Consider the following 72089-nt stretch of genomic DNA (forward strand, 5'->3'; position numbering starts at 1 on the left):
GAAATTAAAGAATTTTCTTCTGCCAACAGCTAGTTCGTGGCGTGTTAAACATTTGTAATTATGATAATGAGGTTGGGCAGTAACTTGAATTCACTTCGGAGAGACCAGCATAGATTCAGGCTCAAACTGTGCCTGGACTTTCTGATTGAGCCCAAAGTGGAAACTACACCTCGATAACGTTATATCCCCCCCCACCCCCCCCCGTTCGACAGCACCCAAAACTACACTGAGACAGACCCCTGTGACCTGAGCAACATCTTGCACAAACGTTCAAGCAGAAACATTGCTGAGTCATAAAAGAATTAAAGATTAACAGTTTGTCAGGAAACTGTGTTTATTTAAAAACATTTACCAAAACCCCCTTCTCTGTTTGGACACGTTCTGTGATCTCCCAGGTCCGGGCTAAAGCTTTGCCTCAAGAGGATTCGATTCGATTCTAAACACGACAAAATATATTTATGAACACACTTGGTTATTGAAAAACTGATGAAGGAATATAAGATTCCGATCTGTGTGTTTTTCCCCATCCTGTTTAAAAGAGGGTTTTTTCACTTCCCACAAGCAGAAAGGAAAATCGATGTGATTCTTTGTTCCATTAAACATTACTGAAAATCAATGGAATTGTTCAAACAGATAGCCCAACCAAACAAACACGAGGAGGTTAAATACCCAAATCCAATTCCAGACTTTAACAGAATCGCCTCTTCAGCAATGAAGCCACTGATTGCTCTACTCAGTTGCTCTCTCCTCAGCGCTGTATATTCTGATGAAGGTAAAGAAAATATTCTTTCATATGGGATATGAGAGAGCGGTGCAGTGGTTAGCACTGCTGCCTCACGGCGCTGAGGACCCAGGTTCAATACCGACCCCGTGTGGAGTTTGCACATTCTCCCCGTGTCTGCGTGGGCCTCACCCCCACAACCCAAAGATGTGCAGGTTAGATGGATTGGCCACGCCAAATTACCCCTTCATTGGAAAAAAAAGATTGGGTACTCTAAATTTCTAAAGAAAAAAAACATGTAGGCTTTGAGCATCGCAGGGAGGGTCAGCAGCATTTAATACCCATCCCGAATTGCCCTTGAGAAGGTCATGGTGAGCTGCCTTCTCAAACCGCTGCAATCCATGTGTAGGTACACCCACAGTGCTGTTAGAGAGGGTGTTTCAGAATTTGGACTGAGTGACAGTGAAGGAACGGCGATATATTTCTAAATTGCCCTTAGTGTCCAAAATTGCCCTTAGTGTTGGGTGGGGTTACTGGGTTATGGGTATAGGGTGGAGGTATGGGCTTGGGTAGGGTGCTCTTTCCAAGAGCCGGTGCAGACTCGATGGGACGAATGGCCTCCTTCTATGATTCTATGTCGGGGTGGCGAGTGGCATGGAGGGGAACCTCCAGGTGGTGGTGTTTCCATGGGCCTGCTGCCCCTGCCCTCGCAGGTGGTAGTGGTCGGGGGTTTGGAAGGTGTTGAGGGATATCCTATGTGATGGGGACCTCGCCCCCCGGCTGTCAGACATGCTGATGAAGTTTGGGCGTCCAATGAGAAACTTAAAAAAAACCTTAAGAGGGTTTGGTCATCCAGAACAACTGTTGGGAGTTGGTGACTGGACGTGACGAAAAGGGTGAAAAGTGTTTTTAAAAGAGTGGCAAATTCTCCCGAGTCACTGAAATGTCAACGATGATTTGTGCAGAGCAGGGGAAAGAATTAGGAAATGTATCCTCTGTGAGTCACAAGGTAGAAGTTTCACCTCTGGGTCAGAAGGTTGTGGGTTTGAGAACCAGCCTTGAGACCTGGGCACATAATGCAGGCTTGCACTCTCAGAACGACACTGAGGAAGTGCTGCACTGCGCAGTGCGGTCATGATTCAGGTTAAATCGAGGCCCCGACAGCCAGTTACAGCGGCACTGTTCCAGACCCAGCGAGTATCCTGCTTCCCTGCCCCAACCACTTTCCCACAACTCATGCCCCCACGATATAGATGGATGAGCAGGTCTCGTTGCTGTTTGTTGGGATCTTCCTGCACACAAAATGGGTGCTGTGTTTGCTGAATAAACAAAGTGACAATGCCTCAGAATTCTTGCTTGGCTCTAGTGCGATACACACCATTCTTTTCTTGATCTGCAGTCTGTGTGTTATTGTTTTGCAGAGTCATGTGTCGGTCGCTGTGACCTGGGCTTCTTTTCTTTAAAGAAATGTCAGTGTGACAGCCTGTGCAGATTCTACAAGAGCTGCTGCACGGATTACCATACCGCCTGTAAAAAAGGTACAAAACTAAATCAGATAGAGAGACACACACAGAAAAACACACACACACACACACAGAAAAACACACACACACACAGAAAAACACACACACACACACAGAAAAACACACACAGGCACAAAAACACACACACACAGAAAAACACACACACACACAGAAAAACACACACACACACACAGAAAAACACACACAGGCACAAAAACACACACACACACACAGAAAAAAACACACACACAGAAAAACACACACACACACACAGAAAAACACACACACACAGAAAAACACACACACAGAAAAACACACACACACAGAAAAACACACACACAGAAAAACACAGGCACAGAAAAAACACACAGGCACAAAAACACACACACACAGAAAAACACACACACAGAAAAACACACACACACACACAGAAAAACACACACAGGCACAAAAACACACACACACAGAAAAACACACACACACAGAAACACACACACAGAAAAACACACACAGAAAAACACACACAGGCACAAAAACACACACACACAGAAAAACACACACAGAAAAACACACAGAGAAAAAAACACACACACACAGAAAAACACACACACACAGAAAAACACACACAGGCACAAAAACACACACACAGAAACACACACAGAAAAACACAGACACAGAAAAACACACACACACACAGAAACACACACACACACACACAGAAAAACACACACACACACAGAAACACACACACACACACACACAGAAAAACACACACACAGAAACACACACACACGCACACACACAGAAAAACACACACAGAAAAACACATACACAGAAAAACACACACACACACACACAGAAAAACAAACATGCACAAAAACACACACAAAAAACACACACACAGAAATACACACAGAAAAACACACACAACAGGCACAAAAACACACACACACAGAAAAACACAGAAACACACACACAGAGAAACACACACACAGAGAAACACACACACAGAAACACACACACACAGAAAAACACACACACACAGAAAAACACACACACAGAAAAACACACACACACACACAGAAAAACACACACAGGCACAAAAACACACACACACAGAAAAACACACACACACAGAAACACACACACAGAAAAACACACACAGAAAAACACACACAGGCACAAAAACACACACACACAGAAAAACACACACAGAAAAACACACAGAGAAAAAAACACACACACACAGAAAAACACACACACACACACACACAGAAAAACACACACAGGCACAAAAACACACACACAGAAACACACACAGAAAAACACAGACACAGAAAAACACACACACACACAGAAACACACACACACACACACACAGAAAAACACACACACAGAAACACACACACACGCACACACACAGAAAAACACATACACAGAAAAACACACACACACACACACAGAAAAACAAACATGCACAAAAACACACACAAAAAACACACACACAGAAATACACACACAGAAAAACACACACAACAGGCACAAAAACACACACACAGAGAAACACACACAGAGAAACACACACACACAGAAAAACACACACACACATACACAGAAACACACACACAGAAAAACACACACAGAAAAACACACACACACATACACACAAACACACACACACACACACAGAAAAACACAGAAAAACACACACAGAAAAACACACACACACACATACACAGAAACACACACACACACACACAGAAACACACACACACACACACAGAAAAACACACACAGAAAAACACACACACATACACAGAAACACACACACACACACACACAGAAACACACACACACACACACACACACACAGAAAAACACACACAGAAAAACACATACACAGAAAAACACACAGGCACAAAAACACACACAGAAAAACACACACACACACAGAAACACACACAGAAAAACACAGGCACAGAAAAACACATACACAGAAAAACACACACACACACAGAAAAACACACAGGCACAAAAACACACACACAGAAAAACACACACACCTGAAGGTGCTGACTCTCACTGGGACACAGTTCCTGAAGGTGCCGACTCTCACTGGGACACAGTCCCTGAAGGTGCTGACTCTCACTGGGGGACAGTTCCTGAAGGTGCCTACTCTCACTGGGACACAGTTCCTGAAGGTGCTGACGCTCACTGGGACACAGTTCCTGAAGGTGCTGACTCTCACTGGAGGACAGTTCCTGAAGGTGCTGACTCTCACCCTGGACACAGTTCCTGAAGGTGCTGACTCTCACTTGGACACAGTTCCTGAAGGTGCTGACTCTCACTGGGGGACAGTTCCTGAAGGTGCTGACTCTCACTGGGACACAGTTCCTGAAGGTGCTGACTCTCACTGGGACACAGTTCCTGAAGGTGCTGACTCTCACTGTGAGTCAGTTCCTGAAGGTGCCGACTCTCACTGGGACACAGTTCCTGAAGGTGCTGACTCTCACTGGGGCACAGTTCCTGAAGGTGCTGACTCTCACTGGGACACAGTTCCTGAAGGTGCTGACTCTCACTGGGAGACAGTTCCTGAAGGTGCTGACACTCACTGGGACACAGTTCCTGAAGGTGCTGACTCTCACTGGGACACAGTTCCTGAAGGTGCTGACTCTCACTGTGGGTCAGTTCCTGAAGGTGCTGATTCTCACTGGGACACAGTTCCTGAAGGTGCTGACTCTCACTGGGACACAGTTCCTGAAGGTGCCGACTCTCACTGGGGGACAGTTCCTGAAGGTGCTGACTCTCACTGGGACACAGTTCCTGAAGGTGCTGACTCTCACTGGGACACAGTTCCTGAAGGTGCTGACTCTCACTGGGACACCGTTGCTGAAGGTGCTGACTGTCACTCGGACACAGTTCCTGAAGGTGCTGACTCTCACTGGGACACAGATCCTGAAGGTACTGACTCTCACTGGGACATAGTTCCTGAAGGTGCCGACTCTCACTGGGGGACAGTTCCTGAAGGTGCTGACTCTCACTGGGACACAGTTCCTGAAGGTGCTGACTCTCACTGTGGGTCAGTTCCTGAAGGTGCTGATTCTCACTGGGACACAGTTCCTGAAGGTGCTGACTCTCACTGGGACACAGTTCCTGAAGGTGCCGACTCTCACTGGGACACAGATCCTGAAGGTACTGACTCTCACTGGGACATAGTTCCTGAAGGTGCTGACTCTCACTGGGACACAGTTCCTGAAGGTGCTGACTCTCACTGGGAGACAGTTCCTGAAGGTGCTGACACTCACTGGGACACAGTTCCTGAAGGTGCTGACTCTCACTGGGACACAGTTCCTGAAGGTGCTGACTCTCACTGTGGGTCAGTTCCTGAAGGTGCTGATTCTCACTGGGACACAGTTCCTGAAGGTGCTGACTCTCACTGGGACACAGTTCCTGAAGGTGCCGACTCTCACTGGGGGACAGTTCCTGAAGGTGCTGACTCTCACTGGGACACAGTTCCTGAAGGTGCTGACTCTCACTGGGACACAGTTCCTGAAGGTGCTGACTCTCACTGGGACACCGTTGCTGAAGGTGCTGACTGTCACTCGGACACAGTTCCTGAAGGTGCTGACTCTCACTGGGACACAGATCCTGAAGGTACTGACTCTCACTGGGACATAGTTCCTGAAGGTGCCGACTCTCACTGGGGGACAGTTCCTGAAGGTGCTGACTCTCACTGGGACACAGTTCCTGAAGGTGCTGACTCTCACTGTGGGTCAGTTCCTGAAGGTGCTGATTCTCACTGGGACACAGTTCCTGAAGGTGCTGACTCTCACTGGGACACAGTTCCTGAAGGTGCCGACTCTCACTGGGACACAGATCCTGAAGGTACTGACTCTCACTGGGACATAGTTCCTGAAGGTGCCGACTCTCACTGGGGGACAGTTCCTGAAGGTGCTGACTCTCACTGGGACACAGTTCCTGAAGGTGCTGACTCTCACTGGGACACAGTTCCTGAAGGTGCTGACTCTCACTGGGACACAGTTCCTGAAGGTGCTGACTCTCACTGGGACACAGTTCCTGAAGGTACTGACTCTCACTGGGACATAGTTCCTGAAGGTGCCGACTCTCACTGGGAGACAGTTCCTGAAGGTGCTGACTCTCACTGGGATACAGTTCCTGAAGGTGCTGACTCTCACTGGGACACAGTTCCTGAAGGTGCTGACTCTCACTGGGACACAGTTCCTGAAGGTGCTGACTCTCACTGGGACACAGTTCCTGAAGGTGCTGACTCTCACTGGGATACAGTTCCTGAAGGTGCTGACTCTCACTGGGACACAGTTCCTGAATGTGCTGACTCTCACTGGCACACAGTTCCTGAAGGAATTTGAGATAGTGTAGAGGGAACTTTACTCTGAATCTTAACCATAATTAGAAAAAACTGAATTTCAGCAGTTTGGGATTAATTGTATTTCTCCTTTGTATTCCCAGTCCGTGGGGATGTGTTTCACCTGCCTGAAGATGAATATACTGATACAATGGGGCACATGATGCCCAACTATGATGACTCAATTAACGGGACAATAGAGTCAGAGCTGGAGCCGGAGCCAGAGCTGGACCTGGACCTGGACCTGGAGCTGGAGCCAGAGCTGGACCTGGACCTGGAGCTGGAGCTGGACCCGGAGCTGGAGCCAGAGCTGGACCTGGACATGGAGCTGGAGCCGGACCTGGAGCTGGAGCTGGAGCTGGACCTGGAGCTGGAGCTGGAGCCAGAGTTGGACCTGGACACGGAGCTGGATCCAGAGCTACAGCCAGAATTGGAGCCTGAGCTGGACTTGGAGCCTGAGCTGGAGCCCGAGCAAGAGCCAGTGAATTTGTGCACCAGTGAAGAATCCTTTGACGCATTCACTGACCTGAAGAATGGATCGATCTTTGCTTTCCAGGGTAAGATTCTAAGCTAAAATTGTGGGAACAAGGGGGAGGCCAACCAGCTCCTCATGTCCATTCGCAATTCAGTCTGATGGCTGCCCTGTAGATTAACGCCAGCCACGCTCCGTTATTAATAACCCCTTGCACAACTACCCAAAGAAATATCCATTCATCTCAGATGTGAATGTTCAACTTGATTCCCTGGTGTTACCAGAGATCCACAGAATCCTTAAAGTGCAGAAGGAGGCCATTCAGCCCATCGTGTCGGCACCAACCCTAACAGGCCCACTCCCCCACCCTACCCCCTTAATCCTACCCTGTAAACCTATTGTGATGAGTTTCTTGATGTCACCCAGAAATCAACACTCTAATTTTACAGTGCCGGGTGATCGCGTGAGCGAGCACCCGGGACCAAACCAACCCATTCTCAGCAGTTGCCGCTGGAGGACCTATCCACACAAACAATGTCAGACGCAGACCCTCAGACACAATCCAGCCATTCAATTGGCAGGGAAATGTGAATAGGTTTTACTGTGAGTTCAGTGATTTTGTTGGGTTGCAGGTGAACTCTGTATCGAACCCCATGCTGTACCTGTCCTGGGAGTGTTTGATGGGGACAGTGTAGAGGGAGCTTTACTCTGTATTTAACCCCGTGCTGTACCTGTCCTGGGAGTGTTTGATGGGGACAGTGTAGAGGGAGCTTTACTCTGTATCTAACCCCGTGCTGTACCTGTCCTGGGAGTGTTTGATGGGGACAGTGTAGAGGGAGCTTTACTCTGTATCTAACCCCGTTCTGTACCTGTCCTGGGAATGTTTGATGGGGTCAGTGTAGAGGGAGCTTTACTCTGTATCTAACCCTGTGCTGTACCTGTCCTGGGAGTGTTTGATGGGACAGTGTAGAGGGAGCTTTACTCTGTATCTAACCCCGTGCTGTACCTGTCCTGGGAGTGTTTGATGGGGACAGTGTAGAGGGAGCTTTACTCTGTATCTAACCCCGTGCTGTACCTGTCCTGGGAGTGTTTGATGGTGACAGTGTAGAGGGAGCTTTACTCTGTATCTAACCCCGTGCTGTACCTGTCCTGGGAGTGTTTGATGGGGACAGTGTAGAGGGAGCTTTACTCTGTATCTAACCCCGTGCTGTACCTGTCCTGGGAGTGTTTGATGGTGACAGTGTAGAGGGAGCTTTACTCTGTATCTAACCCCGTGTTGTACCTGTCCTGGGAGTGTTTGATGGGGACAGTGTAGAGGGAGCTTTACTCTGTATCTAACCCCGTGCTGTACCTGTCCTGGGAATGTTTGATGGGGACAGTGTAGAGGGAGCTTTACTCTGTATCTAACACCCTGCTGTTCTATTTTTTGTCTGTATCCAGGTGAATACTATTATGAACTGGATAAATTCAGTGTTGTTTCAGAACATCCCAGATTGATCAGTGACGTATGGGGAATGCCTGGTCCCATCGATGCTGCTCTCACACGAGTGAACTGTGAGGGGAAAACCTACATCTTCAAGGTTTGAATATCGTGGATGCAGCTTTGGCTCTGAATTGTTCTCCTTTTACTCTCAAAATTTAATTAATTCAACACCTCCACACCCTTCACTGGATGATTATCAAACAATATTTGGAAAGACGGCCATAAGCTTGGGCAAGAGGTTGCTTTAAGGAATGTTTTAACGGAGGAGGGATAGGGAGAGGCGGCGAGGTTGAGGGATGGATTCCAAAGCTTGGGGCCTCCAGGCAACTAAAGCCGTGACCACTAATGGTGGAGTGATTAAAATCATGGATGCGAAGGGGAGCAGAATGAGAGGAGTTCTGAGACCTCAGAAGGTTCTGCTGCTGGAGGAGTTACCGAGATAGGGAGGGTGAGACCATGGGGGGATGTGGAAACATCGATGAGAAATCTGAGGCTTTTCAGCTCGGGACGAGTGCAGGTCAGTGACAGCGGAGACGGGTGAGGATACCAGGCAGCAAGGAATTGCCGGTGACCCCCACCCCAGGAAACACTGTCAACTGTTAGATATTATCACCTGGCAGTATTTACCAGAAGGCACTTTACTGCTCAGCTATACTCTGTATCTAACCCCGTGCTGTACCTGTCCTGGGAGTGTTTGATGGAGACAGTGTAGAGGGAGCTTTACTCTGTATCTCACCCCGTGCTGTACCTGTCCTGGGAGTGTTTGATGGGGACAGTGTAGAGGGAGCTTTACTCTGTATCTAACCCCGTTCTGTTCCTGTCCTGGGAGTGTTTGATGGGGACAGTGTAGAGGGAGCTTTACTCTGTATCTAACTCTGTGCTGTACCTGTCCTGGGAATGTTTGATGGGGACAGTGTAGAGGGAGCTTTACTCTGTATCTAACCCCGTGCTGTACCTGTCCTGGGAGTGTTTGATGGGGACAGTGTAGAGGGAGCTTTACTCTGTATCTAACCCCGTGCTGTACCTGTCCTGGGAGTGTTTGATGGGGTCAGTGTAGAGGGAGCTTTACTCTGTATCTAACCCTGTGCTGTACCTGTCCTGGGAGTGTTTGATGGGGACAGTGTAGAGGGAGCTTTACTCTGTATCTAACCCCGTTCTGTACCTATCCTGGGAATGTTTGATGGTGACAGTGTAGAGGGAGCTTTACTCTGTATCCATCCCCGTGCTGTACCTGTCCTGGGAGTGTTTGATGGTGACAGTGTAGAGGGAGCTTTACTCTGTATCTATCCCCGTGCTGTACCTGTCCTGGGAGTGTTCGATGGGGACAGTGTAGAGGGAGCTTTACTCCGTAACTGACCCCTTGCTTTACCTCGGAGTTTTGGCTGGTCAAAATTTTGCTAAAGGTAATTTGTCTTCGAGGAAAGGATTGAAAATTGCAGCTTGCTTGAGGATTGTCTCGCTCTACGTGAAGCTGAGTCATTTTTCCAGTGAATCTTAGAATCATAGAGTCCCTAAGGTGCAGAAGGAGGCCATTCAGCCCATCGGGTCTGCACCAACCCTTTGAATGAGCACCCTACCCATGTCCGCTCCGCCCTATCCACATAACCTAACCTGCATATCTTTGAACTGTGGGAGGAAACCGGGGCACCCGGAGGAAACCCACGCAGACACGGGGAGAACGTGCAGACTCCGCAGAGACAGTGACCCGAGGCTGAAATTGGACCTGGGTCCCTGGTGCTGTGAGGCAGCAGTGCTAACCACTGTGCCACCATGCCAGTGTGAGGCAGCAGTGCTAACCACTGTGCCGCCGTGGCAGTGTGAGGCGGCAGTGCTAACCAATGTGCCACCATGCCAGTGTGAGGCGGCAGTGCTAAGCACTGTGTCATCGTGCCAGTGTGAGGCAGCAGTGCTAACCAATGTGCCACAATGCCAGTGTGAGGCGGCAGTGCTAACCACTGTGTCACAGTGCCAGTGTGAGGCAGCAGTGCTAAGCACTGTGCCACCGTGCCAGTGTGAGGCGGCTGTGCTAAGCACTGTGTCATCGTGCCAGTGTGAGGCAGCAGTGCTAAGCACTGTGCCACCGTGCCAGTGTGAGGCAGCAGTGCTAAGCACTGTGTCACTGTGCCAGTGTGAGGCAGCAGTGCTAAGCACTGTGCCACCGTGCCAGTGTGAGGCAGCAGTGCTAAGCACTGTGTCACTGTGCCAGTGTGAGGCAGCTGTGCTAAGCACTGTGTCACTGTGCCAGTGTGAGCCAGCAGTGCTAAGCACTGTGTCACCGTGCCAGTGTGAAGCAGCAGCGCTAAGCACTGTGTCACCGTGCCAGTGTGAAGCAGCAGTGCTAAGCACTGTGCCACCGTGCCAGTGTGAGGCAGTAGTGCTAAGCACTGTCACCGTGCCAGTGTGAGGCAGCAGTGCTAAGCACTGTGTCACCGTGCCAGTGTGATGCAGCAGTGCTAAGCACTGTCACCGTGCCAGTGTGAGGCAGCAGTGCTAAGCAGTGTGACACCGTGCCAGTGTGAGGCAGCAGTGCTAAGCACTGTGTCACCGTGCCAGTGTGAGGCAGCAGTGCTAAGCAGTGTGACACCGTGCCAGTGTGAGGCAGCAGTGCTAAGCACTGTGTCACCGTGCCAGTGTGAGGCAGCAGTGCTAAGCAGTGTGACTCCGTGCCAGTGTGAGGCAGCAGTGCTAAGCAGTGTGACTCCGTGCCAGTGTGAGGCAGCAGTGCTAAGCACTGTGTCACCGTGCCAGTGTGAGGCAGCAGTGCTAAGCAGTGTGACACCGTGCCAGTGTGAGGCAGCAGTGCTAAGCAGTGTGACCGTGCCAGAGTGAGGCAGCAGTGCTAAGCAGTGTGACACCGTGCCAGTGTGAGGCAGCAGTGCTAAGCACTGTGACACCGTGCCAGTGTGAGGCAGCAGTGCTAAGCAGTGTGACTCCGTGCCAGTGTGAGGCAGCAGTGCTAAGCAGTGTGACTCCGTGCCGGTGTGAGGCAGCAGTGCTAAGCAGTGTGACTCCGTGCCGGTGTGAGGCAGCAGTGCTAAGCAGTGTGACTCCGTGCCAGTGTGAGGCAGCAGTGCTAAGCAGTGTGACTCCGTGCCGGTGTGAGGCAGCAGTGCTAAGCAGTGTGACTCCGTGCCGGTGTGAGGCAGCAGTGCTAAGCAGTGTGACACCGTGCCAGTGTGAGGCAGCAGTGCTAAGCAGAGTGACTCCGTGCCAGTGTGGGGCAGCAGTGCTAAGCAGTGTGACTCCGTGCCGTTGTGAGGCAGCAGTGCTAAGCAGTGTGACTCTGTGCCAGTGTGAGGCAGCAGTGCTAAGCAGTGTGACCGTGCCAGTGTGAGGCAGCAGTGCTAAGCAGTGTGACTCCGTGCCGGTGTGAGGCAGCAGTGCTAAGCAGTGTGACTCCGTGCCGGTGTGAGGCAGCAGTGCTAAGCACTGTCACCGTGCCAGTGTGAGGCAGCAGTGCTAAGCAGTGTGACTCCGTGCCAGTGTGAGGCAGCAGTGCTAAGCAGTGTGACTCCGTGCCAGTGTGAGGCAGCAGTGCTAAGCACTGTGTCACCGTGCCAGTGTGAGGCAGCAGTGCTAAGCAGTGTGACACCGTGCCAGTGTGAGGCAGCAGTGCTAAGCAGTGTGACCGTGCCAGAGTGAGGCAGCAGTGCTAAGCAGTGTGACACCGTGCCAGTGTGAGGCAGCAGTGCTAAGCACTGTGACACCGTGCCAGTGTGAGGCAGCAGTGCTAAGCAGTGTGACTCCGTGCCAGTGTGAGGCAGCAGTGCTAAGCAGTGTGACTCCGTGCCGGTGTGAGGCAGCAGTGCTAAGCAGTGTGACTCCGTGCCGGTGTGAGGCAGCAGTGCTAAGCAGTGTGACTCCGTGCCAGTGTGAGGCAGCAGTGCTAAGCAGTGTGACTCCGTGCCGGTGTGAGGCAGCAGTGCTAAGCAGTGTGACTCCGTGCCGGTGTGAGGCAGCAGTGCTAAGCAGTGTGACACCGTGCCAGTGTGAGGCAGCAGTGCTAAGCAGAGTGACTCCGTGCCAGTGTGGGGCAGCAGTGCTAAGCAGTGTGACTCCGTGCCGTTGTGAGGCAGCAGTGCTAAGCAGTGTGACTCTGTGCCAGTGTGAGGCAGCAGTGCTAAGCAGTGTGACCGTGCCAGTGTGAGGCAGCAGTGCTAAGCAGTGTGACTCCGTGCCGGTGTGAGGCAGCAGTGCTAAGCAGTGTGACTCCGTGCCGGTGTGAGGCAGCAGTGCTAAGCAGTGTGACTCCGTGCCGGTGTGAGGCAGCAGTGCTAAGCAGTGTGACTCCGTGCCAGTGTGAGGCAGCAGTGCTAAGCAGTGTGACTCCGTGCCAGTGTGAGGCAGCAGTGCCAGTGTGAGGCAGCAGTGCTAAGCAGTGTGACTCCGTGCCAGTGTGAGGCAGCAGTGCTAAGCAGTGTGACTCCGTGCCAGTGTGAGGCAGCAGTGCTAAGCAGTGTGACTCCGTGCCAGTGTGAGGCAGCAGTGCTAAGCAGTGTGACTCCGTGCCGGCCGACTGATTCTTTATTTGCGGATCTCGATGTGGTTCTAACGTTGTGTTTGGTGCCCTCCAGAATGAATCTTACTGGCGCTTTAACGATGGAATTCTGGAAGATGGTTTTCCGAAACTGATTAAGAATGGGTTTCCTGGAATTCCGAACAATATTGATGCATCGCTGGCAGTGCCTGCCTCCAGTATTGATGGAAATGAGCGAGTTTACTTCTTCAAAGGTAATCGGAAGCATTCGCCACATCTTTCACTGTGACTTTTCTCTGCAGTGGGCCAGGCATTGATTCCATTTCTGGCTGTCTGTTCTCCCTCCAGGGGCTTTTTACTGGGAATATCTCTTCCAGAATCAGCCGACCCAGCAGGATTGTGCTGCCTCTTCCACATCCGTCCCGTTTGCGAGATACACGAACATCATGGACGACAGCTTTGAGGATTTCTTCCTCGGTATATTTGGAGTTCGCTCCCGTGGTAATATTTGAATACTCCGTTCTCCTGTTCCCTTATTCACACTTCCTCTCTTTCTTTCCCTCTCTCTTTCCCTCTCTGTCCTTCTCTCTCCCTCAATTTCACCCTCTTTCACAGGAGGCCTTTCGGCCCTTCAGGTCTGCACGGGCCCTTGGAAAGAGCACCTCACATAATCCCACACCTCCACCCTAACCCCATAACCTGGTAACCCCCCCCCCCCACCTAACCTTTTGGACACTAAGGGGCAATTTATCATGGCCAATCCATCTAACCCACACATCTTTGGACTGTGGGAGGAAACCGGAGCACCCGGAGGAAACCCACGCAGACACGGGGAGAACGTGCAGACTCCTCACAGGCAGTCACCCGAGGCTGGAATTGAACCTGGGACCCCAGCGCTGTGAGGCAGCAGTGCTAACCACTGTGCAACTGTGCCGCTCTGTGTCTCTCTTTTCTATTTCTTCTCTCTCTCTCTCTCATCTGTTTTCTCTCCCTCTTTCGCTCACCCCTCTTTCCTCGAGATGAGAGTAGTCCGCGGTTATTGGATCATTGATTCCGTGATTGAAATCCTGTTCATTGTGAGAGGGATGGGCGGCTGGGGGGAGTTCCGGGATTGGGGATGGGGGAAGGAATTCCGCAGTTTTAAGTTCTGGGAAAGGGATGAACGGAAGCAAGGAATTCCTGGAAGTGATGTTCATCTTCACCCGTACCATCGACTAGTGGAGTGATCCATTTATGGGATGTGCGCATCCACTGCCAATTCCTTTGAACATTCCTGAGGGCGTTGAAGTTGTGGGTCTGGAGTCACAAGTAGGCCAGACCAGGTAAGGACGGCAGATTTCCTCCCCCCAAAGGACATTAGTGAACCAGGTGGGTTTCCACGACAACCGACAATGGTTTCATGGTCATCATTAGATTTTTAATCCCAGATTCTTATTCAAATTTCACCATCTGCCGTGGTGGGAATCGAACCCGGGGGAGCAGGGAGGAAGCCGGGAAATGTAGGTCCAAACTCACCATCTAGCAATACACTTACCACCCACTGCATCCAAATTATTGCTGGTTTGATTGGGAAGCAGTGAAGATTAATCATCGGCCATGAGCTGATTGAGTGGTGGTATCAGCTGGAGGGGCCGAATGGCCTCCTCCTGCTCTAATATTACCAAGTTGAGACTTTAAGAAGATGGAACAAGGACTGAAAGGAAAAGTTACAAAGCACGCTTCCATTGTTTCTGCTTCGTGTTGTGTTAGAATCTCACACTGAATCCGTATTCCTCAACATTTCTGAATGAATGTGGTGCACAATATAACAATGGTGGGATAAGATGATTTGTTTTGTGATGTAGGGACAGCACAGTGGCTAGCACTGCTGCCTCGCAGCCCCAGGGACTCGGGTTCAATTCCGGCATCGGGCGCCTGTCTGTGCGGAGTCTGCACGTTCTCCCCGTGTCTGCGTGGGTTTCCTCCGGGGGCTCCGGTTTCCTCCCACAGTCCAAAGATGTGCAGGTTAGGTGGATTTGCCATGATCAATTGCCCCTTGGTGACCAAAAGATTGGGTGAGATTATTGGGTTACAGGGTTAGGGTGGGGGTAGTGGGCATAGATAAGGTGCTCTTTCCAAGGGTAGGCGCAGACTTGATGGGCCAAATGGCCTCCTTCCGTACTGTAAATTCCATGATTCCGTGTTGATTCGTGGATAGATGTTATCCACAATATCAGGAAGGAATCCCTGATGCTCTTTGGAATAGTGCCATCGCACCTTTCACACTGACCTGAACAGGCAGGTGGGACCTCAGTTTAATGTCATATCCAAAAGACAGCATTCCTGACAGTGCAGCACTCGCTCAGTACTGACCCTCTGACAGTGCGGCACTCCCTCAGTACTGACCCTCTGACAGTGCAGCACTCCCTCAGTACTGACCCTCTGACAGTGCGGCACTCCCTCAGTACTGACCCTCTGACAGTGCAGCACTCCCTCAGTACTGACCCTCTGACAGTGCGGCACTCCCTCAGTACTGACCCTCTGACAGTGCAGCACTCCCTCAGTACTGACCCTCTAACAGTGCAGCGCTCCCTCAGTACTGACCCTCTGACAGTGCGGCACTCCCTCAGTACTGACCCTCTGACAGTGCAGCGCTCCCTCAGTACTGACCCTCTGACAGTGCAGCACTCCCTCAGTACTGACCCTCTGACAGTGCGGCACTCCCTCAGTACTGACCCTCTGACAGTGCAGCACTCCCTCAGTACTGACCCTCTAACAGTGCAGCACTCCCTCATTACTGACCCTCTGACAGTGCAGCACTCCCTCAGTACTGACCCTCTGTCTGTGCGGCACTCCCTCAGTACTGACCCTCTGACGGTGCAGCACTCCCTCAGTACTGACCCTCTGACAGTGCGGCACTCCCTCAGTACTGACCCTCTGACAGTGCAGCACTCCCTCAGTACTGACCCTCTGACAGTGCGGCACTCCCTCAGTACTGACCCTCTGACAGTGCCGCACTCCCTCAGTACTGACCCTCTGCCAGTGCACACTCCCTCAGTAATGACCCTCTGACAGTGCAGCACTCCCTCAGTACTGACCCCCTGACAGTGCGGCACTCCCTCAGTACTGACCCTCTGACAGTGCAGCACTCCCTCAGTACTGACCCTCCGACAGTGCAGCACTCCCTCAGTGCTGTAATGGAGTGTCAGCCTTCATTTTTAATGATGTGGAGATGCCGGCGTTGGACTGGGGTGAGCCCAGTAAGAAGTCTTACAACCCCAGGTTAAAGTCCAACAGGTTTTTTTCGAATCACTAGCTTTCGGAGCGCCGCTCCTTCCTCAGGTGGAATGAAGAGGTATGTTCCAGAAATATATATCGAGACAAATTCAAAGATGCCAGACAATGCTTGGAATGCGAGCATTAGCAGGTGATTAAATCTTTACAGATCATTTTTAATGTGAGACTTGAAAGTGGAACCGACAGAGATGAGAACCTGGCCGACTGAGCCACAGCTGACAATGGTATCGGTAATTTTGAGGACAGGTCAAAAAGTTGTGGGTTTATTAAAAGAGAACCTCAAACGAACCATTGTTTGCAGCAAACTACCCAGCCTTCAGAACAGTGACCACGACACCACACAACCCTGTCATGGCAATCTCTGCAAGACGTGCCAGATCATCGACATGGATACCACTATTACACGTGAGAACACCACCCACCAGGTACGCGGTACATACTCGTGCGACTCGGCCAACGTTGTCTACCTCATACACTGCAGGAAAGGATGTCCCGAAGCGTGGTACATTGGCGAGACCATGCAGACGCTGCGACAACGAATGAACGGACATCGTGCAACAATCACCAGGCAGGAATGTTCCCTTCCAGTCGGGGAACACTTCAGCAGTCAAGGGCATTTAGCCTCTGATCTCCGGGTAAGCGTTCTCCAAGGCGGCCTTCAGGACGCGCGACAACGCAGAATCCCCGAGCAGAAGCTTATAGCCAAGTTCTGCACACATGAGTGCGGCCTCAACCGGGACCTGGGATTCATGTCGCATTACATTCATCCCCCACCATCTGGCCTGCGAAATCCTACCAACTGTCCTGGCTTGATACAATTCACACCTCTTTAACCTGGGGTTACCCCATCTCTGGATCTGTAAAGATTTAATCACCTGCTAATGGTCGCATTCCAAGCATTGTTTGGCATCTTTGAATCTGTCTATATATATGTTTCTGGAACAGACCTCTTCATTCACCTGAGGAAGGAGCAGCGCTCTGAAAGCTAGTGACATCGAAACAAACCTGTTGGACTCAACCTGGTGTTGTAAAACCTCTTACTGATCTCACCCCAGTCCAACGCCAGCATCTCCACATCATATTAAAAGAGAGTTAAGTTTTTTTTTTAGTTGTTCAATATTGGAACAGGAACCTCTTTGTCTCGGATGGTATTTATTGTCCATTTTGGGTTGTCCTGAGTGGCGATAGTGTCCTCATTGGGCAACTTTCAGAGGGCAGTTCGAAGACAATCACATGGGCATGGGACTGGAGTCACACACAGGCCGACACGGTCAAGATGGCATGGGGGGGGGGGGGCAAGGTAGAAGCTAAGTTTGGGCGCCCTTGGGGAAACTCTTCTATATCTCTTGGTGCACAAGCAGTATGAGAAACGCACTTACCTTTTCCGTGAGTCACTTCTCATCACCTTCAGTTGTCGGGTTTCCTGAGGTCTGGTAAATTCAGCCGGCCAGGGTTAAACCTGGAAGAGGGATCGAACCTGAATATTGGCGGAGACAGTCCACTCCTTGGGAGCAGGATAGTTGCCTGCTGCCAGTATTAGCACCAGTCTGCAGCAGAGAGGAGAGGTATTAGAGGAGACATGATAGAGGGTGCACAACATCGTGTGGGCTTGGGACAGAGTAGACGGGGAGAATCTGCTCCCTTGGCGGAAGGATTGAGACTCAGAGGAACACTGATTTCAGGTCATTGGCAATGGTGACTTGAGGAAAAACCTTTTCTGCAGCGAAGGTTTGAAATGCGTTGCCTGCGAGTGCGACGGATACAGATTTAAACGTGGTTTTGGAAAGGATACTGGATCATTATCCAGGAAGGAGATTTTTTCAAAGCTGCAGAGAAATGGCAGGAGAGTGGGACTAACTTAGTAGCTTAGTAATGGAGAGCTAGCATGTACCCAATAGGCTGAAGGGCCTCCTTCTGTGCTGTAACCAGTCGATGATTCTGTCCCGTTTGGACTGTTGGGGTTTCCAGCTGCAGTCTCCCCTCCAGATCACTGACCTCGAGGCCACCCAGTAACCCCCACCCCCCGCCCTCCCCGATCTGCCGATCTGACCCCCACCCTGTGCCCCACTTTACAGAACGAACCAGTGGACCCTACTCCATCCGTCGTGGCTGGCGTGGGATCCCGGGCCGTGTGGACTCGGCCATGATCGGAAAACTCTACTTCATGCGCCAATTCCCAGGGAACCGCCGGAAAAAGCCAAAGAAACATTCACGGAGGAACCAGAGGAGACGCTGGTGGGGGCAGCAGTCCTCCAGCCAGGAAACTGACCTGTTTCCACTGTTCCCCAGCCAGAGTGTCTACTTCTTTGTGAGAGGTAAGAGCTTTCAAAACACGCCACAAACCACAACACACTGGGAAAACACGCCACAAACCACTGGGAAAACACGCCACAAACCACAACACACTGGGAAAACACGCCACAAACCACAACACACTGGGAAAACACGCCACAAACCACAACACACTGGGAAAACACGCCACAAACCAGAACACACTGGGGAAACACACCACAAACCACAACACACTGGAAAAACACACCACAAACCACAACACACTGGGAAAACATGCCACAAACCACAACACACTGGAAAAACACACCACAAACCACAACACACTGGGAAAACATGCCACAAACCACAACACACTGGGAAAACATGCCTCAAACCACAACACACTGGGAAAACACGCCACAAACCACAACACACTGGGAAAACACGCCACAAACCACAACACACTGGGAAAACACGCCACAAACCACAACACACTGGGAAAACACGCCACAAACCACAACACTGGGAAAACACACCACAAACCACAACACACTGGGAAAACACGCCACAAACCATAACACACTGGGAAAACACACCACAAACCACAACACACTGGGAAAACACGCCACAAACCACAACACACTGGGAAAACACGCCACAAACCACAACACACTGGGAAAACACGCCACAAACCAGAACACACTGCGGAAACACACCACAAACCACAACACACTGGGAAAACACGCCACAAACCACAACACACTGGGAAAACACGCCACAAACCAGAACACACTGGGGAAACACACCACAAACCACAACACACTGGAAAAACACACCACAAACCACAACACACTGGGAAAACATGCCACAAACCACAACACACTGGGAAAACATGCCTCAAACCACAACACACTGGGAAAACACGCCACAAACCACAACACACTGGGAAAACACGCCACAAACCACAACACACTGGGAAAACACGCCACAAACCACAACACACTGGGAAAACACGCCACAAACCACAACACACTGGGAAAACACGCCACAAACCAGAACACACTGGGGAAACACACCACAAACCACAACACACTGGGAAAACACGCCACAAACCACAACACACTGGGAAAACACGCCACAAACCACAACACACTGGGAAAACACGCCACAAACCACAACACACTGGCAAAACACACCACAAACCACAACACACTGGGAAAACATGCCACAAACCACAACACACTGGGAAAACATGCCTCAAACCACAACACACTGGGGAAACACGCCACAAACCACAACACACTGGGAAAACATGCCTCAAACCACAACACACTGGGGAAACACGCCACAAACCACTGGGAAAACACGCCACAAACCACAACACACTGGGAAAACACGCCACAAACCACAACACACTGGGAAAACACGGCACAAACCACAAAACACTGGGAAAACACGCCACAAACCACAACACACTGGGAAAACACCCAACAAACCACAACACACTGGAAAACACGCCACAAACCACAACACACTGGGAAAACACACCACAAAGCACAACACACTGGGAAAACACGCCTCAAACCACAACACACTGGGAAAACACACCACAAACCACAACACACTGGGAAAACATGCCACAAACCACAACACACTGGGAAAACACGTCACAAACCACAACACACTGGGAAAACACGCCACAAACCACAACACACTGGCAAAACACACCACAAAGCACAACACACTGGGAAAACACGCCTCAAACCACAACACACTGGGAAAACACACCACAAACCACAACACACTGGGAAAACACGCCACAAACCACAACACACTGGGAAAACACGCCACAAACCACAACACACTGGGAAAACACACCACAAAGCACAACACACTGGGAAAACACACCACAAACCACAACACACTGGGAAAACATGCCACAAACCACAACACACTGGGAAAACACGTCACAAACCACAACACACTGGGAAAACACGCCACAAACCACAACACACTGGGAAAACACACCACAAACCATAACACACTGGGAAAACACACCACAAACCACAACACACTGGGAAAACACGCCACAAACCACAACACACTGGGAAAACACGCCACAAACCACAACACTGGGAAAACACGCTGTAAACCACAACACACTGGGAAAACACGCCACAAACCACAACACACTGGGAAAACACGCCGCAAACCACAACACACTGGGAAAACACACCACAAACCACAACACACTGGGAAAACATGCCGCAAACCACAACACACTGGGAAAACACGCCACAAACCACAACACACTGGGAAAACACGCCGCAAACCACAACACACTGGGAAAACATGGCACAAACCACAAAACACTGGGAAAACACACCACAAACCACACAACACTGGGAAAACACGCCACAAACCACAACACTGGGAAAACACACCACAAACCACAACACACTGGGAAAACACGCCACAAACCACAACACACTGGGAAAACACGCCACAAACCAGAACACACTGGGAAAACACGCCCCAAACCAGAACACACTGGGGAAACACACCACAAACCACAACACACTGGGAAAACACGCCACAAACCACAACACACTGGGAAAACACGCCACAAACCACAACACACTGGGAAAACACGCCACAAACCACAACACACTGGAAAAACACACCACAAACCACAACACACTGGGAAAACACGCTACAAACCACAACACACTGGGAAAACATGCCTCAAACCACAACACACTGGGGAAACACGCCACAAACCACAGCACACTGGGAAAACACGCCACAAACCACAACACACTGGGAAAACACGCCACAAACCACTGGGAAAACACGCCACAAACCACAACACTGGGAAAACACACCACAAACCACAACACTGGGAAAACACACCACAAACCACAACACACTGGGAAAACACGCCACAAACCACAACACTGGGAAAACACGCCACAAACCACAACACTGGGAAAACACGCCACAAACCACAACACTGGGAAAACACACCACAAACCACAACACACTGGGAAAACACGCCACAAACCACAACACACTGGGAAAACACACCACAAACCACAACACACTGGGAAAACACGCCACAAACCACAACACACTGGGAAAACACGCCACAAACCACAACACACTGGGAAAACACGCCACAAACCAGAACACACTGGGGAAACACACCACAAAACACAACACACAGGGAAAACACGCCACAAACCACAACACACTGGGAAAACACGCCACAAAGCACAACACACTGGGAAAACACGCCTCAAACCACAACACACTGGGAAAACACACCACAAACCACAACACACTGGGAAAACACGCCACAAACCACAACACACTGGGAAAACACGCCACAAACCACAACACACTGGGAAAACACACCACAAAGCACAACACACTGGGAAAACACACCACAAACCACAACACACTGGGAAAACATGCCACAAACCACAACACACTGGGAAAACACGTCACAAACCACAACACACTGGGAAAACACGCCACAAACCACAACACACTGGGAAAACACACCACAAACCATAACACACTGGGAAAACACACCACAAACCACAACACACTGGGAAAACACGCCACAAACCACAACACACTGGGAAAACACGCCACAAACCACAACACTGGGAAAACACGCTGTAAACCACAACACACTGGGAAAACACGCCACAAACCACAACACACTGGGAAAACACGCCGCAAACCACAACACACTGGGAAAACACACCACAAACCACAACACACTGGGAAAACATGCCGCAAACCACAACACACTGGGAAAACACGCCACAAACCACAACACACTGGGAAAACACGCCGCAAACCACAACACACTGGGAAAACATGGCACAAACCACAAAACACTGGGAAAACACACCACAAACCACACAACACTGGGAAAACACGCCACAAACCACAACACTGGGAAAACACACCACAAACCACAACACACTGGGAAAACACGCCACAAACCACAACACACTGGGAAAACACGCCACAAACCAGAACACACTGGGAAAACACGCCCCAAACCAGAACACACTGGGGAAACACACCACAAACCACAACACACTGGGAAAACACGCCACAAACCACAACACACTGGGAAAACACGCCACAAACCACAACACACTGGGAAAACACGCCACAAACCACAACACACTGGAAAAACACACCACAAACCACAACACACTGGGAAAACACGCTACAAACCACAACACACTGGGAAAACATGCCTCAAACCACAACACACTGGGGAAACACGCCACAAACCACAGCACACTGGGAAAACACGCCACAAACCACAACACACTGGGAAAACACGCCACAAACCACTGGGAAAACACGCCACAAACCACAACACTGGGAAAACACACCACAAACCACAACACTGGGAAAACACACCACAAACCACAACACACTGGGAAAACACGCTACAAACCACAACACTGGGAAAACACGCCACAAACCACAACACTGGGAAAACACGCCACAAACCACAACACTGGGAAAACACACCACAAACCACAACACACTGGGAAAACACGCCACAAACCACAACACACTGGGAAAACACACCACAAACCACAACACACTGGGAAAACACGCCACAAACCACAACACACTGGGAAAACACGCCACAAACCACAACACACTGGGAAAACACGCCACAAACCAGAACACACTGGGGAAACACACCACAAAACACAACACACAGGGAAAACACGCCACAAACCACAACACACTGGGAAAACACGCCACAAACCAGAACACACTGGGGAAACACACCACAAACCACAACACACTGGAAAAACACACCACAAACCACAACACACTGGGAAAACATGCCACAAACCACAACACACTGGGAAAACATGCCTCAAACCACAACACACTGGGAAAACACGCCACAAACCACAACACACTGGGAAAACACGCCACAAACCACAACACACTGGGAAAACACGCCACAAACCACAACACACTGGGAAAACACGCCACAAACCACAACACACTGGGAAAACACGCCACAAACCAGAACACACTGGGGAAACACACCACAACCCACAACACACTGGGAAAACACGCCACAAACCACAACACACTGGGAAAACACGCCACAAACCACAACACACTGGGAAAACACGCCACAAACCACAACACACTGGAAAAACACACCACAAACCACAACACACTGGGAAAACATGCCTCAAACCACAACACACTGGGGAAACACGCCACAAACCACTGGGAAAACACGCCACAAACCACAACACACTGGGAAAACACGCCACAAACCACAACACACTGGGAAAACACGGCACAAACCACAAAACACTGGGAAAACACGCCACAAACCACAACACACTGGGAAAACACGCCACAAACCACAACACACTGGAAAAACACACCACAAACCACAACACACTGGGAAAACACGCTACAAACCACAACACACTGGGAAAACATGCCTCAAACCACAACACACTGGGGAAACACGCCACAAACCACAGCACACTGGGAAAACACGCCACAAACCACAACACACTGGGAAAACACGCCACAAACCACTGGGAAAACACGCCACAAACCACAACACTGGGAAAACACACCACAAACCACAACACTGGGAAAACACACCACAAACCACAACACACTGGGAAAACACGCCACAAACCACAACACTGGGAAAACACGCCACAAACCACAACACTGGGAAAACACGCCACAAACCACAACACTGGGAAAACACACCACAAACCACAACACACTGGGAAAACACGCCACAAACCACAACACACTGGGAAAACACACCACAAACCACAACACACTGGGAAAACACGCCACAAACCACAACACACTGGGAAAACACGCCACAAACCACAACACACTGGGAAAACACGCCACAAACCAGAACACACTGGGGAAACACACCACAAAACACAACACACAGGGAAAACACGCCACAAACCACAACACACTGGGAAAACACGCCACAAACCAGAACACACTGGGGAAACACACCACAAACCACAACACACTGGAAAAACACACCACAAACCACAACACACTGGGAAAACATGCCACAAACCACAACACACTGGGAAAACATGCCTCAAACCACAACACACTGGGAAAACACGCCACAAACCACAACACACTGGGAAAACACGCCACAAACCACAACACACTGGGAAAACACGCCACAAACCACAACACACTGGGAAAACACGCCACAAACCACAACACACTGGGAAAACACGCCACAAACCAGAACACACTGGGGAAACACACCACAACCCACAACACACTGGGAAAACACGCCACAAACCACAACACACTGGGAAAACACGCCACAAACCACAACACACTGGGAAAACACGCCACAAACCACAACACACTGGAAAAACACACCACAAACCACAACACACTGGGAAAACATGCCTCAAACCACAACACACTGGGGAAACACGCCACAAACCACTGGGAAAACACGCCACAAACCACAACACACTGGGAAAACACGCCACAAACCACAACACACTGGGAAAACACGGCACAAACCACAAAACACTGGGAAAACACGCCACAAACCACAACACAGTGGGAAAACACGCCACAAACCACAACACACTGGGAAAACACGCCACAAACCACAACACACTGGGAAAACACACCACAAACCACAACACACTGGGAAAACACGCCACAAACCACAACACACTGGGAAAACACGCCACAAACCACAACACACTGGGAAAACACGCCACAAAACACAACACACTGGGAAAACACACCACAAAGCACAACACACTGGGAAAACACGCCTCAAACCACAACACACTGGGAAAACACACCACAAACCACAACACACTGGGAAAACATGCCACAAACCACAACACACTGGGAAAACACGTCACAAACCACAACACACTGGGAAAACACGCCACAAACCACAACACACTGGGAAAACACACCACAAACCACAACACACTGGGAAAACACACCACAAACCACAACACACTGGGAAAACACGCCACAAACCACAACACACTGGGAAAACACGCCACAAACCACAACACTGGGAAAACACGCTCTAAACCACAACACACTGGGAAAACACGCCACAAACCACAACACACTGGGAAAACACGCCGCAAACCACAACACACTGGGAAAACACACTACAAACCACAACACACTGGGAAAACATGCTGCAAACCACAACACACTGGGAAAACACGCCACAAACCACAACACACTGGGAAAACACGCCGCAAACCACAACACACTGGGAAAACATGGCACAAACCACAACACACTGGGAAAACACGCCACAAACCACAACACTGGGAAAACACACCACAAACCACAACACACTGGGAAAACACGCCACAAACCACAACACACTGGGAAAACACGCCACAAACCAGAACACACTGGGGAAACACACCACAACCCACAACACACTGGGAAAACACGCCACAAACCACAACACACTGGGAAAACACGCCACAAACCACAACACACTGGGAAAACACGCCACAAACCACAACACACTGGAAAAACACACCACAAACCACAACACACTGGGAAAACATGCCTCAAACCACAACACACTGGGGAAACACGCCACAAACCACTGGGAAAACACGCCACAAACCACAACACACTGGGAAAACACGCCACAAACCACAACACACTGGGAAAACACGGCACAAACCACAAAACACTGGGAAAACACGCCACGAACCACAACACAGTGGGAAAACACGCCACAAACCACAACACACTGGGAAAACACGCCACAAACCACAACACACTGGGAAAACACACCACAAACCACAACACACTGGGAAAACACGGCACAAACCACAAAACACTGGGAAAACACGCCACAAACCACAACACAGTGGGAAAACACGCCACAAACCACAACACACTGGGAAAACACGCCACAAACCACAACACACTGGGAAAACACGCCACAAACCAGAACACACTGGGGAAACACACCACAAAACACAACACACAGGGAAAACACGCCACAAACCACAACACACTGGGAAAACACGCCACAAACCAGAACACACTGGGGAAACACACCACAAACCACAACACACTGGAAAAACACACCACAAACCACAACACACTGGGAAAACATGCCACAAACCACAACACACTGGGAAAACATGCCTCAAACCACAACACACTGGGAAAACACGCCACAAACCACAACACACTGGGAAAACACGCCACAAACCACAACACACTGGGAAAACACGCCACAAACCACAACACACTGGGAAAACACGCCACAAACCACAACACACTGGGAAAACACGCCACAAACCAGAACACACTGGGGAAACACACCACAACCCACAACACACTGGGAAAACACGCCACAAACCACAACACACTGGGAAAACACGCCACAAACCACAACACACTGGGAAAACACGCCACAAACCACAACACACTGGAAAAACACACCACAAACCACAACACACTGGGAAAACATGCCTCAAACCACAACACACTGGGGAAACACGCCACAAACCACTGGGAAAACACGCCACAAACCACAACACACTGGGAAAACACGCCACAAACCACAACACACTGGGAAAACACGGCACAAACCACAAAACACTGGGAAAACACGCCACAAACCACAACACACTGGGAAAACACGCCACAAACCACAACACACTGGAAAAACACACCACAAACCACAACACACTGGGAAAACACGCTACAAACCACAACACACTGGGAAAACATGCCTCAAACCACAACACACTGGGGAAACACGCCACAAACCACAGCACACTGGGAAAACACGCCACAAACCACAACACACTGGGAAAACACGCCACAAACCACTGGGAAAACACGCCACAAACCACAACACTGGGAAAACACACCACAAACCACAACACTGGGAAAACACACCACAAACCACAACACACTGGGAAAACACGCCACAAACCACAACACTGGGAAAACACGCCACAAACCACAACACTGGGAAAACACGCCACAAACCACAACACTGGGAAAACACACCACAAACCACAACACACTGGGAAAACACGCCACAAACCACAACACACTGGGAAAACACACCACAAACCACAACACACTGGGAAAACACGCCACAAACCACAACACACTGGGAAAACACGCCACAAACCACAACACACTGGGAAAACACGCCACAAACCAGAACACACTGGGGAAACACACCACAAAACACAACACACAGGGAAAACACGCCACAAACCACAACACACTGGGAAAACACGCCACAAACCAGAACACACTGGGGAAACACACCACAAACCACAACACACTGGAAAAACACACCACAAACCACAACACACTGGGAAAACATGCCACAAACCACAACACACTGGGAAAACATGCCTCAAACCACAACACACTGGGAAAACACGCCACAAACCACAACACACTGGGAAAACACGCCACAAACCACAACACACTGGGAAAACACGCCACAAACCACAACACACTGGGAAAACACGCCACAAACCACAACACACTGGGAAAACACGCCACAAACCAGAACACACTGGGGAAACACACCACAACCCACAACACACTGGGAAAACACGCCACAAACCACAACACACTGGGAAAACACGCCACAAACCACAACACACTGGGAAAACACGCCACAAACCACAACACACTGGAAAAACACACCACAAACCACAACACACTGGGAAAACATGCCTCAAACCACAACACACTGGGGAAACACGCCACAAACCACTGGGAAAACACGCCACAAACCACAACACACTGGGAAAACACGCCACAAACCACAACACACTGGGAAAACACGGCACAAACCACAAAACACTGGGAAAACACGCCACAAACCACAACACAGTGGGAAAACACGCCACAAACCACAACACACTGGGAAAACACGCCACAAACCACAACACACTGGGAAAACACGCCACAAACCACAACACACTGGGAAAACACGCCACAAACCACAACACACTGGGAAAACACGCCACAAACCACAACACACTGGGAAAACACGCCACAAAACACAACACACTGGGAAAACACACCACAAAGCACAACACACTGGGAAAACACGCCTCAAACCACAACACACTGGGAAAACACACCACAAACCACAACACACTGGGAAAACATGCCACAAACCACAACACACTGGGAAAACACGTCACAAACCACAACACACTGGGAAAACACGCCACAAACCACAACACACTGGGAAAACACACCACAAACCACAACACACTGGGAAAACACACCACAAACCACAACACACTGGGAAAACACGCCACAAACCACAACACACTGGGAAAACACGCCACAAACCACAACACTGGGAAAACACGCTCTAAACCACAACACACTGGGAAAACACGCCACAAACCACAACACACTGGGAAAACACGCCGCAAACCACAACACACTGGGAAAACACACTACAAACCACAACACACTGGGAAAACATGCTGCAAACCACAACACACTGGGAAAACACGCCACAAACCACAACACACTGGGAAAACACGCCGCAAACCACAACACACTGGGAAAACATGGCACAAACCACAACACACTGGGAAAACACGCCACAAACCACAACACTGGGAAAACACACCACAAACCACAACACACTGGGAAAACACGCCACAAACCACAACACACTGGGAAAACACGCCACAAACCAGAACACACTGGGGAAACACACCACAACCCACAACACACTGGGAAAACACGCCACAAACCACAACACACTGGGAAAACACGCCACAAACCACAACACACTGGGAAAACACGCCACAAACCACAACACACTGGAAAAACACACCACAAACCACAACACACTGGGAAAACATGCCTCAAACCACAACACACTGGGGAAACACGCCACAAACCACTGGGAAAACACGCCACAAACCACAACACACTGGGAAAACACGCCACAAACCACAACACACTGGGAAAACACGGCACAAACCACAAAACACTGGGAAAACACGCCACGAACCACAACACAGTGGGAAAACACGCCACAAACCACAACACACTGGGAAAACACGCCACAAACCACAACACACTGGGAAAACACACCACAAACCACAACACACTGGGAAAACACGGCACAAACCACAAAACACTGGGAAAACACGCCACAAACCACAACACAGTGGGAAAACACGCCACAAACCACAACACACTGGGAAAACACGCCACAAACCACAACACACTGGGAAAACACACCACAAACCACAACACACTGGGAAAACACGCCACAAACCACAATACACTGGGAAAACACGCCACAAACCACAACACACTGGGAAAACACGCCACAAACCACAACACACTGGGAAAACACGCCACAAACCACAACACACTGGGAAAACACGCCACAAACCAGAACACACTGGGGAAACACACCACAACCCACAACACACTGGGAAAACACGCCACAAACCACAACACACTGGGAAAACACGCCACAAACCACAACACACTGGGAAAACACGCCACAAACCACAACACACTGGAAAAACACACCACAAACCACAACACACTGGGAAAACATGCCTCAAACCACAACACACTGGGGAAACACGCCACAAACCACTGGGAAAACACGCCACAAACCACAACACACTGGGAAAACACGCCACAAACCACAACACACTGGGAAAACACGGCACAAACCACAAAACACTGGGAAAACACGCCACAAACCACAACACAGTGGGAAAACACGCCACAAACCACAACACACTGGGAAAACACGCCACAAACCACAACACACTGGGAAAACACACCACAAACCACAACACACTGGGAAAACACGCCACAAACCACAACACACTGGGAAAACACGCCACAAACCACAACACACTGGGAAAACACGCCACAAAACACAACACACTGGGAAAACACACCACAAAGCACAACACACTGGGAAAACACGCCTCAAACCACAACACACTGGGAAAACACACCACAAACCACAACACACTGGGAAAACATGCCACAAACCACAACACACTGGGAAAACACGTCACAAACCACAACACACTGGGAAAACACGCCACAAACCACAACACACTGGGAAAACACACCACAAACCACAACACACTGGGAAAACACACCACAAACCACAACACACTGGGAAAACACGCCACAAACCACAACACACTGGGAAAACACGCCACAAACCACAACACTGGGAAAACACGCTCTAAACCACAACACACTGGGAAAACACGCCACAAACCACAACACACTGGGAAAACACGCCGCAAACCACAACACACTGGGAAAACACACTACAAACCACAACACACTGGGAAAACATGCTGCAAACCACAACACACTGGGAAAACACGCCACAAACCACAACACACTGGGAAAACACGCCGCAAACCACAACACACTGGGAAAACATGGCACAAACCACAACACACTGGGAAAACACGCCACAAACCACAACACTGGGAAAACACACCACAAACCACAACACACTGGGAAAACACGCCACAAACCACAACACACTGGGAAAACACGCCACAAACCAGAACACACTGGGGAAACACACCACAACCCACAACACACTGGGAAAACACGCCACAAACCACAACACACTGGGAAAACACGCCACAAACCACAACACACTGGGAAAACACGCCACAAACCACAACACACTGGAAAAACACACCACAAACCACAACACACTGGGAAAACATGCCTCAAACCACAACACACTGGGGAAACACGCCACAAACCACTGGGAAAACACGCCACAAACCACAACACACTGGGAAAACACGCCACAAACCACAACACACTGGGAAAACACGGCACAAACCACAAAACACTGGGAAAACACGCCACGAACCACAACACAGTGGGAAAACACGCCACAAACCACAACACACTGGGAAAACACGCCACAAACCACAACACACTGGGAAAACACACCACAAACCACAACACACTGGGAAAACACGGCACAAACCACAAAACACTGGGAAAACACGCCACAAACCACAACACAGTGGGAAAACACGCCACAAACCACAACACACTGGGAAAACACGCCACAAACCACAACACACTGGGAAAACACACCACAAACCACAACACACTGGGAAAACACGCCACAAACCACAACACACTGGGAAAACACGCCACAAACCACAACACACTGGGAAAACACGCCACAAAACACAACACACTGGGAAAACACACCACAAAGCACAACACACTGGGAAAACACGCCTCAAACCACAACACACTGGGAAAACACACCACAAACCACAACACACTGGGAAAACATGCCACAAACCACAACACACTGGGAAAACACGTCACAAACCACAACACACTGGGAAAACACGCCACAAACCACAACACACTGGGAAAACACACCACAAACCACAACACACTGGGAAAACACACCACAAACCACAACACACTGGGAAAACACGCCACAAACCACAACACACTGGGAAAACACGCCACAAACCACAACACTGGGAAAACACGCTCTAAACCACAGCACACTGGGAAAACACGCCACAAACCACAACACACTGGGAAAACACGCCGCAAACCACAACACACTGGGAAAACACACTACAAACCACAACACACTGGGAAAACATGCTGCAAACCACAACACACTGGGAAAACACGCCACAAACCACAACACACTGGGAAAACACGCCGCAAACCACAACACACTGGGAAAACATGGCACAAACCACAACACACTGGGAAAACACGCCACAAACCACAACACTGGGAAAACACACCACAAACCACAACACACTGGGAAAACACGCCACAAACCACAACACTGGGTAAACACACCACAAACCACAACACACAGGGAAAACACGCCACAAACCACAACACACTGGGAAAACACGCCACAAACCAGAACACACTGGGAAAACACGCCACAAACCAGAACACACTGGGGAAACACACCACAAACCACAACACACTGGGAAAACACGCCACAAACCACAACACACTGGGAAAACACGCCACAAACCACAACACACTGGAAAAACACACCACAAACCACAACACACTGGGAAAACACGCTACAAACCACAACACACTGGGAAAACATGCCTCAAACCACAACACACTGGGGAAACACGCCACAAACCACAGCACACTGGGAAAACACGCCACAAACCACAACACACTGGGAAAACACGCCACAAACCACAACACACTGGGAAAACACGGCACAAACCACAAAACACTGGGAAAACACGCCACAAACCACAACACACTGGGAAAACACGCCACAAACCACAACACACTGGGAAAACACGCCTCAAACCACAACACACTGGGGAAACACGCCACAAACCACAACGCACTGGGAAAACACGCCACAAACCACAACACACTGGGAAAACACGCCACAAACCACAACACACTGGGAAAACACGGCACAAACCACAAAACACTGGGAAAACACGCCACAAACCACAACACACTGGGAAAACACCCAACAAACCACAACACACCGGGAAAACACGCCACAAACCACAACACACTGGGAAAACACACCACAAACCACAACACACTGGGAAAACACGCCACAAACCACAACACACTGGGAAAACACGCCACAAACCACAACACACTGGGAAAACACGCCACAAACCACAACACACTGGGAAAACACGCCGCAAACCACAACACACTGGGAAAACACGCCACAAACCACAACACACTGGGAAAACACACCACAAACCACAACACACTGGGAAAACAAGCCATAGAACATACAGTGCAGAAGGAGGCCATTCAGCCCATCGAGTCTGCGCCGACCTACATATGCCCTCACTTCCACCCTATCCCCGTAACCCTATAACCCCTCCTAACGTTTTGGGTAGCTAAGGGCAATTTATCATGGCCAATCCACCTAACCTGCACGTCTTTGGGCTGTGGGAGGAAACCGGAGCACCCGGAGGAAACCCACGCAGACACGGGGAGCACATGCAGACTCCACACAGACAGGGACCCAGCGGGGAATCGAACCTGGGACCCTGGCGCTGTGAAGCCACAGTGCTAACCACTGTGCTACCGTGCTGCCCACATAAACCACAAGACACGGGGAAAACATGCCACAAACCCCAAAACACTGGGAAAACACACCACAAAACACTGGGAAACATGCGACAAACCACAAAACACTGGGAAAAAACGCCACATAACACTGGGTAAACATGCCGGGGCAGCACGGTAGCATTGTGGATAGCACAATTGCTTCACAGCTCCAGAGTCCCAGATTCGATTCCGGCTTGGGTCACTGTCTGTGCGGAGTCTGCACGTTCTCCCCGTGTGTGCGTGGGTTTCCTCCGGGTGCTCCGGTTTCCTCCCACAGTCCAAAGATGTGCAGGTTAGGTGGATTGGCCATGCTAAATTGCCCTTAGTGTCCAAAATTGCCCTTAGTGTTGGGTGGGGTTACTGGGTTATGGGGATAGGGTGGAGGTGTAGGCCTGGTTAGGGTGCTCTTTCCAAGAGCCGGTGCAGACTCGATGGGCCGAATGGCCTCCTTCTGTACTGTAAATTCTATGATAAAAACCACAAAACACTAGGAAAACATGCCACAAAGTACAAAACACTGGGAAAACACGCCACAAACCACAAAACACTGGGAAAACACGCCACAAACCACAAAACACTTGGAAAACACGCCACAAACCACAAAACACTTGGAAAACACGCCCATAAACAAAAAACACTGGGAAAACATGCCACAACCCACAAAACACTGGGAAAACACGCCACAAAACACTGGGAAAACATGCCACAAAACACCGGGAAAACACGCCACAAAACACTGGGAAAACACGCCACAATACACTGGGAAAACATGCCATATACCCCAAGTGAATAGCTGACCATGTGAGTGACTCTCTAATTCCAGATAAGTATTATCGAGTGGACCTGGAGAGTAAGCGAGTGGCGCACGCACGACCCTTTTATCCACGTTCCATCGCCAGATACTGGTTCAAGTGTACTGACCAGATGCTGATGCATGAATAAAACCGGGACCTGAAATGTGGGAGAAATCGGAACCTCGACAAATGGAACCAGTGGCTTTAACTCTGTTGTTTAAAAACAGCCTCTTTAACAGTCACCTGGAAATGTCAATGTAGAAAATAAGTAAATGGGCAATTGAAACCCCCACAGCTTCGCTTGAGTCAGTCTTCGTGTGTCTGCCCACGAGCCAGTCTAACTCACACAGCAGCACAATCTCCAGCATGGCTGGGATAAAGAGGGAGGTCCCAAATCCACCATAGCTAGAATCAATCCGATCCATCCTGGCTGCCTATTCCCCACCTGACCCCCACCCCAGGATTCCGAGTTGCTGTGGTAACACACACCTTTACATGAATGTTGTAACCTAGAGCCATGGATGGTGATGGGAGAGACTCCGATTTCTTTACATCATATTACTGAGGGGGAACCTCTCCTGCGCTTCTGACTTGCTATCAGTGTGTGTGGGAAGATTTTAAAGTTCACACTCGATCTGTTTGGCTGCGTTGTCTCCTCGCCCATCAAATCTCGAAATATCCCTCAGTCCCTCCTACCCACCTTCTCGCCATATCCCTCAATCTCCACCCACCCACCTTCTCTCCCTATGCCCCAGTCCCCAGCGACCCACCCTCCCACTATATCACTCAATTCCCTGCTGCCACTCACATTCTCCCCATATCCCTCAATCCTCACCTACCCACCTTCCTCCATATCCCTCAATCCTCACCCTTGTATCTCTCCAGAATCACATTTCACTGTTATTCTGTTCACTGTCGCGACACGTTCTGTCACGTGTACCTCTCATGCAGGGTCATGAACCTACAACATTAAGCCTGTTTCTCTCCAGGTGCTACCAGTCATGAAGACTATTTCCGGCAATGTTTATTTCTGTTCTAGACCTCTGGTCGTCGTTGAGTGAGGTTTTATTACCACTACCTATTTTCAGTTGCAACTTCTTGTTCTTAACTTGTGGGTTTGAACTCTTCAATCTGAAGGAACAATTTGCTTGGACCCGGCCTTCTCACATCAACTCCCAAATTTAGAAATTGGTGAAGGTGTTTTGCTGTTTTTAAAGCCCGATTTGAGTCACATTTTTTCACAAGGTTGATTCCTGATCCATGGAATTGGCCCCTCGTCACCACATCAAGAACAATGCGAGACTGTTAAATTGTGAGATTGAAGGTGGGTTAACTGGGGTCTGCAGTCTGAACACTTCTGAGGGCTCAGACTGAATCTCAGCTGCTAAAGGGCCAAGGGGAGAGTGGACCCTTAATCACGAGGGAGGAAGGGTGTGGACAAAAAGTCTCGCCACCTGTCATGTGCATCTTCATCAGAAGGATTAAAGAAACCTTCCATTTATATCACGTCTTCAACAAGTCCGGATTGTGATGGAGTAGTTTCCACTTGCCTGGGCGAGTCCAGTTCCAGCAACACACAGGAAGCTCAACACCATCCAGGGCAAAACAGCCCCGCTTGATCAGCACCCATCCACCACCATAAACATTCACTTCTTCCATCACCATCGCACAGGAGCAGCCGGGTGTAGCACCTACGAGATGCACTGCAGCAACTCACCAAGGCTCCTTTGACGGCACCTTCCAAATCTGTCACTGCTACCATCTAGAAGGACAAGGGCAGCAGATACATGCAAACATCACCACCTGGAGGTCCCCCTCCAAGTCACTCACCACCCTGACTTGGAAATATATTGGCCGTTCCTTCACTGTTGCTGGGCCAAAATCCCGGAACTCCTTCCCTAACAGCACTGTGGGTGTACCTACATCACACGGACTGCAGCGGTTCAAGAAGGCAGCTCACCGTCACCTTCTCAATGGTAGATAAGGATGGACAACGAATGCTTGAACAGATTACACCTTGCTGAATGAGATATACCTGGGATTTTAACTGTACTAACTTCAGAGTGACCACAAAACATTTGTGTAAGACTTTTATGTTGGTTTTGCGCAGGGAGCCGAGCCGATCGTGATCACCAGTAGGCTCCTCTGAACAAGCACGCCCGTTTTGAGGTCCACTCGCGATCATCAGTAAAGTGATGGAAAGGGTCACCGAATTCTAGAACCCCTACAGTACAGAATGAGGCCATTCAGCCCGTCGAGTCTGCACCGATCCACGTCCCATCCTATCCCTGCAACCCCATAACCCAACCTTCACATCCTTGGACACTAAAGGACAAATTAGCATGGCCGATCCACCTGTCCCGTACAGTTTTGGACTGTGGGAGGAAACCCATGCAAACATGGGGAGAAAGTGCAGACTCCGCACAGTCACCCAAGGCCGGAATCGAACCCGGGTCCCTGGAGCTGTGAAGCAGCGGTCCTAACCACTGTGCTACCATGCCACCCCGTGTCTGAGTGGGTCTCACCCCCACAACCCAAAGATCCCGGCTCTGGGTCACTGTCCGTGTGGAGTTTGCACATTCTCCCCGTGTTTTTGTGGGTTTCGCCCCCACAACCCAAAAGATGTGCAGGGTAGGTGGATTGGCCACGCTAAATTGCCCCTTAATTGGGAAAAAAAAGACTTGGATTCCATACCCCTAGTGCTGATACCACTACGGGGCTCGTGGAGTCCGTCGCCAGTGAGAACGGAAGAGGTGTCAATGACAGCATCATTAATCTCATCCCTCTACACGAGGGTTCCTCCACCACCCCAACACAGACCTATCCTGACTGCCCACTTCCTAACCTTTGCAATATTTGCCACCCAGTAATAACTGAGCTGGTTCAGCAATGCCAACCCACACCCCCATCTGTTCCTCTCCAAGAACTCTCTCCTGATCCGGGGTACCTTACCCATCCATATAAACTCTGAGATGATCGTATTGATCCTACTGAAAAAAGATTTGGACACAAAAATTGGTGGATTTTGGAAGACACAAGGAAACTTCGGCAGCACCGTCATTAAAAAAAATAAATTTAGAGTACCCAATTTTTTCCAATTAAGGGGCAATTTAGTGTGGCCAATCCACCTCCCCTGCACAGCTTTGGGTTGTGGGGTTTAAGCCTACGCAGACACGGGGAGAATAAGACCATAAGACATGGGAGCAGAATTGGGCCACTCGGCCCATCGAGTCTGCTCCGCCATTCAATCATGGCTGATATTTTCTCATCCCCATTCTCCTGCCTTCTCCCCATAACCCCGATCCCCTTATTAATCAAGTTCCTATCTATCTCTGTCTTAAAGACACTCAGTGATTTGGCCTCCACAGCCTTCCGTGGCAAAGAGTTCCACAGATTCACCCCCTCTGGCTGAAGAAATTCTTCCTCATCTCTGTTTTAAAGGTTCGTCCCTTTAGTCTGAGATGGTGTCCTCTTGTTCTAGTTTTTCCTACAAGTGGAAACATCCTCTCCACGTCCACTCTATCCAGGCCTCACAGTATCCTGTACGTTTCAATAATATCCCCTCTCATCCTTCTAAACTCCAACGAGTACAGACCCAGAGTCCTCAACCGTTCCTCATACGACAAGTTCTTCATTCCAGGGATCATTCTTGTGAACCTCCTCTGGACCCTTTCCAAGGCCAGCACACCCTTCCTTAGATACGGGGCCCAAAACTGCTCACAATACTCCAAATGGGGTCTGACCAGAGCCTTTTACAGCCTCAGAAGTACATCCCTGGTCTTGTATTCTAGCCCTCTTGACACGAATGCTAACATTGCATTTGCCTCCTTAACTGCCGACTTAACCTGCATATTAACCTTAAGAGAATCGTGAACAGGGACTCCCAAGGACTTCCCGTATCAGCCTCCCCGAACAGGCGCCGGAATGTGGCGACTAGGGGCTTTTCACAGTAACTTCATTTGAAGCCGACTTGTGACAATAAGTGATTTTCATTTCATTCATTTCAAGTCCCTTTGTGCTTCTGCTTTCCGAAGCATTTCCCCATTTAGAAAATAGTCTATGTCTAGATTCCTCCTTCTAAAGTGCATAACCTCACACGTTTCCACATTGTATTTCATCTGCCACTTCATTGCCCACTCTCCTAGCCTGTCCAAATCCTTCTGCAGCCCCCTTGCTTCCTCAATACTACCTGTCCCTCTACAGATATTTGTATCATCTGCAAACTTAGCAACAATGCCTTCAGTTCAGCAGGGGCATGGGAACCTGGATTGTAGTTTTAGGGTAAGGGAGAATGAGAGTATAGAGGTCAGGAGCTCAGATTTGACGTCGCAGGAGGGGGCCAGTGTTCAGGTAGGTGGTTTGAAGTGTGTCTACTTCAATGCCAGGAGTATACGAAATAAGGTAGGGGAACTGGCAGCATGGGTTGGTACCTGGGACTTCGATGTTGTGGCCATTTCGGAGACATGGATAGAGCAGGGACAGGAATGGATGTTGCAGGTTCCGGGGTTTAGGTGTTTTAGTAAGCTCAGAGAAGGAGGCAAAAGAGGGGGAGGTGTGGCGCTGCTAGTCAAGAGCAGTATTACGGTGGCGGAGAGGATGCTAGATGGGGACTCATCTTCCGAGGTAGTATGGGCTGAGGTTAGAAACAGGAAAGGAGAGGTCACCCTGTTGGGAGTTTTCTATAGGCCTCCAAATAGTTCTAGGGATGTAGAGGAAAGGATGGCGAGGATGATCCTGGATAAGAGCGAAAGTAATAGGGTAGTTATTATGGGAGACTTTAACTTTCCAAATATTGACTGGAAAAGATATAGTTCGAGTACATTAGATGGGTCGTTTTTTGTACAGTGTGTGCAGGAGGGTTTCCTGACACAGTTTGTTGACAGGCCAACAAGAGGCGAGGCCACATTGGATTTGGTTTTGGGTAATGAACCAGGCCAGGTGTTGGATTTGGAGGTAGGTGAGCACTTTGGGGACAGTGACCACAATTCGGTGACGTTTACGTTAAGGATGGAAAGGGATAAGTATACACCGCAGGGCAAGAGTTATAGCTGGGGGAAGGGAAATTATGATGCCATTAGACGTGACTTGGGGGGGATAAGGTGGAGAAGTAGGCTGCAAGTGTTGGACACACTGGATAAGTGGAGCTAGTGCAAGGATCAGCTACTGCGTGTTCTTGATAAGTATGTACCGGTCAGGCAGGGAGGAAGGTGCCGAGCGAGGGAACCGTGGTTTACCAAAGAAGTGGAATCTCTTGTTAAGAGGAAGAAGGAGGCCTATGTGAAGATGAGGTGTGAAGTTTCAGTTGGGGCGATGGATAGTTACAAGGTAGCGAGGAAGGATCTAAAGAGAGAGCTAAGACGAGCAAGGAGGGGACATGAGAAGTATTTGGCAGGAAGGATCAAGGAAAACCCAAAAGCTTTCTATAGGTATGTCAGGAATAAGCGAATGACTAGGGACAGAGTAGGACCAGTCAAGGACAGGGATGGGAAGTTGTGTGTAGAGTCTGAAGAGATAGGCGAGATACTAAATGAATATTTTTCGTCAGTATTCACTCAGGAAAAAGATAATGTTGTGGAGGAGAATGCTGAGCTCCAGGTAAATAGATTAGATGGCATTGAGGTACGTAGGGAAGAGGTGTTGGCAATTCTGGACAGGCTGAAAATAGATAAGTCCCCGGGACCTGATGGGATTTATCCTAGGATTCTCTGGGAGGCCAGGGAAGAGATTGCTGGACCATTGGCTTTGATTTTTATGTCATCATTGGATACAGGAATAGTGCCAGAGGACTGGAGGATAGCAAATGTGGTCCCTTTGTTCAAAAAGGGGAGCAGAGACAACCCCGGCAACTATAGACCGGTGAGCCTCACGTCTGTAGTGGGTAAAGTCTTGGAGGGGATTATAAGAGACAAGATTTATAATCATCTAGATAGGAATAATATGATCAGGGATAGTCAGCATGGCTTTGTGAAGGGTAGGTCATGCCTCACAAACCTTATCGAGTTCTTTGAGAAGGTGACTGAACAGGTAGACGAGGGTAGAGCAGTTGATGTGGTGTATATGGATTTCAGCAAAGCGTTTGATAAGGTTCCCCACGGTAGGCTATTGCAGAAAATACGGAGGCTGGGGATTGAGGGTGATTTAGAGATGTGGATCAGAAATTGGCTAGCTGAAAGAAGACAGAGGGTGGTGGTTGATGGGAAATGTTCAGAATGGAGTTCTGTCACAAGTGGAGTACCACAAGGATCTGTTCTGGGGCCGTTGCTGTTTGTCATTTTTATCAATGACCTAGAGGAAGGCGCAGAAGGGTGGATGAGTAAATTTGCAGACGATACTAAAGTCGGTGGTGTTGTCGATAGTGTGGAAGGAAGTAGCAGGTTACAGAGGGATATAGATAAGCTGCAGTGCTGGGCTGAGAGGTGGCAAATGGAGTTTAATGTAGAGAAGTGTGAGGTGATTCACTTTGGAAGGAAAAACAGGAATGTGGAATATTTGGCTAATGGAAAAGTTCTTGAAAGTGTGGATGAGCAGAGGGATCTAGGTGTCCATGTACATAGATCCCTGAAAGTTGCCACCCAGGTTGATAGGGTGGTGAAGAAGGCCTATGGAGTGTTGGCCTTTATTGGTAGAGGGAATGAGTTCCGGAGTCAGGAGGTCATGTTGCAGCTGTACAGAACTCTGGTACGGCCGCATTTGGAGTATTGCGTACAGTTCTGGTCACCGCATTATAGGAAGGACGTGGAGGCTTTGGAACGGGTGCAGAGGAGATTTACCAGGATGTTGCCTGGTATGGAGGGAAAATCTTATGAGGAAAGGCTGATGGACTTGAGGTTGCTTTCGTTAGAGAGAAGAAGGTTAAGAGGAGACTTAATAGAGGCATACAAAATGATCAGAGGGTTAGATAGGGCGGACAGTGAGAGCCTTCTCCCGCGGATGGAAATGGCTAGCACGAGGGGACATAGCCTTAAACTGAGGGGTAATAGATATAGGACAGAGGTCAGGGGTAGGTTCTTTACGCAAAGAGTAGTGAGGCCGTGGAATGCCCTACCTGCTACAGTAGTGAACCCGCCAACATTGAGGGCATTTAAAAGTTTATTGGATAAGCATATGGATGATAATGGCATAGTGTAGGTTAGATGGCTTTTGTTTCGGTGCAACATCGTGGGCCGAAGGGCCTGTCCTGCGCTGTATTGTTCTATGTTCTATGTTCCAGTTCCTTCTTCCAGATCATTAATGTATATACATATATGTGCAAACTACACACAGACAGTGACCCGGGGTAGGATCGAACCCGGGTCCTCGGCGCCATGAGGCAGCAGTGCTAACCACTGCACCACTGTGCAGCCCCCCCCACCCCCCCCCCCAAAGTTCCAACGTTCTCACGAGTCCCCCAGTCCATGGTCCTTTAGGAACTTACTCGCCTCCTCCAGCATATCGAACTATGTTCCTGCCCCTGACTGTGACCCACAAAGGAGCAGGGTACCACACCCCAAACCACTCTTTGTTCCTGGATCGGCCGCCTTGACCCGATTGAACCCGGCCCTCCGTTTGGCTAGCTCTGCTCCCAAATCCTGGTAGATGTGCGCCTCATGTCCACCCCGGGTACCCTCTCCCGTCTCCTTTGCCCAGGAGCTTCTCCGTATCCAGGCCGCGATGCAGCCACACAATGATCGGCCTCAGCAGCTCTCCCGCTTTCGGCCTCCTCCTCAGCGACCTGTACACCCGATCCACTTCAGGAGGTCGGTCAAAGACCCCCTCCCCCACCAGCTTCTCGAACATTCAAGCCTCGAATTTTGTGGCCTGCGCCCCCTCGATCCCCTTAGGCAACCCCACGATCCTGAGATTCTGCCTCCTCTCTAAGTTGTCCACCTTTTCCCGCCACTTCTTTTGGCCCTCCGCCATCGACAATGTTTCAGCTTCCAACGAGGCCTAGCGGTCCTCGTGGTCGGCTGCCGATTCCTCCAGCTGCTGGAGCGCTGCGTTCTGCGCCTCCGCTCGCTCTCGGTCAGCCCGATCGGCTCTGCCGCCTCAGCTGAGTCTCCCGAGGCCTCCTTCCTCTACTGTTGGAATTTGGCAGTTAAGCCCACCGGCTGCTCCGCCGACCACCGTGTGGGCAACAGAGCCACAGAGCTCTCCGCCATCTTTTCCTCTTGTGCTTCTGGAGAGTCCTCCTGGTCTGACTGTTGTCCTTTGCTCGTTACGCTCCTCGCTTGGTCAGGCTTAGACATTCCCTGCCGAAGGAGACTCACTTGCTCTCACTGTTCCTTCGTTATCCGCCTGTGTTTCACTCCGCAAAACGGGCAAAAGGGACAAAGAAAATCCAACCTCGAGCAGGAGCCGCCGAATGTGCAGCCACTCACTCCATGGTCGGCACTGGATGTCCGGAATCAAATTTTAAGGAAGTAATAGCAACATATTTGGAAAATCCTAATTTCATAGAATTTACAGTGCAGAAGGAGGCCATTCGGCCCATCGAGTCTGCACCGGCTCTTTTGAAAGAGCATCCTACCCAAGCCCACCCCTCCACCCTATCCCCATAATCCACTAATCCCACCCAACACTAAGGGCAATTTTGCATGGAATCCACCTAACCTGCACATCTTTGGACTGTGGAAGGAAACCGGAGCACCCGGAGGAAACCCACGCAGACACGGGGAGAACGTACAGACTCCGCACAGACAGTGACCCAAGCCGGGAATCGAACCTGGGACCCTGGAGCTGTGAAGCAACAGTGCTAGCCACTGAGCTACCGTGCTGCCTAATCTAATCAAGCAGAGTCAGCATAGCTTCATGAGAGGGGAATTGTGTCTGACTCATTTATTATATAATAATCTTTATTATCACAAGTAGGTTTACATTCACACTGCAATGAAGTTACTGCGAAAAGCCCCTAGTCGCCACATTCCGGCGCCTGTTCGGGTACACAGAGGGAGAATTCAGAATATCCAATTCACCTAAAACACATCTTTTGGGACTTGTGGGAGGAAACCGGAGCACCCGGAGGAAACCCACGCAGACACGGGGAGAACGTGCAAACTCCGCATAGACAGTGACCCAAGCCGGGAATCGAACCCGGAAATCGAACCCAGGACCCTGGTGCAGTGAAGCAACAGTGCTAACCACGGAAGTATATCGAGGAAATTTCAACCAATGTGGATGGACCCGCACTCAGTCAGTTCTTTGTCTTTCTTTTTTAAAAAAAATGTTCATCCAATGTTTTTCCAACAAAAATTTTCAACCGATTAACCCCCCACCCCCCGTAACAGAAAAGAGAAAGTGAAAAGAACAGAACAGAACATAAACATAAACATCGGGGGCAGCACGGTAGCATTGTGGATAGCACAATTGCTTCACAGCTCCAGGGTCCCAGGTTCGATTCCGGCTTGGGTCACTGTCTGTGCGGAGTCTGTACGTTCTCCCCGTATCTGCGTGGGTTTCCTCCGGGTGCTCCGGTTTCCTCCCGCAGTCCAAAGATGTGCAGGTTAGGTGGATTGGCCATGCTAAATTGCTCTTAGTGTCCAAAATTGCCCTTCGTGTTGGGTGGGGTTACTGGGTTATGGGGATAGGGTGGAGGTGTGGGCTTGGGAAGGGTGCTCTTTCCAAGAGCCGGTGCAGACTCGATGGGCCGAATGGCCTCCTCCTGCACTGTAAATTCTATGATTTCTATGATATCAATCAAACATACTACAGAACTTATACATTGGGTTTCCCCGCACATAATACTTCTCCCATATCATTCTTTTTTACAAGTAGCCCTGGGGAAAAACCCCTCCCTGCCCACCTAAATACCCCCCCCCCCGAAAGAACCCCCCCCCCCCAACTGGGTTGCTGCTGCCGCTGACCTCCTCCTCGCGCTCCGCGAGATAATCTAGGAACGGTTGCCACTGCCTGGAGAACCCCTGCGCAGACCCTCTCAAGGCAAACTTTATCCTCTCCAACTTAGTGAACCCAGCCATGTCATTTATCCAGGCTTCCACACTGGGGGGCTTCACGTCCTTCCACATGAGCAAGACCCTCCGCCGGGCTACCAGCGACGCAAAGGCCAGAATATCGGCTTCTTTCGCCTCCTGCACACCCGGCTCGTCCGCCACCCCAAATAATGCCAGCCCCCAACTTAGCTTGACCTGGACTTTCACCACCTTAGACATAGTCCTCGCGAAACCCCTCCAGAACCCATCCAGTGCCGGGCACGACCAGAACATATGGACGTGATTCGCCGGGCTTCCCGAGCACCTCCCGCATCTGTCCTCCATCCCAAAGAACCTACTCGGCCTCGCCCCCGTCATATGCGCTCTGTGAAAAACCTTAAACTGTATCAGGCTTTGCCTGGCACACGAGGAAGAGGAATTAACCCTACTCAGGGCATCAGCCCACAGACCCTCTTCAATCTCCTCCCCCAACTCCTCCTCCCACTTACCCTTCAGCTCCTCTACCGAAGCCTCCCCCTCTTCTTTCATCTCCTGATAGATCGCCGAAACCTTGCCTTCTCCGACCCATACACCCGAAATCACCCTGGCCTGAATCCCCTGTGCCGGGAGCAACGGGAATCCCCTCACCTGCCGCCTCACAAACACCCTCACTTGCATATACCTGAACGCATTTCCCGGGGGTAACCCAAACTTCTCCTCCAGCGCCCCTAGGCTCGCTAACGTCCTGTCTATAAACAGGTCCCCCATCCTTCTGATCCCTGCCTGATGCCAGTTCCGAAACCCCCCCGTCCATCCTTCCTGGGACGAACCAATGGTTATCTCTGATCGGGGACCACACCGAGGCTCCCATCTCACCCCTGTGTCGTCTCCACTGCCCCCAGATCTTTAGCGTTGCCGCCACCACCGGACTCATGGTGTACCTTGTCGGCGAGAGCGGCAGCGGTGCCGTCACCAGCGCCCTCAGGCTTGTTCCTTTGCAGGACACCATCTCCAGCCTCTTCCATGCCGCCCCCTCTCCCTCTGTTACGCACTTACGGATCATCGCCACGTTGGCTGCCCAATAATAGCCACCCAGATTCGGCAACACCAGCCCTCCCTGTCCCTACTACGCTCCAGAAACCCCCTCCTTACCCTCGGGGTCTTGTTTGCCCACACAAAACCCATGATGCTCCTACCTACCCGCTTAAAAAAGGCCTTGGTAATCATATTAGGAAGGCACTGGAACACAAAAAGAAACCTCGGGAGGACCATCATTTTAATCGACTGTACCCTGCCCGCTAGCGAGAGTGGCAATACATCCCATCTTTTGAAGTCCTCCTCCATCTGCTCCATCACCCAACCCATGGAACATTCCCTACGCATATTTAAAACCCTGTATACAGCCGACATCCCCCCCCCACAACCACAAACCCTCAGTTTGAGTCAAACTTTTCAGTTTGTATAAAGGTCCAAGCCTCTTCAGGCGTTTCGAAGTACTGGTGTCGATCCTGAAATGTGACCCACAATCGCGCTGGCTGCAGCATTCCGAATCTCACCCCCTTCCTATGCAGCACCGCCTTGGCCCGATTAAAACCAGCTCTCTTCTTCGCCACCTCCGTACTCCAGTCCTGATAGATTCGGATCACCGTATTCTCCCACCTGCTGCTCCGCTCTTTCTTGGCCCATCTCAAGACACACACACTCTCTGTCCACGAGACGGTGAAACCTCACCACTACCGCCCTTGGCGGCTCGTTGGCCTTGGGTCTCCTCGCCAGTACCCGATGAGCCCCATCTAGCTCCAGGGGACTCGGAGAGGCCCCCGCCCCCATCAGCGAGTTGAGCATCGTGCTCACATATACCCCGGCATCGGCCCCCTCCACCCCTTCAGGGAGACCCAGAATCCGAAGATTCTTCCTCCTCGACCTGTTCTCCAGGCCCTCGAATCTTTCCGCCCACCTCTTGTGCAGCGCCTCGTGCGCCTCCACCTTCACCGCCAGGCCCAAGATCTCATCCTCGTTCTTCGAGGCTTTTTCCCGCACCTCCCGGATCGCTGCCCCTTGGGCCTTCTGGGTCTCCACTAACCCCTCGATCGCCGTCAGCATTGGCGCCAGCACCTCCTTCTTCAGCTCCTCAAAGCAGCGCCTGAGAAACTCCTGCTGCTCCTGCACCCATGCCGCTTGATCTCCGCCCGCCGCCATCTTGTTTTTTCTCCCTCGCACTTTTCGCTGCTCCAAAAACGCTTTTTTGACCGCTCCGCTCCTGGTCCAATCCATATACTATGGGGGGTGGACCTTGCTATCACCTTCCCACACTGGAAGTCGTCGGAAAATTTCCATTGGGGCTCCTCTGAAGAGCCCAAAAGTCCGTTTTAGCGGGAGCCGCCGAATGTGCGGCTTAGCTCCGCATAGCCGCAACCGGAAGTGGTCTTTGTCTTTCTTTGGGATCAGTGAGATTGAGGCCTGTGCCCCTGTGGGCGGCAGGACCACTCTCGACAACAAGTCATTGAACATTGCCCGCAGGTGAGGGGCCAGTGCTGCTTCGAACCTCTTGGGAACCCATACTGTCCCGGTGCTTTCCCTGACTGCATGGAATTAATGCATTCCATGATCTCTTCCAGTCTTAGCGGTGCTTCCAGTCCAGTCCCTGTCTCTTTTCCTCCCCCACAACTGTTATGTCCAGCTCATGGAGGAAGTGTTTAATCTTCGAGACCCCCTCTGGGGGCTTGGAGATGTACAGTCCCTGGTAAAAGGTTGCGAAGGCTCCATTTATCTCATCCTACCATTCCTGTCCCTTACTTGTGCTATCTCTCGTGTGGCAGCTGTTTTGTTATACTCTTGACGTAGAGTAAGCTGCTTCCTTGATGTGCACTCTGACAAAGGAAGGTTCAGACTTGGAGATAGCTTTAACACATTTATTAAACTATCAACAATTCGCCTACTTGGATTTGACTCTCCTGTTAACCCTGCTACAATCCACGTGGTGGGTGCGATGTTCAATCAACCCTGTCTGTACTCACTAAGTGTCTCTACTGGAAAGAGACTGAGCATATGTGCTGTGTCCTTTTATATGGGTTGGTGTAATGCCCCCCTGTGGTAGTGTCACCTCTCTGTATGTCTTGAATGCCCATTGGTCGTGTCCTATCTTACTGACCTATTGATTGAATGTTTGTGTGTCATGTCTCTGGTGCTCCCTCTCGTGTTTATCTAGTCTTGGTGTATTTGCATTAACCCCTTGTATATTTACAGTGATGCATATCACCACAGCAGCCTGCTTCCTCAGCTGGAGTGCCAGTGGGCAGCTGGCCTTGTCCCCATGCTCATAGAAGGTGCCCCCCGTGACTGGCAAAGCTGGTTCACTGCTTTCCCAGTGGAGAGCCGGTCAAATTCCATCTGTAGTTTTTTCCGCTCCGCCAGCAGCTCCGGGTCTGTGCCTAGCTATTAGCTCCTCCCCTCCCCGAGCACTTCTGTCCTTCAGTGCACTACCTTCCTCGCTAGTGTGGTGGCTCCTCCCTGGAAAAACTGTTCCTTTTGTTTTCCAGCCCTCTGATCCCCGCCCCCCCCCCCCCACTCCATGTCCCCAAGTATAGTACCCCTTGTTCCCTTGGTTTGTGTGGGTCCACATTTTCCTTGGTCTTCCCCACGGCTTTCTCACTGATTCGGGATCAGTTGGGATCTCTCTGGGTTCGGGATCTTTTGGGACCTCTCTGGACTAAGGATCTGTCAAAATCTCTCAGAATTTGGGATCTGTCAAGATCTTGCTGGATTCAGGAAGTGTTGGGAACTCTCTGGAATAGGGACCTGTCAGAATATCTCTGGATTCGGAATGTGTTAGAATCTCTCTGGATTCAGGATCAGTCAGGTTTTCTCTGGATTTGGGATCTTTTGGGATCTTTCTTGATTTGAGATGTCAGAATATCTCTGAATTTGGGATCTGGTGGGATCTCTCTGGATTTTGGATCTATTGGGATCTCTGGATTTGGGTGTGCTGGGTATCTGGGTATGGGATGTGTTGGAAACTCTCTGGGTTCGGGATCAGTTTGGGATCTCTGGGTTTGGGATGTGTTGGAATCTATCTGGCTTCGGGATATGTCAAGGTCTCTCTGGGTTTGGGGTCAGTCGAAATCTCCCTGGATTTGGGATATGTTGGAACCTCTCTGGATTCGGGATCAATCGGGATCTCTGGGTTCGGGATCAGTCGGGCTCTCTCTGGATTTGGGATATGTTGGAACCTCTCTGGATTCGGGATAAATCAGGATCCCTCTGGGTTTGGGATGTGTTGGAATCTCTCTGGATTCGGGACCAGGCAGGATCTCTCTGGGTTCGGGCTCAGTCGGTATCTCTCTGGGTTTGGGATGTGTTGGGATCTCTCTGGATTCGGGATCAATCGGGATCTCTCTTGGTTCGGGATATGTTGGATCTCTCTGGATTTGGGATCAGTCAGGAGCTCTCTGGATTTGGGATCAGTCGGGATCTCTCTGGATTTGGGATGTGTTGGGGTGTCTCTGGATTTGGAATGTGTTGGGATCACTCTGGATTCGGAATGTTTGGGATGTGTTGGAATCGCTCTGGGATGTGTTGGGATTTGTTGGGATGTGTTGGGATCTCTTTGGGTTTGGGATGTGTAGGGATGTTAGGGATGTGTTGGGATCTCTATGGATTCGGGATGTTTGTGATGTGTTGGAATCTCTCTGGGATATGTTGGGATCTATCTGGATTTAGGATGTGCTGGGATGTGTTCGGATCTGTGTGGAATGTGTTGTGATGTGCTGGAATGTGTTGAGTTCTGTCTTGGGTGTGTTGGGATCTGTCTGGGATGTGTTGGGATTCGTCTGTGATGTGCTGGGATATGTTGGGATCTGTCTGGGATGTGTTGGGATCTGTCTGGGATTTGTTGGGATCTGCCTGTGATGTGTTGGGATCTGTCTGGGATTTGTTGGGATCTGCCTGTGATGTGTTGGACTGTCTGGGATGTGGTGGGATCTGTCTGGGATGTGTCAAGGATGTGCTGGAATCTGTGTGGGATGTGCTGGGCTGTGTTGTGATCTGTGTGGGATGTGCTGGGATCTGTGTGGAATGTGCTGGGCTGTGTCTGGCTGGGCTTTGTTGGGATGTGCTGTGCTGTGATGTGCTGGGCTGTGTCTGGGATGTGCTGGGAAGGGATGTGCTGGGCTGTGCTGGGCTAGGATGTGCTGGGCTGGGATGTGCTGGTCTGTGTTGGGATGTGCTGGGATGTGTTGGGCTGGGCTGGGATGTGCTGGGCTGTGCTGGGCAGTGTCTGCGATGTGCTGGACTGGGTTTGGCTGTCTGTGCTGGGCTGGGTTTGGCTGGCTGTGCTGGGCTGTGTTGGGATGTGCTGGGCTGTGTTGGGATGTGCTGGGCTGTGCTGGGATGTGCTGGGCTGGAATGTGCTGGGATGCGCTGGGCTATGTTGGGATGTGCTGGGCTGTGCTGTGCAGGTATGTGCTGGGCTGGAATGTGCTGGGATGTGCTGGGCTGGGATGTGCTGGGCTGAGATGTTCTAGGCTGTGCTGGGCTGTCCCTGTCCAGGGAGGAGGTGCTGATGCGGCCCCGGGATGATGTGATGTCAGTGCGGCCAGGCGGAGCCAGTGCGGGGCTGGGGAGCCGGAGAGAGTCCGCAATGTGGAGCAGGGAGCCCAGCCCGCGGAGCCCGGAGCCCCCCAGCTCGGGAGAGCCCCCCAGCCCGGCGCAGCCCAGCCCGGAGCCCCCCAGCCCGGCGCAGCCCAGCCCGGAGCCCCCCAGCCCGGCGCAGCCCAGCCCGGGGGAGACCTGCCGGCGGCTGCTGCCGGTGCTGCGGGCGGCGGTGGCGGCTCTGAGAGCGGCGGGCAGCCCGGGGGAGAGGGGGGCAGCGCTGGAGCAGCTGGAGCGGCTGGTGGGGGAAGCCTGGCTGCTGGCCGGCCTGGGCAGGGAGGTGGCCTCGGCTCTGTGTGACCAGCTCCGCCTGCTGGGAGTGCTGGAGCTGCTGCTGGAGCTGCTGCTGGCTCCCAACCTGCCCACCAGGTACCAGGCAGCCAGGCTGCTGGAGCAGATCCTCATCAGCGACAACAGGTCAGCACAGCACAGAGAAACAGGCCACTCGGCCCATCACACCCATACTACCCCTCTCCACAGCGAAGACTCGGGCATATCTAACACTGAATGATTCCCCCCTGTTGGGATCTGTGCACACTCACCGGGATCTGTGAACACTCACCGGGATCTGCGCACACCTACCGGGATCTGCGCACACTCACCGGGATCTGTGCACACTCACCGGGATCTGTGAACACTCACCGGGATCTGCGCACACTCACCGGGATCTGCGCACACTCGCCGGGATCTGTGCACACTCACCAGGATCTGTGCACACTCACCGGGATCTGTGCACACTCACCGGGATCTGCGCACACTCACCGGGATCTGTGCACACTCACCGGGATCTGTGAACACTCACCGGGATCTGTGCACACTCACCGGGATCTGCGCACACTCACCGGGATCTGCGCACACTCACCGGGATCTGCGCACACTCGCCGGGATCTGCGCACACTCGCCGGGATCTGCGCACACTCACCGGGATCTGTGCACACTCACCGGGATCTGCACACACTCACCAGGATCTGCACACACTCACTGGGATCTGTGCACACTCACCGGGATCTGCGCACACTCACCGGGATCTGCACACACTCACCGGGATCTGCACACACTCACTGGGATCTGTGCACACTCACCGGGATCTGCGCACACTCACCAGGATCTGTGCACACTCACCGGGATCGGCGCACACTCACTGGGATCGGTGCACACTCACCAGGATCTGCGCACACTCACCGGGATCTGCACACACTCACCGGGATCTGTGCACACTCACCGGGATCTGCGCACACTCACCAGGATCTGCGCACACTCGCCGGGATCTGTGCACACTCACCAGGATCTGTGCACACTCACCGGGATCTGCGCACACTCACCGGGATCTGCGCACACTCACCGGGATCTGCGCACACTCGCCGGGATCTGCGCACACTCGCCGGGATCTGCGCACACTCACCGGGATCTGTGCACACTCACCGGGATCTGCGCACACTCACCAGGATCTGCACACACTCACTGGGATCTGTGCACACTCACCGGGATCTGCGCACACTCACCGGGATCTGCACACACTCACCGGGATCTGCGCACACTCACCGGGATCTGCACACACTCACCGGGATCTGCACACACTCACTGGGATCTGTGCACACTCACCGGGATCTGCGCACACTCACCAGGATCTGTGCACACTCACCGGGATCGGTGCACACTCACTGGGATCGGTGCACACTCACCGGGATATGTGCACACTCACCGGGATCTGTGCACACTCACCAGGATCTGTGCACACTCACCGGGATCTGCACACACTCACCGGGATCTGTGCACACTCACTGGGATCTGCGCACACTCACCGGGATCTGTGCACACTCACCGGGATCTGTGCACACTCACCGGGATCTGCGCACACTCACCGGGATCTGTGCACACTCACCCAGATCTGTGCACACTCACCGGGATCTGCGCAGACTCACCGGGATCTGCGCACACTCACCGGGATCTGCGCACACTCACCGGGATCTGCGCACACTCACCCGGATCTGTGCACACTCACCGGGATCTGCACACTCTCACCAGGATCTGCGCACACTCACTGGGATCTGTGCACACTCACCGGGATCTGCGCACACTCACTGGGATCTGCGCACACTCACTGGGATCTGCGCACACTCACCGGGATCTGCGCACACTCACCGGGATCTGCGCACACTCACTGGGATCTGCGCACACTAACCGGGATCTGCGCACACTCACCGGGATCTGCGCACACTCACCGGGATCTGTGCACACTCACCGGGATCTGCGCACACTCACCGGGATCTGCGCACACTCGCCGGGATCTGCGCACACTCACCGGGATCTGTGCACACTCACCGGGATCTGCGCACACTCACCGGGATCTGCACACACTCACCAGGATCTGCACACTCACTGGGATCTGTGCACACTCACCGGGATCTGCGCACACTCACCGGGATCTGCACACACTCACCGGGATCTGCACACACTCACCGGGATCTGTGCACACTCACCGGGATCTGCGCACACTCACCAGGATCTGTGCACACTCACCGGGATCGGTGCACACTCACTGGGATCTGCGCACACTCACCGGGATATGTGCACACTCACCGGGATCTGTGCACACTCACCGGGATCTGCGCACACTCACCGGGATCTGTGCACACTCACCCAGATCTGTGCACACTCACCGGGATCTGCACACACTCACCGGGATCTGTGCACACTCACTGGGATCTGCGCACACTCACCGGGATATGTGCACACTCACCGGGATCTGTGCACACTCACCGGGATCTGCGCACACTCACCGGGATCTGTGCACACTCACCCAGATCTGTGCACACTCACCGGGATCTGCGCACACTCACCGGGATCTGCGCACACTCACCGGGATCTGTGCACACTCACCCGGATCTGTGCACACTCACCGGGATCTGAACACTCTCACCGGGATCTGCGCACACTCACTGGGATCTGCACACACTCACCGGGATCTGTGCACACTCACCGGGATCTGCGCACACTCACTGGGATCTGCGCACACTCACTGGGATCTGCGCACACTCACCGGGATCTGTGCACACTCACCGGGATCTGCGCACACTCACTGGGATCTGCGCACACTCACTGGGATCTGCGCACACTCGCCGGGATGTGCGCACGCTCACCGGGATCTGCGCACACTCACCGGGATCTGCGCACACTCACCGGGATCTGCGCACACTCACCGGGATCTGCGCACACTCGCCGGGATCTGCGCACACTCACTGGGATCTGTGCACACTCACCGGGATCTGCGCACACTCACCGCGATCTGCGCACACTCACCGGGATCTGCGCACACTCACCGGGATCTGTGCACACTCACTGGGATCTGCGCACACTCACCGGGATCTGCGCACACTCACCGGAACCTGCACACACTCACCGGGATCTGCGCACACTCACCGGGATCTGCGCACACTCACCGGGATCTGCACACACTCACCGGGATCTGTGCACACTCACCGGGATCTGCGCACACTCACCAGGATCTGTGCACACTCACCGGGATCGGTGCACACTCACTGGGATCTGCGCACACTCACCGGGATATGTGCACACTCACCGGGATCTGTGCACACTCACCGGGATCTGCGCACACTCACCGGGATCTGTGCACACTCACCCAGATCTGTGCACACTCACCGGGATCTGCACACACTCACCGGGATCTGTGCACACTCACTGGGATCTGCGCACACTCACCGGGATATGTGCACACTCACCGGGATCTGTGCACACTCACCGGGATCTGCGCACACTCACCGGGATCTGTGCACACTCACCCAGATCTGTGCACACTCACCGGGATCTGCGCACACTCACCGGGATCTGCGCACACTCACCGGGATCTGTGCACACTCACCCGGATCTGTGCACACTCACCGGGATCTGAACACTCTCACCGGGATCTGCGCACACTCACTGGGATCTGCACACACTCACCGGGATCTGTGCACACTCACCGGGATCTGCGCACACTCACTGGGATCTGCGCACACTCACTGGGATCTGCGCACACTCACCGGGATCTGTGCACACTCACCGGGATCTGCGCACACTCACTGGGATCTGCGCACACTCACTGGGATCTGCGCACACTCGCCGGGATGTGCGCACGCTCACCGGGATCTGCGCACACTCACCGGGATCTGCGCACACTCACCGGGATCTGCGCACACTCACCGGGATCTGCGCACACTCGCCGGGATCTGCGCACACTCACTGGGATCTGTGCACACTCACCGGGATCTGCGCACACTCACCGCGATCTGCGCACACTCACCGGGATCTGCGCACACTCACCGGGATCTGTGCACACTCACTGGGATCTGCGCACACTCACCGGGATCTGCGCACACTCACCGGAACCTGCACACACTCACCGGGATCTGCGCACACTCACCGGGATCTGCGCACACTCACCAGGATCTGTGCACACTCACCGGGATCTGCGCACACTCACCGGGATCTGCGCACACTCACCGGGATCTGCGCACACTCACTGGGATCTGCGCACACTCACCGGGATCTGTGCACACTCACCGGGATCTGCGCACACTCACCGGGATCTGCGCACACTCACCGGGATCTGTGCACACTCACTGGGATCTGCGCACACTCACCGGGATCTGCGCACACTCACCGGGATCTGCGCACACTCACCCGGACCTGCGCACATTCACCGGGATCTGCGCACACTCACCGGGATCTGCGCACTCTCACTGGGATCTGCGCACACTCACCGGGATCTGCACACACTCACTGGGATCTGCGCACACTCACCGGGATCTGCGCACACTCACCGGGATCTGTGCACACTCATCGGGATCTGGGAGCTCTTGCACACCAGTCCCGGTTAGTGAACATTCAGCGGGCGGTTAGGAAGGTCAATGCTTGGTTAGTGCTTCTTACAAAAGGGGCTTTGAATCCTAGAATGGTTACTGCACAGGTTAGAGACCATTTGGTCTGTCCTGTCTGTGCTGGCTGTCTGCCAGAGCAACTCAGCTAGTCTCATACCCTCGCTCCCCTCCCTGTCTCTCTCCCCCCCGCGCCCCCCCCCCCCCCCCCCCCCCCACCCCCGGGTTCTCAACTCTCCCGCCAGTGGGAACGGTCTCTCTCCCTGTCGACTCTGTCTAGGCCCCCTCATCAATCCAAACTCCCCTGTCAAATCTCCTCTCAACCTCCCCTTCTCCAAACTCTTCCCACCCCTGCCTTCGGAGCAGCTATCTCCCTCGCTCAGATAAGCTGATGAGGAAGGTCAAAGAACAAAGAAAAAGCAGGGACGATAGTGACATTTAAGGGGCATCTTGACCAATACATGAATAGGATGGGAATAGAGGGATACGGACCCAGGAAGTGTAGAAGATTGTAGTTTAGTCGGGCAGCATGGTCGGCATGGGCTTGGAGTTCCGAAGGGCCTGTTCCTGTGTTGTACATTTCTTTGTTCTTTGTTCTAAAAGTACAGCTCAGGAACCGGCCCTTCGGCCCCTCCAAGCCTGTGCCAACCATGATGCCCTAACTTAAAAAAAACCCTCCTGCCCTTGTTTTCGAATCAATCTGTAGCCATGAGTTAGTATCTCACTTGGAGCCAAATCCAGCATGGATCCCTGGGAAACTGCCCCAAAGACCCTGCAAGGAGAGTGGCAAATTCTCCCAACCATGCCTCTGTGTGAGCCCAGAGAGCCCCTTATGTCAGCACAAATATACCAGGTTGTATATAAGCAAGGAAGTCAGATGGAATTCTGGACGATTCATTTTGAACTCCAAACTGCATTTTCCAGCTTCTTCTGCTTCTTATATTGACAGGTTTGTGTGGAACCAAGATGGGATGGAGTTAAGTGACAACAGGACAGACTCGAGGGGCTGAATGGCCTCTCTCTCCCTATGCCAGGGCAGAATGAAGAATTGACATCTGTCATTGCAGCGCTGCAGGGAGGTGGGGGGGGAGGTTATGAAAGGTTCCCTCAGAGAGAGGGGGGGGGGGGGTGAAAGACAGAAATATTTACTGACTAGCCCTGGAGTGAATAAAAGAGTGTGGTCCCTATTAACCCTTACTCGCTGAGGCTGTTTGCATTGGGATCGCTCATTAATCCCAGGCAAATGGGGGGAGGGGGCCATAGAACTCAAAATAAGATTAACTCGGGTGGAGAGGAAACAGGGAAATGAAAATTAATTTTGGTCAAAGGGGAAGTGTTCTAACTTGCTTGAGCTTGCCAACCAGAACCGGCCTTCCTGACTGATGGAGTTCGATAGCTTGGACACCATTCTCACTGAGACCCCACTGCTCTCACTGTTGAAGGTGAAGGAGCTGAATAATTCTGTTGCACCAATTGGTGGCAGCATTGTCGGATGTGACCTGGGTGTGTTATTGGTGAATATATTTGATCTTGCTCCTGGCCGGTTGACTGGTTGCTTGACTGACGTTTCTGTGATTTGTATCGCCCCCCCCCCCCCAGGGATCGATTGGCTCGCACGGGTCTGGGAGTGATCCTGGACTTGGCCAAGGATCGGGATGATGCCCAGCTGGCGAGGGTGGTGACAGGCATCCTGCAGCACATGTTCAAACACACAGAGGAAACATCCTACCTGCTGATCACCAACGGGGGCCTGGACTCCATCCTGTACTGGTGCCGCAGCAAAGATTCCACCATCCTGAGGCACTGTGCCATCGCACTAGCCAACTGCGCCATGCATGGCGGAAACGCCAATCAGCGGCTGATGATTGAGAAGAAAGCTGCCGATTGGCTCTTCCCTCTGGCCTTCTCCAAGGATCAGCTGGTCCGATTCCATGCCTGCCTGGCCATCACTGTCCTGGCAACCAACAAGGAGATTGAGAAGGAGGTGGTGAGATCCGGAACACTGGAGCTGGTGGAACCTTTCATCGCTTCCCTTCACCCAGAGGAGTTTGCACGCAATTGGCTGGAGAGCACGGACAACTCACAGGGACGTACGGCCTACGACCTCCAGCGACTGGTGCAGCTGTTGGACAGTTCCACGATTGAGGCTCAGTGCATGGCAGCTTTCTACCTGTGTGTCGAAGCTGGGATCAAACTCAAGCAGAGAAAAACACAGGTACCAACAGAGGGACAGAGTGTGGACAGAGAGAGAGAGAGACCAGCGGGGCTGCTTTAGCACAGTGGGCTAAACAGCTGGCTTGTAATGCAGAACAAGGCCAGCAGCGCAGGTTCAATTCCCGTACCGGCCTCCCCGAACAGGCGCCGGAATGTGGCGACTAAGGGCTTTTCATTGTAACTTCATTGAAGCCTACTTCTGACAATAAGCGATTATTATTATAGATAGAGGGAGGGGACGGAGGGAGAGAATGCACGGAGGATGGGAGGAGAAATAAGAAGCAGGGAGTGAGAAATTAAAGTGATGTCGAGGAGATCGAGGGACGATAGGGGAGTGAGATGGACATACAAAGGTTCAGATTAGGAGCTGGAGTGGATTATTCGACCCCTCGAGTCCGTTTCGCCATCCAATAAGATCATGCGGGCTTCATCTCCACATTCCCGCCGAGCCCCGATAACCTTGGACTCCCTTGTTGGTCAAGAACTTACCTCTGCCGTAAAAATATTCAGTGACCCTGTCTCAACCGGCCTCTGGGGAAGAGGGAGTTCCGCTAACTCTCAACCCTCAGAGAGAAAAATAATTCTCCTCATCGCCCCCTGAAATGGGAGACCCTTTATTTTTTAATTGTCCCTCTCAGTTCTAATTTCTTTGCTCTTTTTTATATTTTGTTCAGTCTTCTCACCTGCCACGAATCTGCGCAGATTTATAAACTTTTTCTTTCAATTTTATATTATCTTTAATTCCCTTAGTTAGTCACGCATGGTGCCTTCACCTCCAAGAGTCTTTCTTCCTCACTGGAATGTATCTTTGCTAAGTGTTAGGAAATATCTCCTTAAAATGCCTGCCACTGCATCCCTCTTGACCCACCCTTCAACCTAATCCCCCAGTCCACCTCAGCCAGCTCTGCCTTCATACTCTCAAAACTGCCCTCATTTAAGTTTTAAACACTAGTTTTAGACCCACCCATCACTGCCAAAATTTAATGATGTTATGATCACTGCTACCTCGGACCTCCCTTACCCTGTGGTCATTATTTAATCCTGTCTCATTGCACATTGCCAGATCTAGAATAGCCTTCTCCCTGCTTGGCTATAGGATGTGCTGCTTCAAGAAACTACCCTGAAAACACAACTTCCAGATTACCCTTACCAACCTGATTCATCCAATGTATGCGGAGATTGAAATCACCCATGGTTATTGCTGTGGCTAGGGTGGCATAATGGAGGGTGGCACGGTGCACAGTGCTTAGCACCGCTGCCTCACAGCGCCAGAGACCTGGGTTTGATTCCGACCTCAGGTGACTGTCTGTGCGGAGTCTGCACGTTCTCCCCGTGTCTGCGTGGGTTTCCTCCGGGTGCTCCGGTTGCCTCCCACAGTCCAAAGACGTGCTGGTTAGGTGGATTGATCACGATAAATTGCCCCTTAGTGTCCAAAGATTAGGTGATGTTACGGGGATAGGCTGGGAGTTGGGCTTAGCTTGGGCGCTCTTTCAGAGGGTCGGTGCAGGCTCGATGGGCTGAATGGCCTCCATTTGCACTGTAGGAATTCTATGATTCTTTCTGACAAGCCCCCATTATTTCTTCCCAGAATATCCCGTCCTAGGATATGGTCAGGAGGCCTCTAGACTACTCCCACAAGTGGCTTTTCCTATCTTTACTAATCTTTCCTCTGCCCAAACTAATTCCACATCTCGATCTGTAAAACTAAAGTCATCTTTCTCAAATCCCCAAATGCCATCTTTATATTTTTTCTTATTAATTTAGAGTACCCAAACATAGATTTTTTTCAATTAAGGGGCAATTTAGCGTGGCCAATCCACCGAACCACATCTTTGGGTTGTGGGGGCGAAACCCACGCAGACACGGGGAGAATGTGCAAACTCCGCACGGACAGTGACCCAGAGCCGGGATCGAACCTGGGACCTCGGCGCCGTGAGGCAGCAGTGCTAACCACTGGGCCGCCGTGTTGCCCTCTTCATGCCATCTTTAATTAACAGAGCTACCTCTCCACCTTTGTCTTGCTTCTCGTCCTCTCTCTTTTTCTCTGTCCTCCCGTTCCCCCCATTCTCCCCCTCTCTTCCACTCTCCCTCTTTCTCACCCCGCTCACCCTCTCTCTTTCACTCTCTCCCTCTAACCCCCTCTCCCACCTGCCCCTCATTTTAAAATAAAAACATAAGATGCTGGAAAAATTCAGCCGGTCTGGCAGCATCTGTGGAGAGAGAATAGGAGTTAATGTTTGAATCCAGTACCACTCTTCTGTCGAGGGGGATTGTCTGTGCCTTTTCTGTTTTAGTGCAGATTTCCAGCTGTATTTTGCTTATTTTCTGTGAGAATGTCCCTGTTATGTTTCAGATACTCCACGAGATCGGAGCCACGCAGAGTCTGAAGAGATTAGTCAGTTACTCTGGCAATGTCACCATTTCCAACCTGGCCAAGAAAGCCCTGCACCTGATGGGGGAGAAGGTCCCTCGGCGACTGTCTGCCACTGTCCCCAACTGGAAACCGGGCGAAGTTCAAACCTGGCTCCAACAGATTGGATTCATGGTGCACTGCGAGAGGTTCTCGGTGAGCAGAGCGGAACATCACAGGGACGAGGGAATGCACAAACCGAGAGTAACACACTCCCCGACACACTCACTCTGCTTGTAACACACTTCCCTTGTAACACACTCCCCGACACACTCACTCTGCTTGTAACACACTTCCCTTGTAACACACTCCCCGACACACTCGCTTGTAACACACTCCCCGACACACTCACTCTGCTGGTAACACACTCCCCGACACACTCACTCTGCTTGTAACACACTTCCCTTGTAACACACTCCCCGACACACTCGCTTGTAACACACTCCCCGACACACTCACTCTGCTGGTAACACACTCCCCGACACACTCACTCTGCTTGTAACACACTCCCTGACACACTCACTCTGCTTGTAACACACTCCCCGACACACTCGCTTGTAACACACTCCCCGACACACTCACTCTGCTGGTAACACACTCCCCGACACACTCACTCTGCTTGTAACACACTCCCTGACACACTCACTCTGCTGGTAACACACTCCCCGACACACTCGCTTGTAACACACTACCCGACACACTCACTCTGCTTGTAACACACTTCCCTTGTAACACACTCCCCGACACACTCGCTTGTAACACACTCCCCGACACACTCACTCTGCTTGTAACACACTCCCCGACACACTCACTCTGCTTGTAATAAACTCCCCGACACACTCACTCTGCTTGTAACACACTCCCTGACACACTCTGCTGGTAACACACTCCCCGACACACTCACTCTGCTGGTAACACACTCCCCGACACACTCGCTTGTAACACACTACCCGACACACTCACTCTGCTTGTAACACACTCCCCGACACACTCACTCTGCTTGTAACAAACTCCCCGACACACACACTCTGCTTGTAACACACTCCCCGACACACTCACTCTGCTTGTAACACACTCCCTGACACACTGACTCTGCTTGTAACACACTCCCCGACACACTCGCTTGTAACACACTACCCGACACACCCACTCTGCTTGTAACAAACTCCCCGACACACTCACTCTGCTTGTAACACACTCCCTGACACACTCACTCCGCTTGTAACACACTCCCCGACACACTCACTCTGCTTGTAACACACTCCCCGACACACTCGCTTGTAACACATTCCCCGACACACTCACTCTGCTTGTAACACACTCCCCGACACACTCACTCTGTTTGTAACACAGTCCCGACACACTCACTCTGCTTGTAACACACTCCCCGACACACTCACTCTGCTTGTAACACACTCCCCGACACACTCACTCTGATTGTAACACACTCCCCGACACACTCACTCTGCCTGTAAAACACTCCGCGACACACTCACTCTGCTTGTAACACACTCCCCGACACACTCACTCTGCTTGTAACACACTCCCCGACACACTCACTCTGCTTGTAACACACTCCCCGACACACTCACTTGTAACACACTCCCCGACACACTCACTCTGCTTGTAACACACTCCCTGACACACACGCTCTGCTGGTAACACACTCCCTGACACACTCACTCTGCTTGTAACACACTCCCCGACACACTCACTCTGCTTGTAACACACTCCCCGACACACTCACTTGTAACACACTCCCCAACACACTCACTCTGCTTGTAACACACTCCCCGACACACTCACTCTGCTTGTAACACACTCCCCGACACACTCACTTGTAACACACTCCCCAGCACACTCACTCTGCTTGTAACACACTCCCCGACACACTCACTTGTAACACACTCCCCGACACACTCACTCTGCTTGCAACACACTCCCTGACACACTCACACTGCTTGTAACACACTCCCCGACACACTCACTCTGCTTGTAACACACTCCCCGACACACTCACACTGCTTGTAACACACTCCCTGCCACACTCACTCTGCTTGTAATGCAGTCCCCGACACATTCACTCTGCTTGTAACACACTCCCCGACACACTCACTCTGCTTGTAACACACTCCCTGACACACTCACTCTGCTTGTAACACACTCCCCGACACACCCGCTTGTAACACACTCCCCGACACACTCACTCTGCTTGTAACACACTCCCCGACACACTCACTCTGCTTGTAACACACTCCCCGACACACTCACTCTGCTTGTAACACACTCCCCGACACACTCACTCTGCTTGTAACACACTCCCCGACACACTCACTCTGCTTGTAACACACTCCCCGACACACTCACTCTGCGTGTAATACACTCCCCGACACACTCACTCTGCTTATAACACACTCCCCGACACACCCGCTTGTAACACACTCCCTGACACACTCACTCTTCTTGTAACACACTCCCTGACACACTCACTCTGCTTGTAACACACTCCCCGACACACTCACTCTGCTTGTAACACACTCTCTGACACACTCACTCTGCTTGTAATACACTCCCACACACACTCACTCTGCTTGTAACACACTCCCTGACACACTCACTCTGCTTGTAACACACTCCCTGACACACTCACTCTGCTGGTAACACACTCCCCGACAAACTCACTCTGCTTGTAACCTCCACACTAACACACTCCCCGACACACTCACTCTGCTTGTAACCTCCACACTAACACACTCCCCGACAAACTCACTCTGCTTGTAACACACTCCCCGACACACTCACTCTGCGTGTAACACACTCTCCGACACACTCACTCTGCTTGTAACACACTCGCTGACACACTCACTCTGCGTGTAACACACTCCCCGACACACCCGCTTGTAACACACTCCCCGACACACTCACTCTGCTTGTAACACACTCCCTGACACACTCACTCTGCTGGCAACACACTCCCTGACACACTCACTCTGCTTGTAACACACTCCCTGACACACTCACTCTGCTTGTAACACACTCCCCGACACACCCGCTTGTAACACACTCCACGACACACTCACTCTGCTTGTAACACACTCCCCGACACACTCACTCTGCTTGTAACACACTCCCCGACACACTCACTCTGCTTGTAACACACTCCCCGACACACTCACACTACTTGTAACACACTCCCCGACACACTCACTCTGCTTGTAACACACTCCCCGACACACTCACTCTGCGTGTAATACACTCCCCGACACACTCACTCTGCTTATAACACACTCCCCGACACACCCGCTTGTAACACACTCCCTGACACACTCACTCTTCTTGTAACACACTCCCTGACACACTCACTCTGCTTGTAACACACTCCCCGACACACTCACTCTGCTTGTAACACACTCTCTGACACACTCACTCTGCTTGTAATACACTCCCACACACACTCACTCTGCTTGTAACACACTCCCTGACACACTCACTCTGCTTGTAACACACTCCCTGACACACTCACTCTGCTGGTAACACACTCCCCGACAAACTCACTCTGCTTGTAACCTCCACACTAACACACTCCCCGACACACTCACTCTGCTTGTAACCTCCACACTAACACACTCCCCGACAAACTCACTCTGCTTGTAACACACTCCCCGACACACTCACTCTGCGTGTAACACACTCTCCGACACACTCACTCTGCTTGTAACACACTCGCTGACACACTCACTCTGCGTGTAACACACTCCCCGACACACCCGCTTGTAACACACTCCCCGACACACTCACTCTGCTTGTAACACACTCCCTGACACACTCACTCTGCTGGTAACACACTCCCTGACACACTCACTCTGCTTGTAACACACTCCCCGACACACTCACTCTGCTTGTAACACACTCCCCGACACACTCGCTTGTAACACACTCCCCGACACACTCATTCTGCTTGTAATACACTCCCTGACACACTCGTTCTGCTTGTAACACACTCCCCGACACACTCACTCTGCATGTAATACACTCCCTGACACACTCACTCTGCTTGTAACACACTCCCTGACACACTCACTCTGCTTGTAACCTCCACACTAACACATATATGTGATTGTGTATATGTTTGTGTGTGTGTATGTATGTGTATGTTTGTGTGATTGTGTGTATATGTGTGTGTGATTATGTGTGTGATTGTGTGTGTATATGTGATTGTGTGTGTATATGTGATTGTGAGTGTATAAGTGATTGTGCGTGTATATGTGATTGTGTGTGTATATGTGATTGTGTATGTATATTTGATTGTGCGTGTATATGTGATTGTCTGTGTATATGTGATTGTGTGTGTATATGTGATTGTGCGTGTATATGTGATTGTGTGTGTACATGTGATTGTGTGTGTATATATGATTGTGCATGTATATGTGATTGTGTGTGTATATGTGATTGTGCGTGTATATGTGATTGTGCGTGTATATGTGATTGTGCGTGTATATGTGATTGTGCGTGTATATGTGATTGTGTGTGTATAGGTGATTGTGTGTGTATAGGTGATTGTGCGTGTATATGTGATTGTGCGTGTATATGTGATTGTGCGTGTATATGTGATTGTGCGTGTATATGTGATTGTGCGTGTATATGTGATTGTGCGTGTATATGTGATTGTGCGTGTATATGTGATTGTGTGTGTATATGTTTGTGTGTGTATATGTGATTGTGCGTGTATATGTGATTGTGTGTGTATATGTGATTGTGTGTGTATATGTGATTGTGAGTGTATAAGTGATTGTGCGTGTATATGTGATTGTGTGTGTATATGTGATTGTGTATGTATATGTGATTGTGCGTGTATATGTGATTGTCTGTGTATATGTGATTGTGTGTGTATATGTGATTGTGCGTGTATATGTGATTGTGTGTGTACATGTGATTGTGTGTGTATATATGATTGTGCGTGTATATGTGATTGTGTGTATATGTGATTGTGTGTGTATATGTGATTGTGTGTGTACATGTGATTGTGTGTGTATATATGATTGTGCATGTATATGTGATTGTGTGTGTATATGTGATTGTGCGTGTATATGTGATTGTGTGTGTATATGTGATTGTGCGTGTATATGTGATTGTGCGTGTATATGTGATTGTGCGTGTATATGTGATTGTGTGTGTATAGGTGATTGTGTGTGTATAGGTGATTGTGCGTGTATATGTAATTGTGCGTGTATATGTGATTGTGCGTGTATATGTGATTGTGCGTGTATATGTGATTGTGCGTGTATATGTGATTGTGTGTGTATATGTGATTGTGCGTGTATAGGTGATTGTGTGTGTATATGTTTGTGTGTGTATATGTGATTGTGCGTGTATATGTGATTGTGCGTGTATATGTGATTGTGTGCGTATAGGTGATTGTGCGTGTATAGGTGATTGTGCGCGTATAGGTGATTGTGTGTGTATATGTGATTGTGCGTGTATATGTGATTGTGTGTGTATAGGTGATTGTGCGTGTATGTGTGATTGTGCGTGTATATGTGATTGTGTGTGTATAGGTGATTGTGTGTGTATATGTGATTGTGCGTGTATATGTGATTGTGCGTGTATATGTGATTGTGCGTGTATATGTGATTGTGTGTGTATATGTGATTGTGTGTGTATAGGTGATTGTGCGTGCATATGTGATTGTGCGTGTATATGTGATCGTGTGTGTATGTGTATGTGATTGCGCGTGTATATGTGATTGCGCGTGTATATCTGTGTGTGTTTGTGATTGTGTGCATGTGTGTGTGATTGTGTGTGTATGTGATTGTTCGTGTATATGTGATTGTGTGTGTATATGTTTGTGTGTGTGTATGTATGTGTGTATGTTTGTGTGATTGTGTGTACCTGTCAGTTAACTTGTTGTTGCAAGTTCCAATTAGATTTTTATATCTGCAGGAACTGCAGGTTGATGGTGATCTCCTTCTGATGATTACGGATTCAGAATTACGAGATGATTTGCGAATATCTTCCAGCATAACACGCAGAAGGTGAGAGAACATCAGAAAGTGACCCTTTTTAAAAAATGTATTTTATTACAAACATGTATCAAAACAGGTTACAACGAACCAACACCCTGGGAAACGTACTTCCCAGCAATCAACGATACAGTCTGGACAGACATTTCCCCTTTTTTACCCACCCCGCTTGCATCGAACAGCTCCTCAAACACGGTCACAAACATCCCCCACCTTTCCTCAAACCTCTCTGAAGAGCCCCTTAACTCATACTTTATCTTCTCTAACCGCATGAAGTCGTACAGGTCACCCAACCAGGCTGCTACCCCCGGTGGCGATGCCGACCGCCACTCCAGTAAAATTCACCGCCGTGCAATCAGAGAGACGAACAACATCGGTCGTCCTCCTCTCCATGAGCTCCGGCTTCTCTGAAACCACAAATATCGCCACCAAAGTGTCCGGGTCCACTCCCTCCTCCACTGTCCTGGCTAAGACCGCGAACACACCCGCCCAGAATCTTCCCAATTTTTCACAACCCCAGAACACGTGAGTGTGATTCGCTGGCCCCGCCCACACCTCTCACACTCACCTGTTACCCTCTGAAAGAACCCACTCATTCTCGCCCGAGTCATATGCACCCTGTGCACCACCTTAAACTGTATCAGGCTCATCCTTGCACAAGAGGAGGTCCCGTTTACCCTTCGCAGTGCCTCACTCCATACTCCCCAATTGATCTCCATTCCCAACTCCGCTTCCCATTTCTCCTTAATCTTCACCACCCGCTCGCCTCCCTGCTCCCCCAGCCCATAAAGTGACCATTTGATGGGACAGTGTCAAGGGAGCTTTACTCTGTATCTAACCCCGTGCTGTACATGTCCTGGGAGTGTTTGATGGGGACAGTGTAGAGGGAGCTTTACTCTGTATCTAACCCCGTGCTGTACCTGTCCTGGGAGTGTTTGATGGGGACAGTGTAGAGGGAGCTTTACTCTGTATCTAACCCCGTGCTGTACCTGTCCTGGGAGTGTTTCATGGGGACAGTGTCGAGGGACCTTTCCTCTGCATCTAACCCATTGCTGTAACTGTCCTGGGAGTGTTTGATGGGGACAGTGTAGAGGGAGCTTTACTCTGTATCTAACCCCATGCTGTACCTGTCCTGGGAGTGTTTGATGGGGATAGTGTAGAGGGAGCTTTCCTCTGTATCTAACCCCGTGCTGGACCTGTCCTGGGACTGTTTGATGGGGACAGTGTCGAGGGAGCTTTACTCTGTATCTAACCCTGTGCTGTACCTGTCCTGGGAGTGTTTGATGGGGACAGTGTAGAGGGAGCTTTACTCTGCATCTAACCCCGTGCTGTGCCTGTCCTGGGAGTGTTTGATGGGGACAGTGTAGAGGGAGCTTTACTCTGTATCTAACCACGTGCTGTACCTGTCCTGGGAGTGTTTGATGGGGACAGTGTAGAGGGAGCTTTACTCTGTATTTAACCCTGTGCTGTACCTGTCCTGGGACTGTTTGATGGGGACAGTGTAGAGGGAGCTTTACTCTGTATCTAACCACGTGCTGTACCTGTCCTGGGAGTGTTTGATGGGGACAGTGTAGAGGGAGCTTTACTCTGTATCTAACCCCATGCTGTACCTGTCCTGGGACTGTTTGATGGGGACAGTGCAGAGGGAGCTTTACTCTGTATCTAACCCTGTGCAGTACCTGTCCTGGGAGTGTTTGATGGGGACAGTATAGAGGGAGCTTTACTCTGTATCTAACCCCGTGCTGTACCTGTCCTGGGAGGGTTTGATGGGGACAGGGTAGAGGGAGCTTTACTCTGTATCTAACCCTGTGCTGTACCTGTCCTGGGAGTGTTTGATGGGGACAGTGTAGAGGGAGCTTTACTCTGCATCTAACCCTGTGCTGTGCCTGTCCTGGGAGTGTTTGATGGGGACAGTGTAGAGGGAGCTTAACTCTGTATCTAACCACGTGCTGTACCTGTCTTGGGAGTGTTTGATGGGGTCAGTGTAGAGGGAGCTTTACTCTGTATCTAACCCCGTGCTGTGCCTGTCCTGGGAGTGTTTGATGGGGACAGTGTAGAGGGAGCTTTACTCTGTATCTAACCCCGTGCTGTACCTGTCCTGGGAGTGTTTGATGGGGACAGTGTAGAGGGAGCTTTCCTCTGTATCTAACCATGTGCTGTACCTGTCCTGGGAGTGTTTGATGGGGTCAGTGTAGAGGGAGCTTTACTCTGTATCTAACCCCGTGCTGTACCTGTCCTGGGACTGTTTGGTGGGGACAGTGTAGAGGGAGCTTTACTCTGTATCTAACCCCCTGCTGTACCTGTCCTGGGAGTGTTTGATGGGGACAGTGTAGAGGGAGCTTTACTCTGTATCTAACCCCGTGCTGTGCCTGCCCTGGGACTGTTTGATGGGGACAGTGTAGAGGGAGCTTTACTCTGTATCTAACCCCGTGCTGTGCCTGTCCTGGGAGTGTTTGATGGGGACAGTGTAGAGGGAGCTTTACTCTGTATCTAACCCCGTGCTGTACCTGTCCTGGGAGTGTTTCATGGGGACAGTGTAGAGGGAGCTTTCCTCTGTATCTAACCATGTGCTGTACCTGTCCTGGGAGTGTTTGATGGGGTCAGTGAAGAGGGAGCTTTACTCTGTATCTAACCCCGTGCTGTACCTGTCCTGGGACTGTTTGATGGGGACAGTGTAGAGGGAGCTTTACTCTGTATCTAACCCCCTGCTGTACCTGTCCTGGGAGTGTTTGATGGGGACAGTGTAGAGGGAGCTTTACTCTGTATCTAACCCCGTGCTGTGCCTGCCCTGGGACTGTTTGATGGGGACAGTGTAGAGGGAGCTTTACTCTGTATCTAACCCCGTGCTGTGCCTGTCCTGGGAGTGTTTGATGGGGACAGTGTAGAGGGAGCTTTACTCTGTATCTAACCCCGTGCTGTACCTGTCCTGGGAGTGTTTGATGGGGACAGTGTAGAGGGAGCTTTCCTCTGTATCTAACCATGTGCTGTACCTGTCCTGGGAGTGTTTGATGGGGTCAGTGAAGAGGGAGCTTTACTCTGTATCTAACCCCGTGCTGTACCTGTCCTGGGACTGTTTGATGGGGACAGTGTAGAGGGAGATTTACTCTGTATCTAACCCCCTGCTGTACCTGTCCTGGGAGTGTTTGATGGGGACAGTGTAGAGGGAGCTTTACTCTGTATCTAACCCCGTGCTATGCCTGTCCTGGGACTGTTTGATGGGGACAGTGTAGAGGGAGCTTTACTCTGTATCTAACCCCGTGCTGTACCTGTCCTGGGAATGTTTGATGGGGACAGTGTAGAAGGAGCTTTACTCTGTATCTAACCCCGTGCTGTACCTGTCCTGGGAGTGTTTGATGGGGTCAGTGTAGAGGGAGCTTTACTCTGTGTCTAACCCCGTGCTGTACCTGTCCTGGGACTGTTTGATGGGGACAGTGTAGAGGGAGCTTTACTCTGTATCTAACCCCCTGCTGTACCTGTCCTGGGAGTGTTTGATGGGGACAGTGTAGAGGGAGCTTTACTCTGTATCTAACCGCGTGCTGTGCCTGTCCTGGGAGTGTTTGATGGGGACTGTGTAGAGAGAGCTTTACTCTGTACCTAACCCCGTGCTGTACCTGTCCTGGGAATGTTTGATGGGGACAGTGTAGAGGGAGCTTTACTCTGTATCTAACCCAATGCTGTACCTGTCCTGGGAGTATTTGATGGGGACAGTGTAGAGGGAGCTGTACTCTGTATCTAACCCCGTGCTGTACCTGTCCTGGGAGTGTTTGATGGGGACAGTGTAGAGGGAGCTTTATTCTGTATCTAACCCCGTGCTGTGCCTGTCCTGGGAGTGTTTGATGGGGACTGTGTAGAGGGAGCTTTACTCTGTACCTAACCCCGTGCTGTACCTGTCCTGGGAATGTTTGATGGGGACAGTGTAGAGGGAGCTTTACTCTGTATCTAACCCAATGCTGTACCTGTCCTGGGAGTGTTTGATGGGGACAGTGTAGAGGGAGCTTTACTCTGTATCTAACCCCGTGCTGTACCTGTCCTGGGAGTGTTTGATGGGGACAGTGTAGAGGGAGCTTTACTCTGTATCTAACCCCGTGCTGTACCTGTCCTGGGAGTGTTTGATGGGGACAGTGTCGAGGGAGCTTTACTCTGTATCTAACCCCGTGCTGTACCTGTCCTGGGAGTGTTTGATGGGGACAGTGTCGAGGGAGCTTTACTCTGTATCTAACCCCGTGCTGTACCTGCCCTGGGAGTGTTTGATCGGGACAGTGTAGTGGGAGCTTTACTCTGTATCTAATCCCGTGCTGTACCTGTCCTGGGAGTGTTTGATGGGGACAGTGTAGAGGGAGCTTTACTCTGTATCTAACCCCGTGCTGTACCTGCCCTGGGAGTGTTTGATCGGGACAGTGTAGTGGGAGCTTTACTCTGTATCTAATCCCGTGCTGTACCTGTCCTGGGAGTGTTTGATGGGGACAGAGTAGAGGGAACTTTACTCTGTATCTAACCCCGTGCTGTACCTGTCCTGGGAGTGTTTGATGGAGACAGTGTAGAGGGAACTTTACTCTGTATCTAACCCCGTGCTGCACCTGTCCTGGGAGTGTTTGATGGGGACAGTGTGGAGGGAGCTTTACTCTGTATCTAACCCCGTGCTGTATCTGTCCTGGGAGTGTTTGATGGGGACAGTGTTGAGGGACCTTTACTCTGTATCTAACCCCGTGCTGTACCTGTCCTGGGAGTGTTTGATGGGGACAGTGTCGAGGGAGCTTTACTCTGTATCTAACCCTGTGCTGTACCTGCCCTGGGAGTGTTTGATCGGGACAGTGTAGTGGGAGCTTTACTCTGTATCTAATCCCGTGCTGTACCTGTCCTGGGAGTGTTTGATGGGGACAGTGTAGAGGGAACTTTACTCTGTATCTAACCCCGTGCTGTACCTGTCCTGGGAGTGTTTGATGGGGACAGTGTAGAGGGAGCTTTACTCTGTATCTAACGCCGTGCTGTACCTGTCCTGGGAGTGTTTGATGGGGACAGTGTAGAGGGAACTTTACTCTGTATCTAACCCCGTGCTGTACCTGTCCTGGGAGTGTTTGATGCGGACAGTGTAGAGGGAGCTTTACTCTGTATCTAACGCCGTGCTGTACCTGTCCTGGGAGTGTTTGATGGGGACAGTGTAGAGGGAGCTTTACTCTGTATCTAACGCCGTGCTGTACCTGTCCTGGGAGTGTTTGATGGGGACAGTGTAGAGGGAACTTTACTCTGTATCTAACCCCGTGCTGTACCTGTCCTGGGAGTGTTTGATGGAGACAGTGTAGAGGGAACTTTACTCTGTATCTAACCCCGTGCTGCACCTGTCCTGGGAGTGTTTGATGGGGACAGTGTGGAGGGAGCTTTACTCCGTATCTAACCCCGTGCTGTACCTGCCCTGGGAGTGTTTGATGGGGACAGTGTCGAGGGAGCTTTACTCTGTATCTAACCCCGTGCTGTACCTGTCCTGGGAGTGTTTGATGGGGACAGTGTCGAGGGAGCTTTACTCTGTATCTAACCCCGTGCTGTACCTGTCCTGGGAGTGTTTGATGGGGACAGTGTCGAGGGAGCTTTACTCTGTATCTAACCCCGTGCTGTACCTGCCCTGGGAGTGTTTGATGGGGACAGTGTAGAGGGAGCTTTACTCTGTGTTTCACTGTAATTTTAAACAATGCGATTCGAATGACAAAAATGATTTTTCTTCTCAAGGTTTCTCCGAGAATTGACTGAATTAAAGACTTACGCCAACTATGCCAGCTGTGACCCCAGTAACTTGGCTGATTGGTTGGGCACCATTGGCCCCCACTTTCGGCAGTATACCTACAATCTGGTGCACTGTGGGATTGGCAAGACAACGTTATCGGGAGTGACAGATCAGCAGCTCCAAACAGATTGTCACATCGGGATTGGATTTCATCGGAGCAGGATCCTGGCTGCAGGAATGGGTAAAGCAGGGATCAGGCAGCACCGTCTAGCCGGGAAATTCACCAACTTGTGTTTGAGGAAAGCACACAGCGCCAACAGCTTAATATTTAGCTGCATGTTCGTAAGACACGGCCTCCTGCCAGGCCCATCGCCACCCGCAGCACATCCACCACTGACATCATCGCCACCCGCAGCACATCCACCACTGACATCATCGCCACCCGCACCACATCCACCACTGACATCATCGCCACCCGCAGCACATCCACCACTGACATCATCGCCACCCGCAGCACATCCACCACTGACATCATCGCCACCCGCAGCACATCCACCACTGACATCATCGCCACCCGCAGCACATCCACCACTGACATCATCGCCACCCGCAGCACATCCACCACTGACATCATCGCCACCCGCAGCACATCCACCACTGACATCATCG

At 51.1% G+C, this 72089-nt stretch overlaps 2 protein-coding genes across 3 annotated transcripts in view; both read left to right on the plus strand.

Annotated features, from left to right (window-relative positions):
• Positions 1–482: 482 nt before the first annotated feature.
• Positions 483–34924, plus strand: LOC140387000 (vitronectin-like). Of its 2 annotated transcripts, none has more exons than XM_072469970.1 (8): positions 483–772; positions 2143–2259; positions 6733–7185; positions 8541–8680; positions 13158–13314; positions 13409–13537; positions 18412–18651; positions 34662–34924. In XM_072469970.1, the coding sequence occupies exons 1-8, from the start codon at positions 616–618 to the stop codon at positions 34778–34780; spliced, it is 1512 nt and encodes a 503-aa protein (XP_072326071.1). In that variant the 5' UTR covers positions 483–615; the 3' UTR covers positions 34781–34924. The 2 variants fall into 2 exon arrangements, with proteins under 2 accessions (XP_072326071.1, XP_072326070.1); XM_072469969.1 differs by having other exon boundaries at positions 500–772; positions 13409–13561.
• A 15190-nt stretch (positions 34925–50114) lies between these two features.
• The window catches only part of sarm1 (sterile alpha and TIR motif containing 1), a 50201-nt gene continuing 28226 nt past the window's right edge, over positions 50115–72089 (plus strand). Inside the window, exons 1-5 of the mRNA XM_072469971.1 lie at positions 50115–50603; positions 56660–57275; positions 59628–59840; positions 65625–65716; positions 71426–71661. Coding sequence (XP_072326072.1) covers positions 50119–50603; positions 56660–57275; positions 59628–59840; positions 65625–65716; positions 71426–71661 — 1642 coding nt within the window. The 5' untranslated portion in view covers positions 50115–50118. The remainder of the gene's footprint in view (positions 50604–56659; positions 57276–59627; positions 59841–65624; positions 65717–71425; positions 71662–72089) is intronic.

Source organism: Scyliorhinus torazame, chromosome 12 (genome assembly GCF_047496885.1).
Source record: "Scyliorhinus torazame isolate Kashiwa2021f chromosome 12, sScyTor2.1, whole genome shotgun sequence".
Classification (NCBI taxonomy): domain Eukaryota; kingdom Metazoa; phylum Chordata; class Chondrichthyes; order Carcharhiniformes; family Scyliorhinidae; genus Scyliorhinus; species Scyliorhinus torazame.

Excerpts from the sequence above, each read along its gene's own strand:
- LOC140387000 (XM_072469969.1), top strand. The coding sequence starts at position 616 with ATGGAATTGTTCAAACAGATAGCCCAACCAAACAAACACGAGGAGGTT. Across the intron at positions 13,562-18,411 it reads ATTTGGAGTTCGCTCCCGTG|AACGAACCAGTGGACCCTAC; the intron begins GTAATATTTGAA and ends CCCACTTTACAG. Across the intron at positions 18,652-34,661 it reads TGTCTACTTCTTTGTGAGAG|ATAAGTATTATCGAGTGGAC; the intron begins GTAAGAGCTTTC and ends CTCTAATTCCAG.